We start from the raw sequence: 72089 nt of genomic DNA, 5'->3' as shown, positions 1-72089 counted from the left end.
CACACACACACTCAAATAACCTAACAAGCATTAAACATTACCTCCCATCTAAATCTTAAACTCCAACCCATGACACATACACTCATCAAAAGCCACAATTCCCAAATTAATACGTGTCACGTTCTCCCACCTATGCCCTGGACTTAATCCACCTTATATCACTACACACAATATTTCTACACATCCCAAGATCTTTCATGCCCATAATGAAGACACCAAGCACTTGTTATCAATTGCTCTGCACCCTCTGCACATATATGTATGCACATCACTGCAATTTAGGATACATGGTCTCAACCACCTACCTCATAAAGCTAAAAGGAACTCCATGTGGCAAAAAGTAAATAAGTAGCTATCTCTATCACTGGGGATGGAGAGAAAGAATAATTCCCACATCTTTCCAGCATGTTGCATAAGGTGACTAAATGGGGCAGGAGCGAGGTTCTGGAAATCATTCCCTCATTGCATTTCAATATCATAAGTCTGAATACAAGCAGCCAAAAAGAAACACTCATCCTTGAAAGCTCAGGCTGGGAGGTCAGAATGTGTGTAGATGTAACCAATATGAGAAAAAGGAACAGACCTACATGGTCTCACTCTAAGAGAACTTAAGCTATAGGGAAGGGGGGATAATGGTTTGAAAATGTCTTTGCGGTAAACTTGGAAGTTAGTGTGAGGGTGAGTGCTAAATAATTGGTAGCCTTGATGCTAAAGAAGATGTGGGAACAGTCCTCAAAATTTTCATTTCCACCTTGTCATCTTCGGCCTACAACTCACACCAATGCTAAACCAACAGAATCATATCATCATACATAACATCTTTTCCCTTAGAGACAACAACCTCTTTTTCTACACATTCGTCAATGTGCCCAACCCTTTCATCCCCTCACCCACACTAAGGTTCACTTCAGCTCCCGTGGTTCCATTTGTAGCCATTTCCATTATCAGGTAACTAAAATAATCTACTTCCTACAAGTTTTCTCCATTCAGACATGCAGTCCATAAAGCTCTACTTCCATGGTTCCAATTGCTACTATGTCCACTCTCTGGTATCCACAATGATTCACTTCCAACAATTTTTCTCTATGCAAACTAACACCCCAACTAACCTGTTGCAGCTCTGCTCAACCTAAACACATTGCATTTATTCACATTTACTTTCAACTTTCTTCCTTCAAAAACACACTTTCAAACTTAGACACCAACTTCTGCAGTTTCTACCTCATAGCTTTCCAAAAATATTTTTCTCTCTATTTACAATAACAAAGGCTGGAAAAAACTTACATGTCAAACTCAGTGCCCACAGAGAAACTTTCCTAAACATGACTACAGGGATCTCTCCATTTACGCCATTTTCAGAGTATCGGACATGGTCCATTTACATCATCTTTAAATTTGTGTGGGCTTAAGTTTGGAATGACTAGATCACTGAGCTGGCAGCACAGAGGTGTGGTGTTGCCAGCACCGAGTAAGAAGTGCACATACAAATGGCATAGATACAGGCTTTAGACATGGTAGTGCTACAGTATACTGTATATTGCACTTGTTTTGCTCCTTGCATTATGCTACTAAAGAGACTTTTATTTTAAAGTTCTCCAGGTACCAGTGCTGCTAAGAAGCATAAGTCTATCACTGAAGGTAAAATTGATGCATTCAAATGGTGAGAGGTGAACAAAAAAGCTGATATCAAGCGAGTCCTTGGACTTAGTAAATCTACTTTATGGACTATTCGTGACAGTGCACAGGTCAAGGAGTGCCAAGAGGTAACAATAATCATAGCATCAAATTTTCTATTCCTGAAGTTTGATTATGGAGAGAACGGAAAGAATATTGGGCACATGGATTGAACATCAAACTCATGAAAATGTTTCCGTCAGCATGCTTGTAGTACAAACAATGGCTCTTAGCATATATGATGACTCAGCAGTGGAATAAGAAGCAGCAAAGACATTTCACGCAAGCCCTGGCTGATTTGAGAATCTTAGGAAATGCCACAATTATCACAACATCTAGTTAGAGGTTAGCTGAGGCATTCAACCCCACTGATCTTGCTCTATATTTGACAAGGATGACCCAAACACAAAAAAGAATCCAAAGATGGCCCAAAATGTCCTGACACCAAGTACTACAATGAAATTTACCATGAGAAGGCAGACAACACATGACTTCTTTTTGAAGAAAAAGGACACTTGCAAGGAGGACTAGCCCTCAAGATCTACATATTTAATAGTTGAACTCACTCAATCATCACAACCACCTTCCACAGCTATGTCATCTAACCTAGATGACCCCCTTCCCAGTAACTCCATTTCCATCAGCACCAACAAGTTATTTAGAAACAGTGGTAAAGTTAAGTGTTGGAATTAAGTTCATTATTTTCTGCCTTTATTAATATAATTCACTGTACAGTATGCAATATTTTCTGGTACAAATACACGGTAGTTTTTCACTAGTATGATACTCACTACAATCTTATCAATAACAAAATTCGCTAACCTTCATTACCAGCATTTGATTTACACAACCACTTTCAAGACGCAACAACTGTGTAAAATGAGAGGTCCCTGTACTAATGCTGCCATTAACTTTTTGCGGTGTCCCTTACAAGCTAAACAACTCATGCTCTGCCAGCAAAGCAGTGTAAGTTAAAGGGGATTGTAACATACACAAACTATGTTTCACCAGGAGGAGATACCTGTTTTACAATAATAAGATCATCCCACACATTGTACTTACAAAATTCATTACTTCCTGTGTCTAAGGGATCAGTTTTAAAATGATCACTGGATAACAATGGAAGTAGCATAAGAGGCAAGTCCCAAAGGTTAGGCATCAGCTGATCACAGAAGTTGGGGTGAATTCTCAGATATGAACCATTTTTAAGGATTAACTATATTTCAATCCTAATGCAAAATGGAACTCTCATAAGCTCATATGATTCAATGTTGTTGAGAAACAACAGACTAGACCTACACGATAAACCCATGCACAAAAAATATTTGCAGCAGTATACAGTAAGAACTATTTCCACCATCCAGGATCAGTAGTGGAACTCAAAAAATACACATGAAAGGTCAAGTGACACATGTCAGTGTGAATCTCTTACCCTCTTTTCTAATCCGTATATGTTTTACCACAGTAAAAAAAAAATTATGAAAAAAAAAGGAAAATAAAAGTAAATAATTGCCCTAATCTCTAAGTCCTTCCAGGGTACTTTTTCATCTACTTATATACTTCTATTTTCGGGGGTTTGGGTCTCGAATACACAACGCAATCTCAAACATCGTATAAAATAATTTGTTTTAAATTTCTTGAAGATGCTACATTCTAGGTCTGAATAATTTACATAAATGTTTGCAGTGAGAGTTACAACTGAAAGGGATGGAAAATCATATACAGTTTGAACACGTGAAGAATTATTTAACAGCTTTACAAAATAAGTGTAACAGTTCAGTATACGAAACAAAAATGAACTTGGCCTGAGTACAGAGGATAGGTTAAACCATAACAGCAAAACAAACCTTCTTGGTTCACTTCCTGCATATTCATAATAAAAAAGTGAACCAACTATTCGTCTTTACTAAGCACCCTTTATCGTCTTTTCTGCCTATGATAACTGAAATACACCATCTAACCATTCTTCTGGTCACATCAACCTTCAATCATGTTTGCAATCATCTTTAATTATGGAACATTACAATATCAAATCTTTTCTTTAAAACATTTTTCTCACAATCAATCGTTTTTACAATAACTTTGAAAAAATATACATATTCCCTCCCACCCCGTCTTATACAATTACAAATGCAACAACGCAATTAATATAGAGGCCATCAAAATCTACTACATTATCACTGATCAGCTGCATCTCTCACTAAAACAAGTGAGGATAATGACCTGTGTATAATGTTGCCAGATGGCATGAATCTGCTTTCGAAACCAAATCCATCGAAAATTACGAAATACATAGAACTTGTCTTTTATTTTCTTCCATCAATAATGGTATTTCTTGATACAATCTGCATGTAAATCCCACTATCCCATTTCATAGCAGCCAAACAGCAAAAATAACTTCAAATAAAAAGAAACGTTTCCCTTACAGGTAATACAACACAGAGTGATTACACGAAAAGCTTGTATAAAACTCAAGAAACGCGTCAAAATTTGTAAGAGTGAAGCATAACGAACACCACAATTCTACTTTCTATTGACTCTGTAAAAGACTTGGGGGAAAAAAAATTGTTAAAGCACTCTGAAAGAAATAAATCATTTAAGTTTACATAAATTACTAAGAGGAGGTCTTAGAATTTTTTTTTTGGATAACTTCAACATGAAAGTTACAAATAATTGTAATTACCCAAATCATAAAAAATTTCCATTAAATTTGAAAAATGGAATAAAATTGATCTCTGAAGTGATTATCCACAATCCAACTAGAAAGAATGTAAGATGGTTCATAATTACTAAAAAGTAACAGATTCATATACATGACTTGTATACACAATTTCAAGAAAGATTAAACACCATACCTGACCAAATACATTGAAAGCTTTTTCCAGTAACTCATTTGACACACATGGTGTTAGATTCTTGACTCGCACACCAGTGGTGACAGATGCATGTCTGATTTTCATTGGGCGATTACGACATTTCTCTCCTTGCAGTTCTCGCTTGGCCCTCTCTGCATTCGCACGGTAATCCTATGAATGAAGACAAAGCATATTACAACATTTAAGAACATTTAATGCGGGAAATGGCAAATAGTATGAAAGAAAGAAAAAGAAGAATATGAAATTGAGCAACCCATGAGGTAGCTATACACAGCATACTGTACCCAAAAACATGTACTGTTGAAGGTTCAGAAACATACATCAACCAAATACTTTTAGTAGATTCCATCAAAACTCATCTTTCATACACACATTCCCTCCTACCTGATAAGAATGGAGAAAGAAGGAAGGATAATACAGAGTCTGTTACAAGTCTGTTTCTATAACACCATCTCATTATTAGTTCCCAAGCTTTCTGAAAAGTCTGTGTAAAGGGGAAATCAAAATTTTTCATGAATATTTTGATGTGTTGTAGTTGGTAGGCAGCCACTGACCAAAGAAGTATATTACTGGTACTACCTCCTAGGGTATCAAGAGGGTTAGTGAGGTTATTGATCCAGCACTATAGTGGCTGTCAAGCTGCACTCCTTTGACCTAGGCAGCTGTCTTTGCTTCCTGTCTCACCCACACATAGCCAGCTGGCAATATGTCTACAAATATAAAATCTCTCCTCGTCACACATAACGCCTAACAACACTTAATTCACCCAACTCATTCTTCATAACTCTAGATTTTCCAGCAGCGAGCAATATATGCTAGCCCTGCCTTTGAGCAAAATGGTAAATGCAACAGACGAAGTAGTAGGAGGAACATTAGACAAGACCATTATGTAGAAGTAGTATGTTGGTACATTAGGTAGAAGCATTGGTAGGAATGTTAATTAAAAGCCTCTGTAAATACTACCCATGAGTTGTCCTCTGCCAGTGGCCTGTCAAGGGTGAGACAATGGCTAAGAGCAGCACCAGAGTTCACCAGTTATGGACACTCTTTTGCCACGGCCAACTCAAGGAAATTCCTGAAGAGCGTCAGAGACATAGACACATAGATATGAATATTCTATAAAAGAAAACAACTTAGGAACAAGTGAAGCAGGCCTTCACTTTCCCCTGGAGAAGTCATAAAAACTTCTGGTGGGAGCATGTTAATGAGATAGCACCAAATGCTACACAGCCCATTTTCAACATATCATGCCTGTCACTACCTCCTTTACATGGCATTCTGATGCACTTCATTCCTTCCGTCATACAGCGCTGGTGGCCGATTCATGTGAGAAACTGCAGAAGCTGGTGAATGAGTTTGGTAAAGTGTGTGAAAGAAGAAAGTTAAGAGTAAATGTGAATAAGTGCCTCGTTATTAGGTACAGTAGGGTTGAGGGTCAAGTCAACTGGGAGGTAAGTTTGAATGGAGAAAAACTGGAGGAAGTAGTGTTTTAGATATCTGGGAGTGGATCTGGCAGAGGATGGAACCATGGAAGCGGAAGTGGATCATAGGGTGGGGGAGGGGGCGAAAATCCTGGGAGCCTTGAAGAATGTGTGGAAGTCGAGAACATGTATGTTTGAAGGAATAGTGGTTCCAACAATGTTGTATGGTTGTGAGGCGTGGGCTATGGATAGAGTTGTGCGCAGGAGGGTGGATGTGCTGGAAATGAGATGTTTGAGGACAATGTGTGGTGTGAGGTGGTTTGATCGAGTAAGTAACGTAAGGGTAAGAGAGATGTGTGGAAATAAAAAGAGCGTGGTTGAGAGAGCAGAAGAGGGTGTTTTGAAATGGTTTGGGCACATGGAGAGAATGAGTGAGGAAAGATTGACCAAGAGGATATATGTGTCGGAGGTGGAGGGAACGAGGAGAAGTGGGAGACCAAATTGGAGGTGGAAAGATGGAGTGAAAAAGATTTTATGTGATCAGGGCCTGAACATGCAGGAGGGTGAAAGGAGGGCAAGGAATAGAGTGAATTGGATCGATGTGGTATACCAAGGTTGACGTGCTGTCAGTGGATTGAATCAGGGCATGTGAAGCGTCTGGGGTAACCCATGGAAAGCTGTGTAGGTATGTATATTTGCGTGTGTGGACGTATGTATATACATGTGTATGGGGGTGGGTTGGGCCATTTCTTTTGTCTGTTTCCTTGCGCTACCTCGCAAACGCGGGAGACAGAAAAAAAAAAAATAAAATAAAATAAACCTTAATAATCAAAAGAGCATCAGATTGGGGAAGAGCTGTGTGGTTTCTGAAGTGGTAGAGGATGTGTGGATCAGGTGTTTGCTTTGAAGTATGTATGTGAGAAATACTTAGAAAAACAAATGGATTTGTATGTAGCATTTATGGATCTGGAGAAGGCATATGATAGAGTTGATAGAGATGCTCTGTGGAAGGTATTAAGAATATATGGTGTGGGAGGCAAGTTGTTAGAAGCAGTGAAAAGTTTTTATCGAGGATGTAAGGCATGTGTACGTGTAGGAAGAAAGGAAAGCAATTGGTTCTCAGTGAATGTAGGTTTGCGGCAGGGGTGTGTGACGTCTCCATGGTTGTTTAATTCACTTATGGATGGGGTTGTTAGGGAAGCGTTTTAGATATCTGGGAGTGGATCTGGCAGTGGATGGAACCATGGAAGCGGAAGTGATTCATAGGGTGGGGGAGGGGGCGAAAGTTCTGGGAGCCTTGAAGAATGTGTGGGAGTCGAGAACATTATCTCGGAAAGCGAAAATGGGTATGTTTGAAGGAATAGTGGTTCCAACAATGTTATATGGTTGCGAGGCATGGGCTATAGAGAGAGTTGTGAGAAGGAGGGTGGATGTGCTGGAAATGAGATGTTTGAGAACAATATGTGGTGTGAAGTGGTTTGATCAAGTAAGTAATTATAAGGTAAGAGAGATGTGTGGTAATAAAAACCGTGTGATTGACAGAGCAGAAGAGGGTGTTTTGAAATGGTTTGGTCACATGGAGAGAATGAGTGAGGAAAGATTGACCAAGAGGATATATGTGTCAGAGGTGGAAGGAATGAGGAGAAGTGGGAGACCAAACTGGAGATGGAAAGATGGAGTAAAAAGATTTTGAGTGATCAGGGCCTGAATATGCAGGAGGGTGAAAGGCGTGCAAGGAATAGAGTGATTTGGAACAATGTGGTATACCAGGGTCGACATGCTGTCAGTGGATTGAACCAGGACATGTGAGGTGTCTGGGGTAAACCATGGAAAGGAAAGTTCTGTGGGGCCTGGACGTGGAAAGGGAGCTGTGGTTTTCGGTGCATTATTACAACAGCTAAAAACTGAGTGAATGAGTGTGGCCTTTGTTGTCTTTTCCTAGCGCTACCTCGCACACATGAGGGGGGAGGGGGTTTTATTTCATGTGTGGCAGGGTGGCAATGGGAATGAACAAAGGCAGACAGTATGAATTATGTACATGTGTATATATGTATATGTCTGTGTGTGTATATATGTATACGTTGAGAGGTATAGGTATGTATATTTGCGTGTGTGGACGTGTATGTTTATACATGTGTATGTGGGCGGGTTGGGCCATTCTTTCGTCTGTTTCCTTGTGCTACCTCGCTAACACGGGAGACAGCGACAAAGCAAAATAAATAAATAATTAAATGTGTCATCATTTGGATCGCTAGACTCTCTATCATGACTGAGCAAATGCTGCTTGATATCACCTACACTTAATAGTCTACCATATCATCCTACCCTACCATAAAGAGTAACAAAGGAACTCTCAAGTAATTTTTGGATTAGGAAGCCTTAGGCATCCTAGACCACCAACACTAATCAGATGAAATTTGTTTGCTGCCAGAAAAGAAATCGTAGATCTACGCGAGATCTCTAAAGGGTTGAGGAAAGTTCCTGCAGATTCAAGTTGACAGTGAAAACCTTTATGGGCCCCACATTGGTGTTTCAAGTAGTAACACTGCTTCCAGAACAAGGAAAAAAGCACTCCCATTTAGAGATTCATGGACTACTTGCATGTCAGAACAAACTGCACAACTAGAGAAAATAGCCATGTAAGCACCCGTCTTAATGCAGGCCAAATAATATTGCTCCATGGTTAGCTTACCATCTTCAACTGAAAAACACTACATTAAAATTTAAAAAACAATAAATTATATACTGCAACTAGTAAATCTTGATTCAGTAAGTCATCAAATCCTGATTGGGTTTGCTGCAATTCTGAAAGAAAATCAAGAGACCTAACATGATGAAAGCAGCCGTTACGACATTCCCCTTGGATACAGGTTAATAACTGGTAAAGTCTTATGGGGCCTTCTGCTCCCACATCCTGGGTTGGACCAAAGCTGTTGGGAGCCCCAGCCAGCAGGGCTGGTTAGTTTGGTACACTTCATAAGGACTTGCCTAGGGCACTCTCAAACTTCTCTAATGTATAATCCATGATGTTTCTCATGATGGCAGGCAAGGTGATGAAGTCATGGGCCCCAGATGCTTAAGTTGTCCTCTCTTTTTGTACATATTGCACCTCTGGATTTCCTAGGTAGTATTTCACAAAGTCTTTCATGCCTGTTGCACAAGCAAGATGTTATTTACAAATGTAAGTTGGTAACCATACCTACTAAGATTTTCCAGGTGCAGAGGGTGACATACCTCTCAAGTCTATGCTATGAGATCTGAGCTGTTCCTAGTAATTCAGTTCCTTTTTCTTTCTTTCAAACTATTCGCCATTTCCTGCATTAGCAAGGTAGCATTAAGAACAGAGGACTGGACCTTTGAGGGAATATCCTCACCTGGCCCCATCTCTGTTCCTGCTTTTGGAAAATTAAAAAAAAGAGAGGGGAAGATTTCCAGCCCCCCGCTCCCTTCCCTTTTAGTCGCCTTCTACGACACGCAGGGAATACGTGGGAAGTATTCTTTTTCCCCTATCCCCAGGGATAGTTCCTATACATCAATATGGGCTGTGAAAATATACAAACACTTTCTAATTATGCTATTCCATCTGCCTTGTAGGGTAATGATATAACAAAAAAGTTGATTCATGGAAGAATTTGCACCTAGAATTATAAAAGTTTTTGGTTTTTCTTCGCATCTTGCAAGTCTGCAAGATCTAGCCTGCTAACCTTATGCGTGAGGCAACCACAGTTTTGTTGTGCTGAAAGTTCAGCTGTTAGACATTACTACACCATGATCTTTCACACTGTTATTTAGTTGTTAGACATTAATACACCAAGATCTTTCACACTGTTAAACTAAACTAGTTGAAACCTATCCCCACTGAAAATCATGGTGTTCTTAAATGGTCCAGTTAAATAAAAGACTGTTTCTGTCTCTTTGTAGCCTTTCAGCATCTTCTATTGATGTGATTTTCATACTTACTCTTGTATCATCGGCAAAGGATATGAAACTGGCTTGTGCTTGCATCAATGGCAGATTCAAGAATAAAGAAAAGATGTGAAGTATAGTTCCTTGGGGTGTTAACAGAGCTTTTTACAGCAAGCTCTTTAGAGCATGGTTCACATGTTGCGATGTTAGTTAAAAAGTTTTAAATTCATATATCAATTTTTCTGGTTATTCCCATCTTTCAAATCTTGCAGGAGAGGTGTAAGAAGAATTCCTTGAAAACAGAGCTGTGTACTCTAGGCTCTGGAAACAGTAGAGCCAGGAAACAAAGGAAGAAAGACCCATCCACTCATGTGCACACATGCACATAAACGTACATATACATATTCATACTTGCTTGCCTTCATCCATTTCCAGTGCCACCCTGCCCCACAGGAAACAGCATTGCCATCCCTTGCATCAGTGAATTTGCACCAGGAAAACAGACCAAAAAAAGCCATATTCACTCATACTCGGTCTCTAGCTGTCATATGTAATACCCTAGCCTGAGCCAGACACCCATTTATAGACCAACCCTTTGGGGTGGATGAACTGCTGCATTGACTGTGGACCAACTACCCCAACCAGGATTCACTATGCACTTGATCCTGAGTGGCCAGTGAATGCGTCACAGGCATGAACACTATCCGCTTCACCAAGGGAATCAATTATAATCTTTTTTTTTTTCAAACTATTCGCCATTTCCCGCGTTAGCGAGGTAGCGTTAAGAACAGAGGACTGGGCCATTGAGGGAATATCCTCACCTGGCCCCCTTCTCTGTTCCTTCTTTTGGAAAATTAAAAAAAATTGAGAGGGGAGGATTTCCAGCCCCCCGCTCCCTCCCCTTTTAGTCGCCTTCCACGACACGCAGGGAATACGTGGGAAGTATTCTTTCTCCCCTATCCCCAGGGATAATATATATATATATATATATATTTTTTTTTTTTATACTTTGTCGCTGTCTCCCGCGTTTGCGAGGTAGCGCAAGGAAACAGACGAAAGAAATGGCCCAACCCCCCCCATACACATGTACATACACACGTCCACACACACAAATATACATACCTACACAGCTTTCCATGGTTTACCCCGGACGCTTCACATGCCTTGATTCAATCCACTGACAGCACGTCAACCCCTGTATACCACATCGCTCCAATTCACTCTATTCCTTGCCCTCCTTTCACCCTCCTGCATGTTCAGGCCCCGATCACACAAAATCTTTTTCACTCCATCTTTCCACCTCCAATTTGGTCTCCCTCTTCTCCTCGTTCCCTCCACCTCCGACACATATATCCTCTTGGTCAATCTTTCCTCACTCATTCTCTCCATGTGCCCAAACCATTTTAAAACACCCTCTTCTGCTCTCTCAACCACGCTCTTTTTATTTCCACACATCTCTCTTACCCTTACGTTACTTACTCGATCAAACCACCTCACACCACACATTGTCCTCAAACATCTCATTTCCAGCACATCCATCCTCCTGCGCACAACTCTATCCATAGCCCACGCCTCGCAACCATACAACATTGTTGGAACTACTATTCCTTCAAACATACCCATTTTTGCTTTCCGGGATAATGTTCTCGACTTCCACACATTTTTCAAGGCTCCCAAAATTTTCGCCCCCTCCCCCACCCTATGATCCACTTCCGCTTCCATGGTTCCATCCGCTGACAGATCCACTCCAAGATATCTAAAACACTTCACTTCCTCCAGTTTTTCACCATTCAAACTCACCTCCCAATTGACTTGACCCTCAACCCTACTGTACCTAATAACCTTGCTCTTATTCACATTTACTCTTAACTTTCTTCTTCCACACACTTTACCAAACTCCGTCACCAGCTTCTGCAGTTTCTCACATGAATCCGCCACCAGCGCTGTATCATCAGCGAACAACAACTGACTCACTTCCCAAGCTCTCTCATCCCCAACAGACTTCATACTTGCCCCTCTTTCCAAGACTCTTGCATTTACCTCCCTAACAACCCCATCCATAAACAAATTAAACAACCATGGAGACATCACACACCCCTGCCGCAAACCTACATTCACTGAGAACCAATCACTTTCCTCTCTTCCTACACGTACACATGCCTTACTTTGCTTTGTTGCTGTCTCCCGCGTTTGCGAGGTAGCGCAAGGAAACATACAAAAGAAATGGCCCAACCCACCCACATACACATGTATATACATACACGTCCGCACACGCAAATATACATACCTGTACATCTCAATGTACACATATATATACACACACAGACACATACATATATATACCCATGCACACAATTCACACTGTCTGCCTTTATTCATACCCATCGCGATGGTGACTGAGTTTGGTAAAGTGTGTGGAAGAAGAAAGTTGAGAGTAAATGTGAATAAGAGCAAGGTTATTAGGTACAGTAGGGGTGAGGGTCAAGTCAATTGGGAGGTGAGTTTGAATGGAGAAAAACTGGAGGAAGTGAAGTGTTTTAGATATCTGGGAGTGGATCTGTCAGCGGATGGAACCATGGAAGCGGAAGTGGATCATAGGGTGGGGGAGGGGGCGAAAATTTTGGGAGCCTTGAAAAATGTGTGGAAGTCGAGAACATTATCTCGGAAAGCAAAAATGGGTATGTTTGAGGGAATAGTGGTTCCAACAATGCTGTATGGTTGCGAGGCGTGGGCTATGGATAGAGATGTGCGCAGGAGGATGGATGTGCTGGAAATGAGATGTTTGAGGACAATGTGTGGTGTGAGGTGGTTTGATCGAGTAAGTAACGTAAGGGTAAGAGAGATGTGTGGAAATAAAAAGAGCGTGGTTGAGAGAGCAGAAGAGGGTGTTTTGAAATGGTTTGGGCACATGGAGAGAATGAGTGAGGAGAGATTGACCAAGAGGATATATGTGTCGGAGGTGGAGGGAACGAGGAGAAGAGGGAGACCAAATTGGAGGTGGAAAGATGGAGTGAAAAAGATTTTGTGTGATCGGGGCCTGAACATGCAGGAGGGTGAAAGGAGGGCAAGGAATAGAGTGAATTGGAGTCATGTGGTATACAGGGGTTGACGTGCTGTCAGTGGAGTGAAGCAAGGCATGTGAAGCGTCTGGGGTAAACCATGGAAAGCTGTGTAGGTATGTATATTTGTGTGTGTGGACGTGTGTATGTACATGTGTATGGGGGGGGGGGGGTTGGGCCATTTCTTTCGTCTGTTTCCTTGCGCTACCTCGCAAACGCGGGAGACAGCGACAAAGTATAAAAAAAAAAAAAAAAAAAAAAAAAAAAAATATATATATATATAATATATATTTTTAATACTAATACAATTATAATCTATTTGATAATTTACTTGGCACTGGACAGAATAAAGTGCATCAAGACACTATTTATGTGATGGTAAGTCAGAAACTTGTCAATATTAGGCTTTAGTTCTACCTCAGCAATATGTGCTACTGCTACCTCACCCATATCCTTCACTCTCACAAGAAATTTCTCCATAGGAAAATTAAGGCCCAATTAATTTGCTTCTCTATTAAATCCTCAGTGTTATGTTTTGCTTCATTTCACGAGAAAATGTTTTTCCATTTACTTTAAAATGCCCATTTTTCAGATGCATAAGGAAATTCATGTATCTGCTTAAGGGTTTCAAAAATTAGTTCAAACCAAGCTGGGCGAAGGAAAACCTGTTAACAAACATGAAACCAAGTAGGCTAAAATTTTTCAATTTGACTTCTACACCAAATATGGAATCAATTCTAACATAAGATATGGAATCACACAGGGGAAAGTATTAAGACCAGTTAGTTGTGACTAGATGCATAGGACAGGGAGTAGAAATAAAGGTTGAATAATCAGACAACATAAGTATGGGGATATCAATTGAAACTGCTTGGAAATAAGGTCAGAAATTAACAAAAAGAAGGAATTTAAGAAACCGCAGAATCATGATTGGTGTTATGAAATAAGAAAAAAGTTTAGAAATTTGAAAAATTCGGTCAACATAGGTGAACACAGATTCAAACTAGTTGTGGGGACTCAGAAGGTATATAACCAAAAGAAAGTAATTGAATTCATTGAGGGAAAAAAGTGAAGTGTTTTTTCTATAGATCATAGAGGTTGTTCAAACAAGAAGTACCCAAAACACACACAATCTAATGAAAACACCAGGCAGGGAAGGGACAAGGGCAATTTCTGGGGCTAATCAATAAATACAGAGCATGAGGGCTGAAGATCAGTTTCACCAGTGGATCAAACATCTGGAAATATTTAAAGAGGTACATTGGGATTTAAGTGTAACTATATTAGAATAACATGCAGAGACAGAGCAATTAGTGCTGAGCATACTCGATAAAAGTTTGTTATTCAAGCAGATTTTGGAGAAAGTTCAAGATGTGAAGGTTGACAAATCAACAAACAGTTTTAGCTGAAAAGTGGCATGCAGCAAATTTAGCAAGATCAGTGAAGCATAAGGTTGAAATATTTAAATCACTAATTAGCTCTGGATTGGAATATCATACACCAGATAAACAGGAAAGGGAAAAGAAATAAAGAATGCTCATTAAAAGATTTCTGGAGGCTACAGAAATGACAAGGTCTAGTTTCTATGACAAAAATGGAGAAGACATGGTGGTTATAATCAAAATATGTGGGAATGACAAGTTATGCTTACAGTAAATCTAGAGTTATTGAGGAAAAAAAAAAAAAAAAAAAAAAAAAAAAAAAAAAAAAAAAAGAGGCAGAATTCAGTGGGTTATCTACCAAACATAACAGACTGAGGGAGGAAAGGGAGAGATGCAAAGAATACATTCAGATACAAATACAATGCAATATAACATACTGTTATCAAAGGTTCATCTGTATAAGGCATTCACTATTTACCGCATTTCAAACAACAAAAATCGATAGCATTATACTTACAAAATTAATGAAGGCATAAGCTCCATCCTTGTTGAAGTAAACCTGACCTAGCTCTCCATACTTAGAGAAAATTTCTTTGAGCTCTTCATAGGGAATATCACGAGGCAGATTACCCACAAACAGACGGCTGCTGGCATTAAACTTTTTTTCCGTAGTATCTAAAGGTGGAAGATCCAACTGTGGGCCACTTAACTCAGTGTTCACTCTCTCCTTAATCTTGTCCTGAAATAACAGACAAATCATTAGTAAAGTGAAAAGTGGCATTCCCCTAATGAAAAATAAATTCTTACATATAAAGGTTATTTTTTATTTATTATTTATTTTGCTTTGTCGCTGTCTCCCGCGTTTGCGAGGTAGCGCAAGGAAACAGACGAAAGAAATGGCACAACCTATCCCCATACACAATGTACACACACACATGCCCACACGCGCAAATATACATACCTATACATCTCAATGTACATATATATATATATACACACACAGACACATACATATATACCCATGTATACAATTCACACTGTCTGCCCCTATTCATTCCCATCACCACCTCGCCACACATGGAATACCATCCCCCTCCCCCTCATGTGTGCGAGGTAGCACTAGGAAAAGACAACAAAGGCCCCATTCGTTCACACTCAGTCTCCAGCTGTCACGCAATAATGCCCGAAACCACAGCTCCCTTTCCACATCCAGGCCCAACACAACTTTCCATGGTTTACCCCAGACGCTTCACATGCCCTGATTCAATCCACTGACAGCACGTCAACCCCGGTATACCACATCGATCCAATTCACTCTATTCCTTGCCCGCCTTTCACCCTCCTGCATGTTCAGGCCCCGATCACATAAAATCTTTTTCACTCCATCTTTCCACCTCCAATTTGGCCTCCCACTTCTCCTCGTTCCCTCCACCTCCGACACATATATCCTCTTGGTCAATCTTTCCTCACTCATTCTCTCCATGTGCCCAAACCATTTCAAAACACCCTCTTCTGCTCTCTCAACCACGCTCTTTTTATTTCCACACATCTCTCTTACCCTTACAGTACTTACTCGATCAAACCACCTCACACCACATATTGTGTGTCCTCAAACATCTCATTTCCAGCACATCCACCCTCCTGCGCACAACTCTATCCATAGCCCACGCCTTGCAACCATACAACATTGTTGGAACCACCATTCCTTCAAACATACCCATTTTTGCTTTCCGAAATAATGTTCTCGACTTCCACACATTCTTCAAGGCTCCCAGGATTTTTGCCCCCTCCCCCACCCTATGATTCACTTCCGCTTCCATGGTTCCATCCGCTGCCAGATCCACTCCCAGATATCTAAAACACTTTACTTCCTCCAGTTTTTCTCCATTCAAACTTACCTCCCAATTGACTTGACCCTCAACCCTACTGTACCTAATAACCATGCTCTTATTCACATTTACTCTTAACTTTCTTCTTTCACACACTTTACCAAACTCAGTCACCAGCTTCTGCAGTTTCTCACATGAATCAGCCACCAGCGCTGTATCATCAGCGAACAACAACTGACTCACTTCCCAAGCTCTCTCATCCACAACAGACTTCATACTTGCCCCTCTTTCCAAAACTCTTGCATTTACCTCCCTAACAACCCCATCCATAAACAAATCAAACAACCATGGAGACATCACACACCCCTGCCGCAAACCTACATTCACTGAGAACCAATCACTTTCCTCTCTTCCTACACATACACATGCCATACATCCTCAATAAAAACTTTTCACTGCTTCTAACAACTTGCCTCCCACACCATATATTCTTAATACCTTCCACAGAGCATCTCTATCAACTCTATCATATGCCTTCTCCAGATCCATAAATGCTACATACAAATCCATTTGCTTTTCTAAGTATTTCTCACATACATTCTTCAAAGCAAACACCTGATCCACACATCCTCTACCACTTCTGAAACCATACTGCTCTTCCCCAATCTGATGCTCTGTACATGCCTTCACCCTCTCAATCAATAACCTCCCATATAATTTACCAGGAATACTCAACAAACTTATACCTCTGTAATTTGAGCACTCACTCTTATCCCCTTTGCCTTTGTACAATGGCACTATGCACGCATTCCGCCAATCCTCAGGCACCTCACCATGAGTCATACATACAATAAATAACCTTACCAACCAGTCAACAATACAGTCACCCCCTTTTTTAATAAATTCCACTGCAATACCATCCAAACCTGCTGCCTTGCCGGCTTTCATCTTCCACAAAGCTTTTACTACCTCTTCTCTGTTTACCAAATCATTTTCCCTAACCCTCTCACTTTGCACACCACCTCGACCAAAACACCCTATATCTGCCACTCTATCATCAAACACATTCAACAAACCTTCAAAATACTCACTCCATCTCCTTCTCACATCACCACTACTTGTTATCACCTCCCCATTTGCACCCTTCACTGAAGTTCCCATTTGCTCCCCTGTCTTACGCACTTTATTTACCTCCTTCGAGAACATCTTTTTATTCTCCCTAAAATTTAATGATACTCTCTCACCCCAACTCTCATTTGCCCTCTTTTTCACCTCTTGCACTTTTCTCTTGACCTCCTGTCTCTTTCTTTTATACATCTCCCACTCAATTGCATTTTTTCCCTGCAAAAATCGTCCAAATGCCTCTCTCTTCTCTTTCACTAATAATCTTACTTCTTCATCCCACCACTCACTACCCTTTCTAATCAACCCACCTCCCACTCTTCTCATGCCACAAGCATCTTTTGCGCAATCCATCACTAATTTCCTAAATACATCCCATTCCTCCCCCACTCCCCTTACTACCATTGTTCTCACCTTTTTCCATTCTGTACTCAGTCTCTCCTGGTACTTCCTCACACAAGTCTCCTTCCCAAGCTCACTTACTCTCACCACCCTCTTCACCCCAACATTCACTCTTCTTTTCTGAAAACCCATACAAATCTTCACCTTAGCCTCCACAAGATAATGGTCAGACATCCCTCCAGTTGCACCTCTCAGCACATTAACATCCAAAAGTCTCTCTTTCATGCGCCTGTTAATTAATACGTAATCCAATAACGCTCTCTGGCCATCTCTCCTACTTACATACGTATACTTATGTATATCTCTCTTTTTAAACCAGGTATTCCCAATCACCAGTCCTTTTTCAGCACATAAATCTACAAGCTCTTCACCATTTCCATTTACAACACAGAACACCCCATGTATACCAATTATTCCCTCTACTGCCACATTACTCACCTTTGCATTCAAATCACCCATCACTATAACCCGGTCTCGTGCATCAAAACCACTAACACACTCATTCAGCTGCTCCCAAAACACTTGCTTCTCATGGTCTTTCTTCTCATGCCCAGGTGCATCTGCACCAATAATCACCCATCTCTCTCCATCAACTTTCAGTTTTACCCATATTAATCGAGAATTTACTTTCTTACATTCTATCACATACTCCCACCACTCCTGATTCAGGAGTATTGCTACTCCTTCCCTTGCTCTTGTCCTCTCACTAACCCCTGACTTTACTCCCAAGACATTCCCAAACCACTCTTCCCCTTTACCCTTGAGCTTCGTTTCACTCAGAGCCAAAACATCCAGGTTCCTTTCCTCAAACATACTACCTATCTATCCTTTTTTCACATCTTGGTTACATCCACACACATTTAGACACCCCAGTCTGAGCCTTCGAGGAGGATGAGCACTACCCGCATGACTCCTTCTGTTTCCCATTTTAGAAAGTTAAAAATACGAGGGGAGGATTTCTGGCCCCCTGCTCCCATCCCCTCTAGTCGCCTTCTACGACAGGATTTAATACAATTCTCGAATCTCACACAAACATGGGGAGATATTAACAGATTCTGTAATTCTACTTTCCTTCCAAGCCTCTAGCATATTATGAGCTGGGCACACAAAACTTCAGTGATATTTAACCTTTAATCCTCAGAAATCATAGAATGAAAACATCCACAATAGGCATGGGGAATTATCAAGCAAGCGCTAATGTTTTGTAATGTCTAAATCCCCACTTTAAATATTTTGTTATTACTAGGGTTGCAAAGTACTGCCTTGGGTACAATAGGTGCTTTCTTCAGAGATTATCACTCCCTGGAACCAATCTCAAAATGTAAATAAAAATGTGAATACTGTACATGAAAATATATGTAAAATGTAAAGACTATAACTATTCACAAACACAAAAAACATAGAGTTGTTAAGTATCATCTAATGAAACCATATCATGAATCTCACTTTCATCCTCCATACCTCCCATCCTTCAATGACTCCACTTGCAATACGTAAATTCAACCCTTCTAAGTTCAACACAGTAAAATGGCCATGCATGTTATGTTAGTTCTTTTTTATATAAATCCTTTATTTCTAAAATACTTTTTTCACTTGGAAATGATGCCTCATTGCTAAACTGTGCATCAAGAGGCTCAACCTCATGCATTTCCTTTACCTTCCTCCAGCAGGCTCTGATGTAAATTAAGGAGCTGGGAACCAATAAACAATGATGTATAAACTTTTTTTTTTATTCTTGAACACGGTCTTTAATTCACACGTTTTAAATAAATAAACGTGGCAAACAGCATTGAAAATTGCCAGATATCACTTTGATCTCAAATAACTGACCCCTGGTAGAGCTGGACAGTGCTATCAAGCACTCAGATACCCTGTAAGAATTAAAAGGCTAACATGCAGCCACAGCAGGCATGAAATTCACAATGACACATCAGATTTCAATTATTCAAGTTGCATGGCTCTTATGGAATACATAATATTTGAAAAAAAACTTAAAACTTGACAGTGACTACAGGAATCTACAAATTGATGTAATGAAAATAATCATTCTAAATTTAAGGGAATAAATAGTCTAATATCAATAAAAAGGTTGAGGAGACAGCACCTCACGCTACACATGTGGGTAAACTAGGAACTTATATTCCTAGGGAATTTTTGTTCATCCTTGATAAGGGCTTCCCACATTAGCAAGGAAGTGGCAGGGAGAGACAATGAAGAACCACTTTTGCTCACACCCATTTTCCAAATGTCAAGTGCAATGCACATGGGAAATATACTAATGTAATTGTAATCAATAGTAGAACTCAAATGTTCCAGCTAATTGCCATAAAAGTGGTATGTCAACTAGTGAATTACTGTAACTATTAACCACAATGTTCAACTAAGTGCATAAATGTATAAACCACAGTATTAAGTCTAAACATTCTAACCTGCCAACCTGACTATCTAGACATCCCTCACTTATGTGTTTATTAGTGTGAAAATATCCAGCCCAACATGATCTTAACCTCTCTCTCTCTCTCCTTCTTTTAACATTGGAAGCTCCAGTCATAGATACGAGTCCATATCACGGATAGGCCTTAGAAGAAATATACAGAAGTCACTGAAATGGAAAAAGAACATACAAAGGAAAGCATTTACAATCTTTTTGGGAAATGAAAAAGCAGTCTTTTAAAAAGAGCCAAGTCATACTTATCTGAATAGATATGATCAGTTAACTACTTACTATCATGAATTCCCAGTTCTAACTATCTGGACAGATATGATCGGTTAACTAATTACTAACATGAACTCCCACTTTTAATTCAATACCTTAACTGTGTATTTCAGCCAAATCGCTTCCTAAATCCAATAAATTGTTGTTAATCATTCATTGAAATGCCTATATTTGCACTTTCCAAATAAAAAAAAAATGCCCATTGTCTTAATTCAGTAGAATCTCTTTAATCCAGCATTCTATTGTTTGGATGCTCCCATTATATTTTTGGATAACCTGACCTAGTCTGGCAAAATTTCTATGGTTCAAAGTGACACTCTACTGTCAGATGCTCTGGTCATTTGAATATTCCATGGTAAGCCATAGTGTGAAGTGACATGTATATGCATACTTTTCTGTTATTTTTCACATAAAAAAGTTACTGCATAATGTCATAAAACATCATGGTATAACTGAAGAAAAGATCAATCACTCATGAGTTCAGCTGCTATCAGTTATTGTAACGGAATGGGCACACACCTGATGTAGAGATTTTTTGCACATATGTATTTATGTTAATGTTACACTTCTGATAATGAAATTTACAGCAAACTGTAACAGAATAATACATAATAACAATCATTAATACATAATTAACAATCATTATCCCTGGGGATAGGGGAGAAAGAATACTTCCCATGCATTCCTCACTATCATAGAAGGCGACTAAAGGAGATGGGAGTGGGGGACAGAAACCCTCTCCTTGTATTTTAACTTTCTAAAAGGGGAAACAGAAGAAGCAGTCATGCGGGGAGTGCTCATCCTCCTTGAAGGCTCAGATTGGGGTGTCTAAATGTGTGTGGATGTAACCAAGATGAGAAAAAAGGAGACAGGTAGTATGTTTGAGGAAAGGAACCTGGATGTTTTGGCTCTGAGTGAAACGAAGCTTAAGGGTAAAGGAGAACAGTAGTTTGGGAATGTCTTGGGAGTAAAGTCAGGGGTTAGTGAGAGGACAAGACCAAGGGAAGGAGTAGCACTACTCCTGAATCAGGAGTGGTGGGAGTATGTGATAGAATGTAAGAAAGGAAACTCTAGATTGATATGGGTAAAACTGAAAGTGGATGGAGAGAGATGGGTGATTATTGGTGCATATGCACCTGGGCATGAGAAGAAAGATCATGAGAGGCAAGTGTTTTGGGAGCAGCTGAGTGAGTGTGTTAGTAGTTTTGATGCATGAGACCGGGTTATAGTGATGGGTGATTTGAATGCAAAGGTGAGTAATGTGGCAGTTGAGGCAATAATTGGTGTACATGGGGTGTTCTGTGTTGTAAATGGAAATGGCGAAGAGCTCTTAGATTTATGTGCTGAAAAAGGACTGGTGATTGGGAATACCTGGTTTAAAAAGAGTGATATACATAAGTATATGTATGTAAGTAGGAGAGATGGCCAGAGAGCGTTATTGGATTACGTGTTGATTGATAGGTGTGCGAAAGAGAGACTTTTGGATGTTAATGTGTTGAGAGGTGCAACTGGAGGGATGTCTGATCATTATCTTGTGGAGGTTAAGGTGAAGATTTGTGGAGCTTTTCAAAGAAGAGAGAATGTTGGGGTGAAAAGAGTGGTGAGAGTAAGTGAACTTGGGAAGAAGACTTGTGTGAGGAAGTACCAGGAGAGACTGAGTACAGAATGGAAAAAGGTGAGAACAAAGGAGGTAAGGGGAGTGGGGGAGGAATGGGATGTATTTAGGGAAGCAGTGATGGCTTCCGCAAAAGATGCTTGTGGCATGAGAAGCGTGGGAGGTGGGCAGATTGGAAAGGGTAGTGAGTGGTGGGATGAAGATGTAAGATTATTAGTGAAAGAGAAGAGAGAGGCATTTAGACAATTTTTGCAGGGAAATAATGCAAATGAGTGGGATATATATAAAAGAAAGAGGCAGGGCAGGAGGTCACGAGAAAGGTGCAAGAGGTGAAAAAGAGGGCAAATGAGAGTTGGGGTGAGAGAGTATCATCAAATATTAGGGAGAATAAAAAGATGTTTTGGAAGGAGGTAAATACAGTACGTAAGACAAGGGAACAAATGGGAACTTTAGTGAAGGGGGCAAGCGGGGAGGTGATAACAAGTAGTGGTGATGTGAGAAGGAGATGGAGTGAGTATTTTGAAGGTTTGTTGAATGTGCTTGATGATAGAGTGGCAGATATAGGGTGTTTTGGTTGAGGTGGTGTGCAAAGTGAGAGAGTTAGAGAAAATGATTTGGTAAACAGAGAAGAGGTAGTAAAAGCTTTGCGGAAGATGAAAGCCAGCAAGGAAGCGGGTTTGGATGGTATTGCAGTGGAATTTGTTAAAAAGGGGGTGACTGTATTGTCGACTGGTTGGTAAGGTTATCTAATGTATGTATGACTCATAGTGAGGTGCCTGAGGATTGGTGGAATGCTTGCATAGTGCCATTGTACAAAGGTAAAGGGGATAAAAGCAAGTGTTCAAATTACAGAGGTATAACTTTGTTGAGTATTCCTGGGAAATTATATGGGAGGTTATTGATTGAGAGGGTGAAGGCATGTACAGAGCATCAGACTGGGGAAGAGCAGTGTGGATTCAGAAATAGTAGAGGATGTGTGGATCAAGTGTTTCCTTTGAAGATGTATGTGAGAAATACTTAGAAAACCAATGGATTTGCATGTAGCATTTATGGATCTAGAGAAGGCATATGATAGAGGTGATTAGAGATGCTCTGTGGAAGGTATTAAGAATATATGGTGTGGGAGGCAAGTTGATAGAAGCAGTGAAAAGTTTCTATCGAGGATGTAAGGCATGTGTACGTGTAGGAAGAGAGGAAAGTGATTGGTTCTCTGTGAATGTAGGCTTGCGCCAGGTGTGTGATATCTCCATGGTTGTTTAATTTGTTTATGGATGGGGTTGTTAGGGATGTGGATGCAAGAGTTTTGGAAAGAGGGGCAAGTATGCAGTCTGTTGTGGATGAGAGAGCTTGGGAAAAGAGCCAGTTGTTGTTCGCTGATGATACAGCGCTGGTGGCTGATTCGTGTGAGAAACTGCAGAAGCTGGTGACTGAGTTTGGTAAAGTGTGTGAAAGAAGAAAGTTGAGAGTAAATGTGAATAAGAGCAAGGTTATTAGGTACAGTAGGGTTGAGGGACAAGTCAATTGGGAGGTAAGTTTGAATGGAGAAAAACTGGAGGAAGTGAAGTGTTTTGGATATCTGGGAGTGGATTTGGCAGTGGATGGAACCATGGAGGCGGAAGTGAATCATATGGTGGGGGAGGGGGCGAAAGTTCTGGGAGCCTTGAAGAATATGTGGAAGTCGAGAACATTATCTCGGAAAGCAAAAATGGGTATGTTTGAAGGAATAGTGGTTCCAACAATGTTGTATGGTTGTGAGGCATGTGCTATGGATAGAATCGTGCGGAGGAAATGAGATTTTTGAGGACAATATGTGGTGTGAGGGGGTTTGATCGAGTAAGTAATAATAGGGTAAGAGAGGTGTGTGGTAATAAAAAGAGTGTAGTTGAGAGAGGAAAGATTGACAAAGAGGATATATGTGTCAGAGGTGGAGGAAACGGAGAGAAGTGGGAGACCAAATTGGAGGTGGAAAGATGGAGTGAAAAAAATTTTGAGTGATCGGGGCCTGAACATGCAGGAGGGTGAAAGGCATGCAAGGAATAGAGTGAATTGGAACGATGTGGTATACCGGGGTTGATGTGCTGTCAATGGATTGAACCAGGGCATGTGAAGCATCTGAGGTAAACCATGGAAAGTTCTGTGAGGCCTGGATGTGGAAAGGGAGCTGTGGTTTCGGTGCATTATTACATGACAGCTAGAGACTGAGTGTGAACGAATGTGGCCTTTGTTGTCTTTTCCTAGCGCTACCTTGCGCACATTTGGGGGAGGGGGTGGTTATTTTCATGTGTGGCGGGGTGGAGATGGGAATGAATAAAGGCAGACTATGAATTATCTGCATGTGTATATATGTATATGTCTGTGTGTATATATGTTTACACTGAGATGTATAGGTATGCATATACTGCGTGTGTGGATGTGTATGTATATACATGTATATGTGGGTGGGTTGGGCCATTCTTTTGTCTGTTTCCTTGCGCTACCTCGCAAATGCAGGAGACAGCGACAAAGCAAAATAAATAAATAAATAATAATAATTTACTAAACTTAATGTGTCTCAACAGAAAATCAACAATACTGTAATGTAACAAAGAGGGAAATCATCCTGCACCTGCCATATGCAGATACTGTATTGTATTCCTCACCACCCTAAGACTAGTGACCATAAAGCTGTCAATCCCATATTTACCATCTGCCTTTCTCTGCACTATAGTGTCAGTCCCACATCTACAAATGCCTCTCTCTACAATCCACCCAACTACACCATATCTATTTGAATCAAGAATCTAACAGTTCAAGTTTTGCTTTATTTTGTTTGTTATTACAGTACTGCATTTCTTTATTACTTAAGTGCTGTAGAGAGTATCTTATTATTTATGCATTTTTCATCAAAGTGCTCCAAAAATTATATACTTTCTTCATCAAAGTGCTCCAAAAGTTATATACTTTTTTGATAGATACACATACTTTAAAGTACACTACTACAAATCTTATAATTTCTGAAAACAAAGAACAGTAGTCTATACTGTTTAAACAAATGTTTTGCTGGAATATACCCAGTGCAATAAGGGAGATGCCTAGTGGAGTCTTACGGGGCCTTGTCATCCAAAGCCCAGCACTGGCCCAGGTTGCTACATTGGGTTTGTTGTAAGCCACAGCCCTCATGCCTACACAGCCTGGCTGGTCTGGTACACTTTGAGAGTCCAATGCACTCTCAAACTTCTCAAACATGCATCCCATGTTGTTTCTGATGGTAGACGGTAATGTGCTGAAGTATCCTGTGTCCCAGATGTTTATGGTGTTCTTTTTTTTTGTACATGTGGGTCCTTAGGACTTCAGAGGTAATATTCTACAAAGTCTTCAAGTATGTCACACCAGCACGGTGCTTTTTCAAAATGTATGTTTGAAAACAGCTTCTAGGAATTTTCAGGTATAGATGATGATATATTTCTCCCTTCTGCACTCTACAGTATAGCCCCAGTGTCTTCAGTCATTCCAAGTAATTTAGGTCCTTTGCTACATTTGTAAGAACTTTGAAAGATTACTGTACAATATCTAAATCTACAATTCTGCAAACACTGTTGGTGATTCTAAATGCAGCAATACTCAATACCTGAATGAAATGGTGCCTTGAATATCATCATCACTGGTCTTTTCCTTTGTCTTGATGGTCCGCAGGATCCAGCCTACTATCCTTCTGCTTTAGGAGAAAGCATTGTTTTGTTGTGTCTGCTAAAGGTTCAGTTGTAAATATCATTACTCCTAGGTCTTCCCTATTATTCATCTGGTTTATAAACAGCATATGTGTCAGTCTGTTATTCAGTGGTTTCTTTTTTCTTCATTTTCCCCAGACCAGAGGTGTTGAAATTTATCTCCATGAAAAAGCATGATGTTCTTAGTTACCCATTTAAATACTTTACTCATGTCTCTTTATAGCCACTTTGGCATTTACTAATGTAATTTTCACTTATTCTTGTATCATTTGCAAAGGATGATATGGAACTGTGGTAAATGTCTGTGTCAATGCCAGATATAAGAATGAAGAACAGGAAGGGTGCAAGTACAATTCCTTGGGGGAATGAGCTTTCTCCTATGGAGACACTGGATATGGCATGGTTTACAACCACAAGTTGTGATCTATCAGCTAAGAAATATATACATCTCCCAGTTTTTCCAATCCATCAGTAGAGAAGTTATATATACATCTCCCAATACTTCCAATCATTCCCATCTTTTACATTCAATGTGCCATAAATTTTTTCAAATGCTTTTGCGAAGTGTATGTACATCACGTCAACTTTTTGTTTTCCAAACTCCAATAATCCTATCATAATGGTCAAGCAACTGAGACAGGGAAGATCTTTACACCCTAAAACCATTTTGTACTGGTTTATGAAGCTTATTCACTTTCATAATTTCAGTCAGATTGCCACTTTGGAGCCTTTCGGTTTTTAATGATGAGCAATCTTAAAGATATCGGTCAACAGGTTTTGGGACTTATGCTTCTACCTCTGTGAACTGGAGCAATGTTGGTAAATTTCAGATTCTCAGGAATGAAAGAAAAATCTAGTTTCTCTCCTGAGGATTCTTAATGCAAGTGCTAAAGATGACTTGCATTTCTGTAGGAAGAGCAAGTTCCATGAATCAGAGGGCAAGGGCATACTCTTACTGGCCCTCTTGAAATATCATTATAAGGCGATATCTGCTATGTGCACTCATGGGAGATCATTCTTTATAAAGAGGCCTGCAGAGTCATTTATCTTTATTGTTTACGGCTCTTGGAATACTATTTCACATTGCCTTTTTAGAATCCTAAGCATATCTTGGCAGTTGTCTGTAACAGTTCCTTCTCTTTTGAGTGGGCCAATGGAGTTTGTGGTTCTGGCTTTGCATTTTGCATATTAGTATAAATATTTTAGGCCATATCTTTTTTTTTTTTTCATTTATGGCTTTTTCTTCTTTTACCTGTGTTGCATATGACATTTTAAATTCAAGAATGGCACTTTAAATTTAAGGTCTACGTCCAATATTTCACTTGATAGGTTTTCTTCCTTTTGCTGGATGAGCTGTAGCTTCTTTACAAGATCTGCAACTACTTTTTGCCTCCTGTGCAGTGCAGTGCTCATCTTCCTTGTTCTAGCCTAGAACTTATGAGGTTTCTTTTAACAAGTATATGTCTGTTGCATGTTTGAAATACCAAGTGGTGGTTATGTCATATTCACATACATCCTCTGTTTTGTTATTCAACAGGGTTTCCCACTGTGTGGCAAACATTTCACTAATTACATCCTCCTATTCTACCCATTTACTATCAGAACTGAAGTTACTGAGAACAGTTTCCTGTGTTCTGACAAGGTAGTTTAGCATCCAAGCTTGCTCTTAATTCAATCTGGTTGTGATCAGAGTTTAGAGTGTATGAGATGATAGTATCACATAATTTTACACGTGAATAATATGTCCAGAATATCATTTTAGCATCCTCTACAGATTTAATTTTCATACTTATCACTGTAAAAGATGCAAAGGATAGTATTAAACTGTGGCTCATTTTTGTAGTAAGAATTCGGAACAGGAATGGTGCCAGTACATTTCCTTGGGGGACAGAGCTTTTTGCCATGGAGGTAATAGAGATTACATGATTTACATGTTGTGACCTATTTGTTGCAGGTTTGTATATCCATCTCCCAATTTTTCTGGCTTTTCCCATCTTTTGCAATCTACGTGCTAAAACACCATGGTCACACCTGCAAAATGCTTTAACAAAGTCTGTGAAAATCATGTCAGCAATTTCTTTGCTTTCCAGAGCTTTAAAATTCCTAACATAGTGGTCAAACAACTATGAGGCAAAATCTTCCAGCTCTATATCATTACTCAAGTAGCCAGACCAAAATTGAACAAAATATTAGAGGGATGCATCACTGAGGAACAGGATGGGTGCAAGTACAGAGCCTTGGGGGACTGAACTTTTTGCAGAGGTGGTACTAAATATGGCATGGTTTAAAACTACATGTAGATGGCATGGTTTAAGACTGTTGTGATATGATGATGTTAGTTAAAATGTTTTGAAGTCTGCATAAATCACGACAGCATTTTCTTTGTTTCTCCAGAGCTTCAATAATCCTACCACAGTAATCAAGCAACTAAGGGAGGCAAGATCCTCCAATCCTACATCTTTACTCAAGCATAATCATAAATATGAACACTAAACATGGGATTGTATATACAAATGACTTGTAAAGGATAGGATAATTTCTCTATATTATGATAATTTAGCAAGCCCTTTCTACTGCTGAAACCATGTTGCCCTGGGTTATATACATTAAGAACCATAAATTCAGTCAGTTTGCCACTTAGAACTCTTTCTAAAATTTTTTAGTAACGTCTAATGTAAGTACCATAAGTTGATAATTTTTTGTAACTGCTTTACTTCCACCTTTGAGTGGGGTAATGTGGGTCAGTTTCACTCTCTGGAATGATGCCAAAATTTAGGCTTTTCTTATAGAGGATTTTAGAGTTCCCTAATTGTTACTGACACTTTAGCCCCTACTAACAGTTTATTCCTGAACATTTACAGGCACTTTGGTAATCCTAACTTACCCATATCCAACCTACTACTGATAAGAGTTGAGATTGCTGGATAAACATACATCATTTCACATCATAATTTCATCTGCTGGATAAACAATTTCATCTGCTGGATAAACATACATCATTTCACATCATAATTTCATCTATCTTATTTTCTGGTGTCTCGTGTGTAACGAGGTTGAATAAATCCTTGAAGCTATCATCTTATCATAACTCAATGATAATTACCATAATGAATGGGTTGGGCTCAAAGCAATAGTGATAAACTTTATTTCTTATACTTGATTGCCATTTCCCACATTAAGCAGGCAGCATCAGGAAACATGAAGAAAGACTCATCCACTCACACACACGCACATATGTTGTGTGATATCTCCCCTCATTCCCAATAACTGCTTCAGTTATCCATGACATGCTCAGGTTTCTAAAGTACATTATATTCTTTTAAAGAATCTTATTGTCGTATGTGACAATACAAAATTCTGTTTATTAAACTTTAAATAAATTAATAGTATATATATTTACTATCATTACCATTCATGGAAGACCAAGGAATATGTCGGAGAAAAAATAATAGGAAGTGCTTGTATACAAGAACAGAAAAAGTACTGGAATGTTTATGTTCCATTGGCTCTCCCCCTCTGAATAGCTCGAGTAGGATGCGGTACAATGCTGTTGGGTAAATGTATAAAATCTGTAAAAATCTAGGTAACTTCAAAGACGTGTATATTGAGGCCAGTATATTTGCCAAAGATTTGCAAAGTAAAATAAGTTGAGGGAGACCATTGTACTGAGAGTAAATTGTACTTTTATGTTCAGGGAGAGCACGTTCGTTTCTACTAATGTAAATATATCTTTATAACTTTTTACCAATGTGTCTGGTATCTGACCAATTTTAAATATATATATATATATATATATATATATATATATATATATATATATATATATATATTTATATCAAGTGGCTGTCAGCTGAGGTTTGTAACAATATACATACATATACATACACAAACACATATACATGTGCATATTCATACATGCTCCCCTTATTCCATTCACAATGCCACCTTGCCCCACAGGAAACAGCACAAATGCATAGAGGGAAAAAAGCTAACACACATTCTCTTCTCTCCCACACCCAATCCCTGCCCTCTGCACTAGAGGTAGTGCGAGGAAACAGACCAATAAGGGCCACATCCACTCACACTCATGCTGTCAAGTGTAATGCACAGCTCCTTTGCATCCAAGTCTCACAGACCTTTCCATGGTTTGCCCTAGACGTTTCTTATGCCCTGGTTCAGTCGACAAAAAGCACATCAACCCTAGTATACCACATTGTTCAAATTCACTCTATTCTGTGCATGTCTATCACCCTTCTGTATGGTCAGGGCCCAAATGCTCAAAATATTTTTCACTCCATCCATCTTCAATTTGGTCTCCTGGTTCTTGTTCCCTCCACTCCTGACATATCCTCTTTGTCAACCTTTCCTCTCATTCTCTCCATATGTCCAAACCATTCCAACACACCCTCTTCTGCTCTCTTTTTATTTCTACACATATATCTCTGATGTAAATAAGAAAACAGTAACTGGAACCCCATACAAGTTATCTTGGATTAACAATTTTCGGACTATATGTGACCCCTAGATAAATCATGATGATAATTATTTCCATACAAGCTCAGTCAGAATACAGAGTGTGCTTGAGACAATAATGTACGGGGTAAATAAAAGCAACAGATGTAAAAATAACTTTCAGCAAAATATCATCTAAATCATCAAAGTCATATCCAATATATTCATCTACATAATGACTTTAGTTTAAGTTCAATAACATCAGCTGCAAGACATTAGGTGAAACTTTCACAAGTTTAAATTGAAATCTAAATGTTTCATATACACTGAAGTTACACATTACATAGGGGTTTGCCTAATCTACAACAGCTACTCACATATCTTACTGATTAATTCATTTACCACAGTGCCACTCCTAACATCAAAGCCAGCTTGGTTTAGGTTAAGGATGATTGGTTTGTCTGCCTTTACCTTCCATTTTTGCCTAAGATGGTGGCAGATATAGCTCTTCCACCACTCCACGAGAAATAAGTTCACTAATCTCGATTTTTACAAAAACATTTATAAATTCAAGGATCCAGTAATATAAGGAGTAAAATCAGTCACCACATTTGTATTTCCCAACCGATGTCACTAGTCAGCAAAATCACCAATGCATCTGAGATAGCCATAACCTTCAACTTCCTTCACCGACAATAGCATTTAAGTTAAAAAAAAAAAATCTAAATTTCATTCTACTGATAATAACGTATATTCTCAGCCAGAGTTATCAATATTAGTAAAAATAATTATATTAGTAGATTAAATACGTGGTTCTTGCTGGCGTTAATGTGGTATAGCCAAAAGGAAACAATGAAGAAATGGCTTCATTCGCTGACAACCACATACTGGTTATTGAGAATACTCCACCTATCCATCACAAGCACCACACATCTTCCCGTGATCTCTCCTGACCACTTCACGAACCCTATTTCAGTACACCACATTGCCCCCCGTATACCACTTCGTTCACAATTCCGTCAGTCGTGTGCACACCTTAACGTGGACGTGCAAAATCAAACTAATACCCATGATAGGATCTCGAGCGCCCAAATTCGTTTTCACTTCATATATTTACCTTTAAAACTTGACGTAAGTCATATAAGACCGGCTTTCAGTTTTACTTCCAAAAACATACTGTCGGCCGTTCCTTCCCCAAGCCAAGGACACAGTGCTCCACTTCCACACACTTGGAAACCAGACCGTACTTACATAGCCATATTGAGGGTGTCGGCCGTACATTTGTGGGTTACGCTGCGACTGGTTCCTGTATTCACCAATCGACCTCTGTCCTCGGCTCCCACCTCCACCTCTAGATGAACCACTAAATTCCTTCTGGGTCGCTCCGTTCTCCATTTTCCTTAGGAGTATTCTAAATGGTAACAACAAGACCTTAGTCAAAAGTTCAAGCACTCAGAGATAGTACACTAGGTCTGCGAGCAAGCCAAGCGCTTCTCAGAACGACAACGAACTGGAGAGATGGTTCTTTCTATCCCATTAAGTTATCCGGAAAATAATATTTTTCTAATCTAAGCCGTAGAAACATTAGAGTGAGCCTACTTTATCTATAACCTTAATATTCCTGGGTAATAAATACAATGTTCATATATGAGACTAGAAACGTCTACTTCAGGGCGTCAATCTTTACACAAGTGTTTTGCGCAGTATGTGAAATAATGCACACCATCCCTCCACTCTACACCTTAACGTGGCGCTAATATTGAGAATTTTTATTTTTAATTATATAAATGCATTTTGTGCGTGCAAAGTGATATTAGTTCACATTACTTACTCTGGTTAAGTCAAATACCAAAGTAACTCTCGCAAGAGTGGAATATTGTGTGCTACAGTAAAAAAAAAAGCTACAATTTACCATCTGGTCAGTTGGTAATATCAGAGGCCACGTTGCTATTTTTTTGGGGGGTTCTTTCATCAATAGAATAATGCCTGGTCCCAGAATGTAATATTTATATAGCGTATTGATGAAGAATATTTGCTTTCAATATGTAGGTAGAGACCCAAATATTAGATCTAAATTCATGAACTGGGCGGCGACATGACACAAGACACTTTCTACCAAAGCCCTTGAGCAGGAGCCATCGTAATGCATGAAACTTTATCTTCTAATTTTATTCAGCAATAAATGATATAGTGAGAGAGGGAAATACTATAACAGAGCTGAGCCCAGTTTAGGAAAGATAACAATAGTTTGAGGAAAGACTATCTTTGAGAAACTTACTCAAAGCTGGTGATTTTTCTTGGAAAAGGTAATAGGGATAGTGAGCATGAAAATATTTTAGTGAAAGTGTTCAAAACCAGAACTAAGGACATGTTTTGACCATAAATAAGGATACTTTAAAATAAAGCGAAAAAAAAAAATGGCCCTAAAGGCAGCAAATCAGAGTAGCCCAGGAACAGAATATCAAAATACTAAGAACCACAAACAGGCTGGGAGGGAAACAGGAAGATAACTATTAAGTTTTCAAAGTACATACGTCAAACACTAACATCTACTGGCACCTACCATGGCTCATTGTGACACAAGAAGAGAAACTCATGGATTAGTTAGTGTGGATAGAGCAGAGACACACTTGCAGAATTTTCAAAGAGAAAAACCTGAAAACTTTTCTTATAACTTTTGGTGAAAATGATGTAAGTCGTGGATATGGCGCGACATATTAGACATGACAGAATTGATCCATATTACAAATCCCATTCCACTTCTGACATTACCTTGACCACCATCAGTAAAGCCACGAACAATATCATTTTAGTCCATCAATCTTTTCAAGTGCAAGAGCCTTCACCTTTCCTTCATTCCTATTTGCCGTTTCCCATTTTAACGAAGTAGGGTCAGGAACAGGTGGAAAAAAAAAGGCTCATTCGCTCACATACATTCACCATCTGTCGTGTATACCACAAGGAGACCACAGCCCCTCTCCACAACCAGGCCCCACAGACCTTTCCTCCAGGGGTCTCCCAACAGCTGAACAAAATCGTCTGGTGTTGGCCAGTATAAAATACCCTCACCTAAGTCACCAGCAGGGGCCTCCCAGATGCCAAATCAATTTGCCTGGCGTTGGCAAGAACAACACACAGCAGGTACGACGAGACTCCCTCAAGTGTTAGCAAGAACAAAACCACAAACCCACAACACCACTAGTTCATGCCTTCCCCACGAGCGGCCTCCCAAAAGCCGAAGAAAACCGTCTGTGTAGGCTAGGATGAAACCCTCACGTTCATGCGAAATGGCGAGGGCGAGACCCAGGTTTTCCACGGCCGCTTCATGTGGTCTGTATCAGTTTTAATTAACCCTCCCGTGCACGCCCCCCCCCCCCCCCCTGCGTGTTCAGGCCCTGAGCACTCAAATTCTCATTCACTCCGTCCTTTCATCTTTCATTTGGTCTCCCTTTCCTCCCTATCGCCTCCACTCCCAACCTCTTCTCACTCATTCTCTCCATATATCCGAATCATTTCAGCACCATCCTCTGCAGATCTCTCACCCACACTGTTCTTATCACCTCTCTCTCTCTCTCTCTCTCTCTCTCTCTCTCTCTCTCTCTCTCTCTCTCTCTCTCTCTCTCTCTCTCTCTCTCTCTCTCATTATTTGCTCGATTAACCCTCCTCATACCACATACAACACTCAAACATTTCCAACACATTCACCCTCTTCCAAACATACTCATTCTATACCCCATGTCTCGCATCCACACAACGTCTTTGGTATCACTGTATCTTCAAGCATACCCATCTTCACCCTCCCAGATGATAACCTCTCTTTCCAAACGTTCCTCAGTGCTCCCAGAACCTTCGCCCTCTTCCCAGCCCTATGACTCATTTTCGTTTCTATGGTTCCATTCGCTGCCGTGTCCACTCCTAGGTATCCAGAGCACCCCATTTCCACTGGGGTTTCTATTTTCAAACTCCCACCCCAAGTAACCTGTCTGCTGAACCTAATAATCTTGGTTTTTTTTCACATTTACTCTCAAACTTCTCCTTGTGCTCACTTTCTCCCAAACTCACATATCAACTTTAAAAGGTTTCCACTCGAATCTGCCACCAGTGTCGTGTCATCTGCAAACAACGACTCACTCCCCATGCCTCCTCACCACCTGCAGACTGCATACCTGCCCCTCTCTCCAAGATCCTTGTATTTCCCTCCCTTACTACCCCATCCACAAACGAATCAAACAGCCATGCTCACATCACACACCCCTGCCGCAGACCCACCTTCGCTGGGAACCACTCGCCCTCCTCTCTACTTACTAGCACACACGCCTTACTCACCTGGAACCACTCACTCTACTCTCTATCTACTTGCACATACGCCTTACTCACATGGAACCACTCACCCTCCACTCCACCTACTCACACACACGCCTTACTCACCTGGAACCACTCACACCCCTCTCTACCTACTCGCACACACGCCTTACTCACTGAAACCACTGACCCTCCTCTCTATCTACTCGCACACACGCCTTACCCACATGGAACCACTCACCCTCCTCTCTACCTACTCACACACACGCCTTACTCACATGGAACCACTCACCCTCCTCTCTACCTACTCACACACACGCCTTTCCTGGAACCACTCACCCTCCTCTCTATCTACTAGTACACACGCCTTACTCTTTTGGTAAAAACTTTTCACTGTCTACAGCAACTTTTCTCACACTATGTATTCGGAACACTTTCCACAAAGCATCCTTATCAACCCAATCATTTTTTTTTACGTTGAAGGCTCCAGCCATGGACAAAAGTGTACATTGAGGCCGGGCCTTAACTGAAATATATAAATGTTACAGAAAAGGAGACAGAAGAGACAAGGAAAACTATTAATAAATATTGGAGGAAGTGAAAAAAAAACTGTCTTTTGAAACGTGCCAGGTCATAGTCATTGGGAAAGATGTAAGAAGGTTGAGATGCAGAGAAAGAAATAGTTATCAAATTGGCCTACCCCTGAGTTGCCAACGGCCACGCAGTAATCATGTGACGCAGCAGCTTACCGAGTATTGCGTGGTCTAGCTGGTGGTGAGGGGCACACAGGCAGCAAAAACCAAAGTAATGTCTATAGAAGAGGGAAAGTGAACGAACGTTGCGGCGTGGGGAAAATGGGTCAAGCTTTGAAGTTAGCCTAGGAAGGCTGATAAGTTGGACCGCTTTCGACTCAACTTTGTCAAGTAAGGATGCCGAGCTAGAACAACCATGTGAGCAGTACTCTGTACAAGGGCAGATCAAACCTTTGTATATACGGAGCAACTGTTAGAAGAAATGAAGTTCCGACATCTAAACAAGACTTCTAGTTTCTTAAGAGGCGTATTTGGCTACTGTCGTCATGTGGGGATTCCAAGTAGTGTGCATGTTACAATAATGACAAGTATATTAATTGAGTCTAAAGGTGGAATTAAAGATCCATCAAAGGAGAGTGGAAAACTGCGAGGAATTTTCGACAGAGAGCTGGGTAGAAACTGGGTCTTGGAGGCATCCAACAACCATGATTTCGCCGACCCCTTTGATAAATCCTACCCAAGTCTGAGTTTCCCGAGGAAGTTGTGTCAAGACGAGATGCAGATCGAGTGAGAGAAGAAGGAAGCCTACAGAAATGAGTTAGATCATTGGAGGAACTTTCCTAAGACGTTGTGGACGTCGGGCAGTTGTCTGTGTCCTGGAAACAATATTGGTCATGTCCATAGCAGAGGGAACGGAGGAGAGGCATTGTAAGGAGGGCAACAAATGTCACTTCCTGTTTGTGTTGCTCCCAGAGAGGACACTTGTAAATATATTTACCAAAGGCTATGAATAGCTTCAGTCATAAAGGAGGCACAAGTGTTGACAATGCCAATTAATATTGCAGATGTGTGATCCGTTATCATCGACGTTAAGGAAGAAGTCAGTAAAGGTCAATGGCTTGTGATCATGGAACCAGAAGGTTCAGAAGGAAGTGGGAGGATGGTTCTGGAGATGGTCACGGTTATCTGAGTGGAAGAACAGCAAGGGTGTGTTGCCATGGAGTCTCTTCGAGGGAGTGATGGTGGAATGTTATGAAGGCCACAGGGAGGAGTGCTTGGTCCTGCCCTGTTTATTATTATGAATAATACAACAGAGGAGAAATTACCATCTGGTACTAGAGAAATAATGCATCCTGACAGTAGGAGAGAGTGTGTAGTGCTGTGTGGTGTGATGGATAGTGGGCACACGACGTGACTGAGTATGGATGATATGGTACACAGCTGAGAGAGGATTGCTGGGGTAACTAGTGGGCTATGACCGGTGTAGCAGCACGGGAGGGAGGGTTGCTGGGGTGTAGCAGCACGGGAGGGAGGGTTGCTGGGGTGTAGCAGCACGAGAGGGAGGGTTGCTGGGGTGTAACAGCACGGGAGGGAGGGTTGCTGGGGTGTAGCAGCACGGGAGGGAGGGTTGCTGGGGTGTAGCAGCACGAGAGGGAGGGTTGCTGGGGTGTAGCAGCACGGGAGGGAGGGTTGCTGGGGTGTAACAGCACGGGAGGGAGGGTTGCTGGGGTGTAGCAGCACGGGAGGGAGGGTTGCTGGGGTGTAGCAGCACGGGAGGGAGGGTTGCTGGGGTGTAGCAGCACGGGAGGGAGGGTTGCTGGGGTGTAGCAGCACGGGAGGGAGGGAAGGCACATGAAGGCGCTAACGACCCGTCACAGGTGGGCGGCACACTAGGTTCTTCCTGGGTCACTGCTGGAGGGAGCAGCGGGTGAGGAGATGCCTTCTGCCGTAAGGTCTGGTCGTCATTCTCATGGGTTATATCTAATCATCATTAGGACACACCTACTCTCCTGGTGCAGGTATCCTACTCGTCTGAGACCATCAGGTCATCTGTCACCTGGCTCTCGCCTGGACCTCCTGCCTGCCCCACAAATACGTCATAACATCACGTTCTTCCAGCTCCGTTTTCTCTGGAGGTTTCACCGTTGCCACCGCCCACTTGAGGAAGTTTGTGGTAATATTAGTCGCAGCCAAGTTCAGGTTGTGCTCCTGGGGTGGTGGTGGCCAGTGTCTTGGAGAGTGAGGACATGATCAGAGTGTTGTGTAGTGATGACGATGACGACACCTGCGTGAGGCCACTCACCAGCGACCCAGCACAACACAATGTGGGAAAGTGTAAAGATCTTGCTGGTGTTCATCTCGTGGTCCGTGCCCCAGGTGGAGTGTCTGGCACGGGACGGTGATGTGGAGGCATCCCAGGCGGGAGGTCCCATCACGTCCAGTGTGCCACAAGGTAATGCAGGTATTACAGTGTATCTCACACCAGATAACAGGTGGTTTATGATAGATAACGTTCGTATCGAACTAAAGATGTCGAGAAAGATATCAATAATAATCTTATACACCATCATCCCCTCACATGTAATCCAGCCTATTTCTTGATCAACATATAATCAATACAGAAACTCAACCAAGAAAATCCGTCTCTAGTTTCCTTAAGGAAACTTGACACCCACAAGAACCAGGAAAGAGGAAGGTTTGTCTTATTACCACACACGAAAATGTTCCAGGAAAACAAAGTGAAAAAGAATATAGCAGCCTCTTTCCTGTGTTGGGTCCCTGCTGTATGGAGACGGTCTACCACCAATGTTGCCCTCTTTAAGAGGATAATCACAGAGGAGGGAGGAGGGATGGACATGGGAAGGGAAGTTTTGGGTGGAAGGGGAGGGTTAGATATAATAGACCAGGTGTGTGGTGTGGGTACTGTCGAGTGTGTGGTGTGGGTATTGTGAAGTGTGTCGTGTAGGTACTGTGGAATGTGTGGTGTGGGTATTGTGGAGTGTATAGTGTGTGGGAAGGTATTGTAAGGTGTGTGGGAAGGTATTGTGGAGTGTGTGGTGTAGGTATTGTAGAATGAGTGGAAAGGTATTGTGGAGTGTGCGGTTAGGTATTGTGGAGTGCGTGGTGTAGGTACTGTAGAGTGTGTAGTGTAGGTACTGTAGTGTGTGATGTATGTATAGTAGGTATTGATGCAGGTATTTTGTAGGTATTGTGGAGTGTGGTGCAGGTATTGTGGGGTGTGATGTGCAGGTATTTTGTAGATATTGTCGAGTGTGGTGCAGGCATTGTAGATTGTTCGGTCTATTGCTTTGACATCTACCATTTCCAAAGTCTTTGAATCCATCATCAACTTCCACATCCTTAAACACCTCGAAAATCACAGTCTTCTCTCTGATCACCAGTACGGCTTTCGTAGGGCGAGATCCACTGGTGATATTAATTAACATCTTTCTTACTAATGTCTGGTCAACATCCTTGTAAGATGCTGGGAAGTCAAGTGTAGTTTCCCTTGATATATCCAAAGCTTCTGACAGAGTGTGGCATCGGGGTCTCATCTCTCAGCTCCCCTCTTTTGGCTTCCCTCCCTCACTGTGCTCCTTCATATCTAGCTTCTTTTCTGGCCGATCTATCTCCGTGGTTGCTGATGGATCAGCCTCCCCTCTTTTCTCCATCAATAGCGGTGTCCCTCAAGAGTAGAAATGATCGAATAAGAAATGATAGGGTAAGAGAGATGTTAGAGGAGTATGCATTCATCCGCATCCTTCACTTCTGCTCCCTCTTCTCTCGCTCGATCTACATATCGTCTTGACACAACTTTCTCAATAAAGACAAACTTGGAAAGGATATCTCAGTGGGGTACACAAAATCTTGTAAAGTCTAATGCCTCCAAGACCCAATTTCTACCCACCTCTCTTCGAAAACTCACAACTCTCATCTCTCCTTTGACTGTTCTATAATTCCACCTCATGACTGAATGAACATACTTGGTATTACTGTAACATCCAGTCTTTCTTGGAAACCCACATTACGGGAATAGTTAAGTCGGCCTCTAAAAAATTGGGTGTCCTGTTTCAGTGTCGAAACTTCTCTTCGGAGCACTTGCTCCGTTTATACATGGGACTGATTCGTCCATGTGGAGTACTGCTCTCACATCTGCGATGGTTCCAGCTCTGCGTCTCGACTTGACAGAGTGGATTCGAAGCGGTCCGACTTATAAACTGTCCCAGGTTAAGTTCCAAACTTGACCCCCTTGCCCTACGTCGAAATGTTGGTTCGCTTTCCCTCTTCTATAGGTATTACTTATTTTTTTTGCTCCCGAGAGTTGGCTGCTAGTGTGAGGTAGGATGAGTGTAGGCCAGGCAGGTGGTAGTGGCACCTGGGGAGTCAGCGTAACAGGTACCAGGTTCAGGTGGTGGTGAGGCTGGGAGGTTGGCATGGCTACAGGGGGTGGCAGCCGAGCACTTGGCCCGGCCGCACCTCACACTACCCAGGTCCACACTCTGCTTCAGGACGACAACTTCAGGTTAACCAGTTCTTCATGAAAGACTCTTCATCGTTCTTCTTAGTGATCCTCCAACTTGATGTCTGATCCAGTCGCGCCCTCTCCAGGGAAAACTGTCATGATTAATAAAGATTAAAGATTACAAACAATAATTTCTCCAGACACAGCCTATTTCTTCCTGTTTCCCCACATACACGCACACCCTTGTTCCCCAGGGGCCTCACCAGCCAGACTGTACCTGGCCCTGTACAGTGTACGTTCACGGGTGGCACTACACATTCTTACACATGCACACGTTCCTGGTACATGAATGTGAAGTTCATGAACAGTACAGAACAAGTGGATAACATGAACACTACAAAGATCAGTGAGAGAGTGTTGCAAGGAGGCAGGTGTGTTGCAAGCCACACATATGTGTTCGGGTTGTGACGTGACCTGGTATATAACAGCCTTACATGAGCCCGGTGACCTGCTACATAGAACCTTCTCTGGTCTACACAGAAGCGCTGCAGCCTCGAGGTCTGCTGGTGAGCGTCAGGTCCAGCAGGGAGGCAGCTCTCCTCACCACCAACTTCTCGGTAGGTAGCGCCAAGTTGTCTTATTCAATGTCTGAACTAAAATTCCTTCATCATCGTCTGTTATTCATTGTTTGGTTATACACAGCACAATTCACGACCTGGGGCAGGGAGCTGTTCATTTATACACGTCAAGGATCACAGATATTGATGAGGTTAAGGCGGGAGATGTATACCACTGAACACGTCACAAATGTTGTCTGTGCAACACTTATATCATCCAAACCTGGTTGTTGACTACGTGGCCATACGTGTCTCTACAGACAGTAAATTAACTTTTTTTTGATCTGAAATGAAAACAGGATAACTCTGTGCATGTTTAATACCATCAAGCGGTTCATCCCACATTCACATTCACTTGATCATTATCCTATTGTCTTGTATCGTGTGTAGGGTTCAATTATGTGTACGTGACTCTTATAGAATACTGATGGGTACAGTCATGTGACTGTAGTTATCATAGCAGAGAAGAGTTATGGTTACAGATGACAAACATGTACATAATACATTATTAATGTGTCATGAAGAATGGAGGTGTGGCCTCCATGATGACAAGAGAGGAGGTGTGGCCTCCATGATGACAAGAGAGGAGGTGTGGCCTCCATGATGACATCAACATATCATCTTAACAAATCAATTTGTACAGTAGGACGTTACTGTGCGGGGGAATAGCGTCAACCCCAGACACAACACGTAAGGTGTGTGTGTGTGTGTGTGTGTGTGTGGGGTGGGGGGGGGGGTTAGGATGAACCCCAGACACAGACACAACACGTGAGGTGGGGGGAAGGGGAGAGGATGAACCCCAGACACAGACACACGACGCAAGGTGGAGGGGAAGGGGAAAGGATGAACCCCACACACAGACTCAGGTACTGTAGGGAGAGGAGAGCCACAGTGATCCGCCTTATCAACTGTCTCACTTGACCTACGTGCCTGACGCTGCGCCACACTGTTGGTTCTCTGTCCCTCATCAAGCGTCATTACCGAGCTCACCTTGTGTTCTTTGTTTCTTTACCTCCTTTACTAAACTCTGGGGCTCTGTACCATCTCATGTCTCCCTTAACAAACAACGTTCTGACCCTATCTGAAAGGCAAGGTTTCCACCTCCACCAAACCTGGTGGACCAATTGTCTTCGTCTTTCCTGAAGCCTCGGTCTGTTTACACAGATTTATCATTCATCAGTGAAGGTCTGTCTGTCCTCGAGGACGACTCTCGTCCCTGACAAAGAATATAAACAAAAATGAAGGATCAGTGAAGAGATCACAGGCCAGACCAGACCACAGGTCAGACCAGACCAGAGGCCAGACCAAACCAGAGGCCAGACCAGACCAGAGGCCAGACCAAACCAGAGGCCAGACCAGACCAGAGGCCAGACCAAACCAGAGGCCAGACCAGACCACAGGCCAGACCAGACTACAGGCCAGACCAACCTACAGGCCAGACCAAACCAGAGGCCAGACCAAACCAGAGGCCAGACCAGACCACAGGCCAGACCAAACCAGAGGCCAGACCAAACCAGAGGCCAGACCAAACCAGAGGCCAGACCAGACCACAGGCCAGATCAGACCACAGGCCAGACCAAACCAGAGGGGAGACCAAACCAGAGGCCAGACCAGACCACAGGCCAGACCAAACCAGAGGGGAGACCAGACCAGATGCCAGACCAGACCACAGGCCAGACCAGACCAGAGGGGAGACCAGAGAGATGACATGAGAGGAACCTTAAGTAAACACAAATGTTCTGCAATGGTAAAAACATTAGAGCAGCGGCTGCCGAGACTGAAAGAGAGACCGGGGAGATGGGAGGCAGGCTGGGGCGACTGCAGCACAACATGGGGAGGCAGGTGGTGGGGGAAGATACCAGGACATAATGTGGAGACAGAGAGACAGTTTGATGGTAAGGTGAAGCATGGTGGAAGGATGTGAAACATTCATACTAGATGTTGACAACTGCCAACACACAACCCAGTGTGGCAGGTGTTGTGGAGTGTGGCAGAGCGCAGGTCGTACACTGAGGCACAGGTTCTCGCCCTCCCTCCACAGACCAAGAGCCAGACTCAGTACGGCGATGTTTCTCATCATGAACATGTATGAGGCCTGCAGGGTACGTTGAGTCCCTCATGCTGTGGCAGGGGATGACAGCCACCAGGTCCTGGTGTAGCAGGGGATGACAGCCACCAGGTCCTGGTGTAGCAGAGGATGACAGCCACCAGGTCCTGGTGTAGCAGGGGATGACAGCCACCAGGTCCTGGTGTAGCAGGGGATGACAGCCACCAGGTCCTGGTGTAGCAGGGGATGACAGCCACCAGGTCCTGGTGTAGCAGGGGATGACAGCCACCAGGTCCTGGTGTAGCAGGGGATGACAGCCACCAGGTCCTGGTGTAGCAGGGGATGACAGCCACCAGGTCCTGGTGTAGCAGGGGATGACAGCCACCAGGTCCTGGTGTAGCAGGGGATGACAGCCACCAGGTCGTGGTCTGGGTTGCTACTGCTGAGGGAGAGATACGAACGTTTGTGTCACGTTTCCAGTCCACCTAGCCATCCTGAGTTACCATAATGATTCACATGAGTTACCAGAATGACTCACATGAGTTACCATAATGACTCACATGAGTTACTATAATGACTCACACACAGCGTGTGAGGAGCATACGTACATGAGGAAGCTGAGTACGTCCTTTTGAGTAACACAAAGTGTAGGTTGAGGTGTAGGGTGTAGTATGAGTCATGCTCCAGGTGTAGGGTGTAGTATGAGAGTCATGCTCCAGGTGTAGGGTGTAGTATGAGAGTCATGCTCCAGGTGTAGGGTGTAGTATGAGAGTCATGCTCCAGGTGTAGGGTGTAGTATGAGAGTAATGTACACACGTTTGTCCTGGTGTACAGAGTGTGGTGATCACGGACGTGTACCCGGAGGCCCCCGACGCCAGCCTCACCAACCACACCAACCTGGGCCTCTACGTTGTCATCATCCACCAGGTGAGCCACGTGGTCAGTACCCTCCATCCACCAGGTGAGCCACCTGGTCAGTACCCTCCATCCACCAGGTGAGCCACCTGGTTAGTACCCTCCATCCACCAGGTGAGCCACGTGGTCAGTACCCTCCATCCACCAGGTGAGCCACGTGGTCAGTACCCTCCATCCACCAGATGAGCCACCTGGTTAGTACCCTCCATCCACCAGGTGAGCCACGTGGTCAGTACCCTCCATCCACCAGGTGAGCCACGTGGTCAGTACCCTCCATCCACCAGGTAAGCCACGTGGTCAGTACCCTCCATCCACCAGGTGAGCCACGTGGTCAGTACCCTCCATCCACCAGGTGAGCCACGTGGTCAGTACCCTCCATCCACCAGGTGAGCCACGTGGTCAGTACCCTCCATCCACCAGGTGAGCCACGTGGTCAGTACCCTCCATCCACCAGGTGAGCCACGTGGTCAGTACCCTCCATCCACCAGGTGAGCCACGTGGTCAGTACCCTCCATCCACCAGGTGAGCCACGTGGTCGGTACCCTCCATCCACCAGGTGAGCCACGTGGTTAGTACCGTCCATCCACCAGGTGAGCCACGTGGTCAGTACCCTCCATCCACCAGGTAAGCCACGTGGTCAGTACCCTCCATCCACCAGGTGAGCCACATGGTTAGTACCCTCCATCCACCAGGTGAGCCACGTGGTCAGTACCCTCCATCCACCAGGTGAGCCACGTGGTCAGTACCCTCCATCCACCAGGTGAGCCACGTGGTCAGTACCCTCCATCCACGAGGTGAGCCACGTGGTCAGTACCCTCCATCCACCAGGTGAGCCACGTGGTCAGTACCCTCCATCCACCAGGTGAGCTACGTGGTTAGTACCCTCCATCCACCAGGTGAGCCACGTGGTCAGTACCCTCCATCCACCAGGTGAGCCACGTGGTCAGTACCCTCCATCCACCAGGTGAGCTACGTGGTCAGTACCCTCCATCCACCAGGTGAGCCACGTGGTCAGTACCCTCCATCCACCAGGTAAGCCACGTGGTCAGTACCCTCCATCCACCAGGTGAGCCACGTGGTCAGTACCCTCCATCCACCAGGTGAGCCACGTGGTCAGTACCCTACATCCACCAGGTGAGCCACGTGGTCAGTACCCTCCATCCACCAGGTGAGCCACGTGGTCAGTACCCTACATCCACCAGGTGAGCCACTTGGTTGGTACCCTCCATCCATCAGGTGAGCCACGTGGTCAGTACCCTCCATCCACGAGGTGAGCCACGTGGTTAGTACCCTCCATCCACCAGGTGAGCCACGTGGTCAGTACCCTCCATCCACCAGGTAAGCCACGTGGTTAGTACCCTCCATCCACCAGGTGAGCCACGTGGTCAGTACCCTCCATCCACCAGGTAAGCCACGTGGTTAGTACCCTCCATCCACCAGGTGAGCCACGTGGTCAGTACCCTCCATCCACCAGGTGAGCCACGTGGTTAGTACCCTCCATCCACCAGGTGAGCCACGTGGTTAGTACCCTCCATCCAACAGGTGAGCTACGTGGTTAGTACCCTCCATCCACCAGGTGAGCCACATGGTTAGTACCCTCCATCCACCAGGTAAGCCACGTAGTCAGTACCCTCCATCCACCAGGTGAGCCACGTGGTCAGTACCCTCCATCCACCAGGTGAGCCACGTGGTCAGTACCCTCCATCCACCAGGTGAGCCACGTGGTCAGTACCCTCCATCCACCAGGTGAGCCACGTGGTTAGTACCCTCCATCCACCAGGTGAGCCACGTGGTCAGTACCCTCCATCCACCAGGTGAGCCACGTGGTTAGTACCCTCCATCCACCAGGTGAGCCACGTGGTCAGTACCCTCCATCCACCAGGTGAGCCACGTGGTTAGTACCCTCCATCCACCAGGTGAGCCACCTGGTCACTGGACCACTTAATCCACACACTAAACATGGGTAAGTGGCAGGTCATACAGTGGTCCTTTCCGTCAGTGGAGTGTTACGAAGTCCTTTCCGATATTTGTGTTATGTGACACAGTAGAAGTAACACTGTATAACGCCTAACATACACTTAACTTTCCAGGTGTACAAAGGTACATACATGTACACCCTCTTGAGTACACACTCGTGGCACCAGTGACAACAACAACATGGTCACTTTTGCTTCATTCTGTCTCTCGTGGGAAATCCTGTCAACATTATGACCACACTGGTGTATGACCACACTGGTGTATGACCACACTGGTGTATGACCCCACTGGTGTATGACCACACTGGTGTATGACCACACTGGTGTATGACCACACTGGTGTATGACCACACTGGTGTATGACCACACTGGTGTATGACCACACTGGTGTTTGACCACACTGGTGTATGACCCCACTGGTGTATGACCACACTGGTGTATGACCACACTGGTGTATGACCACACTGGTGTATGACCACACTGGTGTATGACCACACTGGTGTATGACCACACTGGTGTATGACCACACTGGTGTATGACCACACTGGTGTATGACCACACTGGTGTATGACCACACTGGTGTGATGACCACACTGGTGTATGACCCACTGGTGTACACTGGTGTATGACCACACTGGTGTATGACCACCACTGGTGTATGACCACACTGGGTGTATGACCCACACTGGTGTATGACCACACTGGTGTATGACCACACTGGTGTATGACCACACTGGTGTAATGACCACACTGGTGTATGACCACACTGGTGTATGACCACACTGGTGTATGACCACACTGGTGTATGACCACCTGGTGTATGACCACACTGGGTATGACCACACTGGTGTATGACCACACTGGTGTATGACCCCACTGGTGTATGACCACACTGGTGTATGACCCCACTGGTGTATGACCACACTGGTGTATGACCACACTGGTGTATGACCACACTGGTGTATGACCACACTGGTGTATGACCACACTGGTGTATGACCACATCGGTGTATGACACACTGGTGTATGACCACAATGGTGTATGACCCCACTGGTGTATGACCACACTGGTCGTATGACCCACACTGGTGTATGACCACACTGGTGTATGACCACACTGGTGTATGACCACACTGTGTAATGACCACACTGGTGTATGACCCCACTGTGTATGACCACACTGGTGTATGACCACACTGGGTGTATGACCACACTGGGTGTATACCACACTGGTGTATGACCACACTGGTGTATGACCCCACTGGGGGTATGACCACACTGGTGTATGACCACACTGGGTATGACCACACTGGTGTATGACCCCACTGGTGTATGACCACACTGGTGTATGACCACACTGGTGTATGACCACTCTGTGTATGACCCACACTGGTGTATGACCACACTGGTGTATGACCACACTGGTGTATGACCACACTGGTGTATGACCCACACTGGTGTATGACCACACTGGTGTATGACCACACTGGTGTATGAACCCACTGGTTATGACCACACTGTGTATGACCCCACTGGTGTATGACCACACTGGTGTATGACCCCACTGGTGTATGACCACACTGGTGTATGACCACACGGTGTATGACCACACTGGTGTATGACCCCACTGTTGTATGACCACACTGGTGTATGACCACACTGGTGTATGACCACACTGGTGTATGACCACACTGGTGTATGACCACACTGGTGTATGACCACACTGGTGTATGACCACACTGGTGTATGACCACACTGGTGTATGACCACACTGGTGTATGACCACACTGGTGTATGACCACACTGTGTATGACCACACTGGTGTATGACCACACTGGTGTATGACCACACTGGTGTATGACCACACCGGTGTATGACCACACTGGTGTATGACCACACTGGTGTATGACCACACTGGTGTATGACCACACTGGTGTATGACCACACTGGTGTATGACCACACTGGTGTATGACCACACTGGTGTATGACCACACTGGTGTATGACCACACTGGTGTATGACCACACTGGTGTATGACCACACTGGTGTATGACCACACTGGTGTATGACCACACTGGTGTATGACCACACTGGTGTATGACCACACTGGTGTATGACCACACTGGTGTATGACCACACTGGTGTATGACCACACTGGTGTATGACCACACTGGTGTATGACCACACTGGTGTATGACCACACTGGTGTATGACCACACTGGTGTATGACCACACTGGTGTATGACCACACTGGTGTATGACCCCACTGGTGTATGACCACACTGGTGTATGACCACACTGGTGTATGACCACACTGGTGTATGACCACACTGGTGTATGACCACACTGGTGTATGACCACACTGGTGTATGACCACACTGGTGTATGACCACACTGGTGTATGACCACACTGGTGTATGACCACACTGGTGTATGACCACACTGGTGTATGACCACACTGGTGTATGACCACACTGGTGTATGACCACACTGGTGTATGACCACACTGGTGTATGACCACACTGGTGTATGACCACACTGGTGTATGACCACACTGGTGTATGACCACACTGGTGTATGACCACACTGGTGTATGACCACACTGGTGTATGACCACACTGGTGTATGACCACACTGGTGTATGACCACACTGGTGTATGACCCACTGGTGTATGACCACACTGGTGTATGACCCACTGTGTATGACCACACTGGTGTATGAACTACCACACTGGTGTATGACCACACTGGTGTATGACCCACTGGTGTATGACCACACTGGTGTATGACCACACTGGTGTATGACCACACTGGTGTATGACCACGGTGTATGACCACACTGGTGTATGACCACACTGGTGTATGACCACACTGGTGTATGACCACCACTGGTGTATGACCACACTGGTGTATGACCACACTGGTGTATGACCACACTGGTGTATGACCCACACTGGTGTATGACCACACTGGTGTATGACCCACTGGTGTATGACCACACTGTTATACCACTGGTGTATGACCACACTGGTGTATGACCCCACTGGTGTATGACCACACTGGTGTATGACCACACTGGTGTATGACCCCACTGGTGTATGACCACACTGGTGTATGACCACACTGGTGTATGACCACACTGGTGTATGACCCCACTGGTGTATGACCACACTGGTGTATGACCCCACTGGTGTATGACCACACTGGTGTATGACCACACTGGTGTATGACCACACTGGTGTATGACCACACTGGTGTATGACCACACTGGTGTATGACCACACTGGTGTATGACCACACTGGTGTATGACCACACTGGTGTATGACCACACTGGTGTATGACCCCACTGGTGTATGACCACACTGGTGTATGACCACACTGGTGTATGACCACACTGGTGTATGACCCCACTGGTGTATGACCACACTGGTGTATGACCACACTGGTGTATGACCACACTGGTGTATGACCACACTGGTGTATGACCACACTGGTGTATGGACCACACTGGTGTATGACCACACTGGTGTATGACCACACTGGTGTATGACCACACTGGTGTATGACCACACTGGTGTATGACCACACTGGGTATGACCACACTGGTGTATGACCACACTGGTGTATGACCACACTGGTGTATGACCACACTGGTGTATGACCACACTGGTGTATGACCACACTGGTGTATGACCCACTGGTGTATGACCACACTGTGTGACCACACTGGGTATGACCACACTGGTGTATGACCACACTGGTGTATGGACCACACTGGTGTATGACCACACTGGTGTATGGTGTATGACCACACGGTGTATGACCACCACTGGTGTATGACCACACTGGTGTATGACCACACTGGTGTATGACCACACTGGTGTATGACCACACTGGTGTATGACCACACTGGTGTATGACCACACTGGTGTATGACCACACTGGTGTATGACCACACTGTGTATGACCACACTGGTGTATGACCCCACTGGTGTATGACCACACTGGTGTATGACCACACTGGTGTATGACCACACTGGTGTATGACCACACTGGTGTATGACCACACTGGTGTATGACCACTCTGGTGTATGACCACACTGGTGTATGACCACACTGGTGTATGACCACACTGGTGTATGACCACACTGTGTATGACCACACTGGTGTATGACCCCACTGGTGTATGACCACACTGTGTATGACCACACTGGTGTATGACCACACTGATGTATGACCACACTGGTGTATGACCACACTGGTGTATGACCACACTGGTGTATGACCACACTGGTGTATGACCCCACTGGTGTATGACCACACTGGTGTATGACCCCACTGGTGTATGACCACACTGGTGTATGACCACACTGGTGTATGACCACACTGGTGTATGACCACACTGGTGTATGACCACACTGGTGTATGACCACGCCGGTGTATGACCACACTGGTGTATGACCACACCGGTGTATGACCACACTGGTGTATGACCACACTGGTGTATGACCACACTGGTGTATGACCACGCCGGTGTATGACCACACTGGTGTATGACCCCACTGGTGTATGACCACACTGGTGTATGACCACACTGATGTATGACCACACTGGTGTATGACCCCACTGGTGTATGACCACACTGGTGTATGACCACACTGGTGTATGACCCCACTGGTGTATGACCACACTGGTGTATGACCACACTGGTGTATGACCACACTGGTGTATGACCACACTGGTGTATGGGCCTCCCCTACCTACCCTACTGACACTCAATCTGGTGTATACACACGTCACCATGTGACAACCTCTGGTTAAGTGTGAGTGTGGCCGGCCACACTCACACCTCGTTTAATGTAAGTATGACCAGATATTATCACCGGAGGACTGCTGATCCACACAGGCAGGCCGGCCACACTCACACCTCGTTAACGGCACTGTAGGTATGTAGGCAGGGTCGTGGGGGACTCGTACCCAGGTCTTCTGCTGGGGTCCCCAAGCTGGGGGCGCCTCCACCCCTCAAACTCTCCCCCTCCCTTACTCTAGTGAGGTAGGAGGGCCTGGGACACGACTCACTCCCTGATCAGCAAGAACGACTTGATGCAACCGAAAATTTTAGAAAATTGAGTGTGTGTGTGGGACGACATCTGCTGCTCCCTCAAGACTGCCATGTAAGGGTGGGCACTAGGTGGACTTACCCCTCCCCCAAGGGCGGGAGGTCAACGCTCTGAGGTGTACAACGTGTGGTAAGGGACGACCCTGGGTTCATGCGTCGTACTTATAATATTAGGGTTTTATAAAGACCTGCCATCCATGACATGACTAGATCAAACATCCATGACATGACTGGACTGAACGTTCCCCAGTAGGTGAGGAGTGTGAGCCCAGTTAGATCATGGATCTGGTACCAGTTCTCATACCTGGAAGTACCAGTACTCATACCTGCAGGTACCAGTACCAGTTTCAAGTAACTCCTCACTTACAGGCCGTAATCAAACATTGTGACGTCATGGGGTGTGGGGGAGAGGCACGCCCTACAGAAGCCTCCCGCAGAGATTCCTCATTACGTGGTCTTGGTGAGTGAGACGTGTAACCCAGGAGGTGGAGAGAGCATCTCCTTCCTTACTGGAGGGCGAGGACGGTGGGCCCCAGACCGAGCAGGTGTTCGGTTCCACCCCCGCGATGAGACGTCATTCATATCCTTCAACCCACAGATAACACATGAGGAGGGCAGGTGTGTGACACCAGGTCTTGCTGACCACACAACAACCCGGCCAGGCATATCACGTCACGGGGCGGTGGTAAAGTGGGCCTAGCTGGTCTGTCGTCTCCATTCACTGACTGCCCGCTGGTGCGTGTGGCTTGGGGGGGTCTATTACTGTTTGGAACTGATGTTTTTTGGTAACAAAAATATAAGGAAGGGAAAGGGAAAGGATATATAGGGTGGGGAAATGGGTTTCTATCCTTCAACACTCACATTTGCATCATAAATACAGAAGCTTGTGGTAATCTGACAGCATACTGTACGTACGTACCTACACGAAGGACGGGAGACTTAAGAAATACCTGAGGAAAACTGACGCCAGGTGTGTGTCAGTGTGACCCGAGGGCAGGCAGCACACCCAAGCCACGCACAGAGGATCAGCCGGATACGTACGGCGACATCATCGAACGAATAGGTTCGTTGGGTGACAACACAACGTTAGTTAATGTCAAGCCATGAGGGATGTCTGGAGAAGCCGAGGTGTTATGCCTCTCTCCTTACAGCCAGGACTCCAGCAGGCACCTCCGGGTGTGAGAGCTGGGGATGTTCCTTGCTGATACAGGCGTTTAGAAGTTTGTATGACCAAATAGATGTTCTAATCAAGTTTGAAGAGACCAGGAATATCTAAGAGTCTTGACAATAAAGAATGATGTTACTTAGATCTTTTTCAGGAGTTTATCATGAAAGGTTCATCTTTAAATCTAAAGGTTTCGCTTTCATTCAGAAAATCTGGGTTTGGATGTATCTTGATCCGAGAAATGATGAAATTCAGACCGTAGTGTGTCCTGATGTCTAGACACTACATGATGATCATTAACCTACTTCCTGATGCATAATATATAAGTAGCCTACTTCCTGATCCATATAAGAAATATAGAATTTATAAGAAAACTCTGTACTGTGGACGGGCACTACACTGCTCGTAAAGGTATACCACGAAGTTAAATATCCAGGACCTTCGTCAGGTGCAGTTTAGGCCGAGTTAAGGAAGTCACAGGTTTAGACAAAACAGGCGTCTCGGACCACTTCACCTGGAATCAGTAACAACGTCAAATTCCATAGACAAAGGCTTTGTAAACCATTCTAATCGGAAGCAGTAGTGTTACTGGCTTCGTGGAAAACTTTACCGACAGGTGGATGGAATAGCCATGAGGTCCCTCCTGGGGCTTCTCTTGACACAGGCATTTATGTCTTATGTCGAAACTACAACACTGTGACCTGAGAACATGTCATCCCAGATTAACTGTAGATATATAGACAATTGTATCTGCGTCGATAACTTAAACTCACTGGAAAACCTTCCAGTGAGTTTACCTTCCAGTAAACCTTCCAGTATCCGACTCCAAGAAACTTCAGGCTTAAGATTTACAGTAAAACTGAATGATACTGGAAGGATTCCTCTCTTGGATGTAATGGTGAGTGCCACAACACGATCCTTCGTCACCGACGTCTACAGAAAACCCACCAGCCAAGGTTAATGTATGAACGGAATACGTGAATGCACTGAAAATTACAAGATGAGTGTCATTCGTGCATACGTGAGGGGAGGGGATCAAGGTGTGCTCAACCTGGCAACTCCCACACCAAGAACTTCGACGTGTCTGGCAAGTGTTGACCAACAATGGATATTCCAATACTAAATCTGATACCATTGTGAACAACATGCCAGAACAACATCTCGTGGCAAACAGACGTAAGGAGGAGAAGGTCGTGCGAGATATTGTGGCCAGAAACTGCAAAGCGATTGATGAAGACAAGGATATCAATCTGGTAATACAGCAATCCGAAAACATGTTCGCCCGTAGTTAGTTACAGTATGGTAGGTCGCTCTGGAAGTTCGAATCGCATCCATGTTGGTATATGAGTACCGGTGCAGTACTGGGGTGTGTCAGCCCCACCACAAACTACGTTGGACATACAACCTACACCCTGAACCGCCACCTCTCGCTACACCTACAAGAAGGTGGAATCAAACAAAAGCATGGGACGAGACTAACGAGGGAGATTATTGATACTAAAATCATTCCTAGGTGCAGCGATCGGAGGAAACTAAAGATATTAGAAGCCATTCACATTAAAGAGAAAGCACCAGTCATCAAATCCAAACAGACATGACCATCGCCATATAGCTTTTTGATGGCCAGCTAATAAGACGAAGACCTAATGCCGTTTTAGGACAAGGGGAACACGTCACTGATCCACCACAAGCTACCGAGTCCCCTATTTCAGGACAGGAGGAACGTGCCACTGACACACCCGGTCCAGGGTTACGAAGTTCAGAGACTCGGACACGCCCCACCTAACGTTAGCGCCACACCCGGACAATAACGGTCTCGTTGGCCCAACTTAGTGTATTTAGTGATGGACTGTTTGTATCTCTACCTTGTTTAATATTGCTTTTCTGTGTTTACTCCATCATAAGTTTTTATATACTTCTTTTTCCATATTTCGTATTTAGGTTGTAGCTCACACTACCTGCTATGACATTGTTAATTTGTATCGGTTCACAGTGTTTCTCCTCACTTTGTATGTGCTACGTACTGTAGGTTTTTAGTGTTAGTTAAAAACATACATGTAGTTTGCCTTTTACATATCACATCCAAATTTTGTGACGCAGTTTTGCTTTCTTTTATTCTTTTTTTGTAGATTCCCGATGATGCCTCCGTGATGGCGAAAACCTGATTGAAATATAATGATTGTGGATTATAATCAATGAATCCTGCTGTACAATCCTCTCCCTCCAGTTCTTACTTTTCCAAAATAAGGAACAGAGAAGGGGGCCAAGTGAGGCTTTTCCCTCTTAGGCTCAGTCCTCTGTTCTTAACGCTACCTCCCTAACGCGGGAGATGGCGAATCTGTGTAACAGGATTCATTGATAATCATTCACGGTCAAATATCTATTTTACCTTGTGTGTTTGTTTGGCAGTCGATGGGTCGAGTGATGGGAAGGTTCCAGCACTTCCAGCCCTGGTCCGACCTGAGGCGAGTCCAGACCTTCCTCAACACCATCCAGCCCGGCAGAATCCTGGTCTTCATGTTGAGGGTCAGTGTCTGTACAACATGTGGCACGGGAGGAGGTGTCTGTACAACATGTGGCACGGGAGGAGGTGTCTGTACAACATGTGGCACGGGAGGAGGTGTCTGTACAACATGTGGGACGGGAGGAGTTGTTTGAGAGGGTAAGGGGGAAGTAACTGCCGTAAGGTGGATAAGATTGATTTGTGCAAGAACACAGACAGGGAGGAAGGAGTGGCTCTACAACATGGACTGTATGTAAGACTCAGACGTCTATCTGGTTAATAACTCGTCATGAGACCCGTATATTTCCGTTCTTCATCCTCCCTACCCCACAGACGTCCCTGTACCATGACCTGCCACCCCTGTCATTCCAGACCCATGGGTTCCCGTGGTTATATAACACCTGTCCTCCACACGATGATCTGCTTAACTCGTTACAGCCTCCTCTCTCCTGAACTGCTTGGTGCCTTCCCTCCCCTGACCTGCCTGGTACCTTACCTCCCTAACCTGCCAGGTGCCTTCCCTCCCCTGACCTGCCTGGTACATTCCCTCCCCTGACCTGCCTGGTACCTTCCCTCCCTGACCTGCCAGGTGCCTTCCCTCCCTGACCTGCCAGGTGCCTTCCCTCCCCTGACCTGCTTGGTACCTTCCCTCCCCTGACCTGCCAGGTGCCTTCCCTCCCTGACCTGCCAGGTGCCTTCCCTCCCCTGACCCGTCTCCCTCAGGGTGTGTATCTCTGATGTGGTTCACGTGACCTGTGTGCAGGGTGACCTGTCGTACGGCATGCCGCCGGAGGTACGGGTCTTCCTGCAGCGGCAGGGTTCTGCAGGAGCCAGCAGCCTGGTGGGCCGCGGGGCGCTGTGGGCCTGGGCCTGGGTCAAGGGCGGGCGCACGCTGGCCGAGACGCTCACCCTCCCCACCAGGGAGGCCATGGCCAGCGGCCTCCTGCTGCAGGTGTACCTGAACCTGGCACCCCCCGCAGGTGAGTCGTACCACCCAACTGACGCCTGCGGCACGGTAGGTAAGGACGGACCTGGTTGGTTATCTATCATCATCGTCAACATAACAGAGAAGACAACAGTGATAACCGCCATAACGAAGACATAAATAACATAAACAATAAATATAAGATGAATTTACTTAACATTTGTGTTAAAACAACTTTAAATCCTATAAAATTCATCACTAATTCAACCTCCTCACTCCTTTATATGTTGGTTGTGGGCTGATGCTGGGTTGACGATGGGCTGACGGTGGGCTGACGATGGGCTGACGGTGGGCGGCTGGCAGAGGTGTGTCCAGAGTGGCCCTCGGGGGAACACTGGGAGCTACGGCGAAGCTTCTGTGACCAGCACGAGCAGTACGGTGACCTGTGCTCCTGCCCCACACCTGACCTCCTCACACCCACCACAGCCAAGGTCAGCCTCCAAATTCGTCCTCCTCCCACCCACCACAGCCAAGGTCAGCCTCCAAACTCGTCCCCCTCCAACCAAACGGAAACCATTGTCTTCTCCCTAAAACTTCCGACTCCCACGTGACCTGACACAAGCTCTCATAACACTATATACTTTCAACCACAGACCACAGGGAGACACATTCACCCACCATAAGGCTGCACACGGCACAGGTGCAACAGTAAGGTGGGCAGACGTGGTGGATCACTGGAGTACACCATCCCCAGATGTATTAGACACAATCATTATAACCGTATTCTAATCACGACCACCAAACCATCGTCTGCTTCACCGATAATCAGTTCTCGTTTTCTAACTGCTGCCACAGAGCGGATCTTGTAAACATACTCATCGGCAAGTTTTTCCAGTTCACAATTTCCTATGATATCTACATGGAAGTACCTTCCCCTCATACAGCACTGCATATCTTTTTCCTTTTATTTCCTTCCGGCGGTTGAGCCGGAGGGAGATGTGGGTGGGGAGGAACCTTCTGCTTTGCCACCAGTGTCTGAATAATAACCAGAGAGCCCTGAATTATCAGCAGAGGGCCCTGAATAATTAACATAGGGCCCTGGTTCCACCAAAGGTCCTCTTCTCTAAAAAAGAAATCTTCGAAACTGATTCTGCGGAACAAAATAACCTTGACAAGGAGCCAAGCGGGTAGTGCTCATCCTCCTGGAAGGCTCAGGCTGGGGTGTGTCTATGTGAACGTAGCCAGGATGAGGAAAAGGAAGATGTAGGTACAATGTTTGGGGAGAGGAGGAGCCTGGATGTTTTGCCTCCTAGTGATACTATAGTAAGCGCAAGGGTAATGGGTGAAAACAGTCAAGGACTGTTCTAGGGGTAAAGTCTGGGGTTAGTGTGAGGGTAACAGCAAGGGAATGGATGGCACTTCTGTCAATTTGAAGAAATTGTGGAATGTGTAAAAGACAGCAAAGAAGTGAGGCCCAGACTGATGAAGGTGAAAATGAAAGCGAACTATGAGACGTGGATGATTGTGAGTGCTTGTGCAGAGAGTGGTGATGGAGAGAGTGGTGGCATGCACAGAACATCGAACTAGGTAGAAGTACTGTGGTTTCACGAGTGACAGACGAATTGCGAACCAGGTACTCGTTTACAGGAGTTTGTATAAGAAATACTCAGAGGAAAGAATTTATAAGTCGCATTAATGGATCTGAAGCGAGCGCATGGAAGGGCTGATAGAGATGTTTTGTCAAGTGGTACGATTCTGCGAATATACTGTGTGGGAGGAAAGCTGCCAGAAGCAGTGAGGGGTGTGTGGGAGCAGGAGGATATGGAGGGTTGTTTTAGGTGAAGGAGGGTTTGCACTCCTGGCACATACCAGGTGAGGGAGGTATGTGCCAAGGCTCTGAAGAAAGGAGCGGGTATGTAGTAGGCAGGTCAGTTAGGTCAGTCAGTTGCTGTTTGCAGATGACACGGCTCTGATGGCAAACTTGAGTGAGAAACTGTCGAAGCTGGTGCTTAAGTTTGGTGGCGTGTGTGAAAGGAGGAAGGTGACTGGATGAGTGGCAGTCAGAGGAGATAGCCAGTTCGGTCTGAGGTAAAGTATGGATGGAAGGAACTTGGTGGAAGTGGGATGTTTTAGATCCCGGGGAGAGGACACGATGGCGGATGGAACACGGGAGCCAGAGTAAACCAATTGGTGGGTAAGTGAGCGAAGGTCGTGGATGCCATGTTAGCTTGATTAGAATGAAAGATTTTAGACAAAAAATTACATACCTTTATCCTCGGAGTAGATCTCCATCTCCTTTAATTTTTCTTTCTCTTTTCTTCTCCAGAAGGATAGCTTATTTTGGACGGTATGACGGGTCATGCGGGAGTTCTTGCCTCAAGCTTAAGATTCATTTATGACAACCACTTACATCGTTCGCAGTTCACTTATAGCATGCACGAGCCCTTAGATATTGCACAGCGTGTCTCGTGGATCATCCATCACTACTATAACGAAGGTGGAATCGAGTAAACACCTGTTGGTGCACACTAGAAAGTTATTGACTCCATTATCTCAGCGAGCGACCAGAAACAGCAGCCTAGCCTTGTGTTTACGTCTAGTTTCCCCAGGTGGACGCCAGGGTACAAGGCACGGCCATTTCAAAGCGGATAATCCATGGGAATTATAGACCAAAAACAACGGAAAATCTCTGTTCATCCCTCGTGAACTTTAAAACGTAACTAATTACGATCATTTATTGCTTTTCTGTTGATCAGGATCACAATGGGGATCACTGAAGAGCTTGGGACTCCCAGCGACCGCTTAATCTGCTTACAGCAAAAACTGCCCAGAGTACACCGGAATATCATCACTAATGATCAATGATTAGTTTGTTTCCCTTGTCGTCGCTTATAGCTTTGTGAAAATCTGAAATTGCTTCTAATGTGGTCTTTTACTAGACTTTATATCTTTATAATCATTTGTTATTTTTTGGGGTTCCTAGACATTACTCAAATGATACTCAACATTAACGTGAACAACGCAAGAACGACTGTCACGGATCTTTAATTTTAGCATCATAACTACTATGTAACACAGACTCCTGTATTATTAACGTTACCTGACGTGTGTGTATTTCAGATTGAAAACAACCAGATCGAGAAGGCCGCCATTATACTGGTCGCTCACCGGGTGCCCGCGTTGTACAGGTGAGAGAGAGAGAGAGAGAGAGAGAGAGAGAGAGAGAGAGAGAGAGAGAGAGAGAGAGAGAGAGAGAGAGAGAGAGAGAGGAAAATCTGCCAAATGGAAGCTATAGATACGGATAAATGCTGGATGAAGTTCAACCCAAATAAATATAATGAGGATGAGTCACAACCATACAAGGTGCTATGTGGTCATCATGTAACGTGATACATGGAGCAGGAATCTGTGCATAAAAAGGTGTGGGAGTTGACATCATGACCAACGTGTCGCCAGACTCCCTCCCTCCCTGGTGATGAGGCCAACTGCCGGGGAATGTTAGAACTACATCCATGGTCTTGGATGAGGAAATATTCAGTGAGCTGGTCACATCGTACATGAGGCCAAAACTGGAATATTCTTCTCAACTGTATGATAATTACCATACTATACTTCAGTACATGATTATGTAATAATTACCACACCATACCTCTGCACATGATTATACAATAATTACCACACCATACTTCAGTACATGATGATGTAATAATTACCACACCATACTTCTGCACATGATTATACAAAATTACCACACCATACTTCAGGACATGATTATACAATAATTACTATACCATATTTCAGTACATGATTATACAATAATTACCTTACTATACTTCAGTACATGATCATACAATAATTACCATACCATACTTCAGTACATGATTATACAATAATTACCATACCATACTTCAGTACATTACACAATAATTACCACACCATACTTCAGTACATGATTACACAATAATTACCATACCATACTTCAATACATGATTATACAATAATTACCATACCATACTTCAGTACATGATTATACAATAATTACCATACCATACTTCAGTACATGATTACACAATTATTACCATAACATACTTCAGTACATGGTTACGCAATAATTCCCATACCATACTTCAGTGCATGATTATACAATAATTACCATACCATACTTCAGTACATGATTATACTATAATTACCATACCATACTTCAGTACATGATCACACAATAATTCCCATACCATATTCAGTACATGATTATACAATAATTACCATACCATACTTCAGTACATGATTATACAATAATTCCCATACCATACGTCAACGCAAGAGTGTCTGAGCCACCACACGTCACTGCAGGAGCCTGAGGACAGTCATGTCAGCACAAGGGTTTGACAGGAGCCGTCTGGAGGTGTTCACACCGACCCCACACCAGGAGTTGGCCGAGTTCCTACGCCTGATGGGGCTGCCCCTGACCGTCACCCACCAGGAGAGCCGCTACATCGCCACCCTCATCTCCAAGCAGTTCGTCTTCGCCATCAGGTACGTCCTGGACAAGTACCAGGACGCAGACTTCGTCATCGTTCTCGAGGAGGACATCAGCGTCTCGCCAGATTTCTTCGTGTACGTCTCCATGACTTCCCTGGTGACCTAAATATGTGGTCGGTGAATCATACAGAACAATATGGTAACCAGTATAACATAAGATCTCACTCCGTCAACTACATAATCTTAAAACGCGTCTTAACGATGACTTTTTCTTGTATAATTGATAAACATCAACAATAGCTGATCATGGCAGCTGTGAAACACCTCGTTTTCTCACGGTCACATAGTCAATTTCTTCTCACTCGCCTCACGAGGGACAATATCATTTCTCTTCTCATGACTTAGTAACATAAACAGAATGCAAATTTCTCAAAAGCTACCATTTTGTTCAGGAAACATATCCCGTCCACAAACCAACCTTAACATAAAACCCTTATGACCCTGTCATAAAGTGCGACCTTGCTATCGAATATTCAGAATTATTTCATATAAAAAACTTCACGATATAAAGTTTATATCATAAATAAAAATGATCGTCCTTAATGATTTCAAGTAAATTTGAAAAATGAAATATATAGCAGTTTAGTTTTGTTAGTAACAAAAGTGAAATATGATTATTAGTGTAGCTAGCTCTATTATTATTATTATAGTGTAGCTAGGAGCTCTATGTTAGTGTAGCTGGAAGCTCTATATATACTGGGTTCAGGAACCAGTCAGTTTGGTTGGTACAGAGAATAATGTTTACCTTTTCGTGTTTATGGTCGATCATCCATCTCTATAATAATTTAGTTCCTCCTGACCTTACCCTCACGTCAGCAGGGAAGCCAGGTCCTGACCGTCGAATAGTTTCCTCAACAGGTCAGCCAGCCTCCTGCAGCACGACGCCAGCTTACACTGTGCCTCGGCCCACAACGATCTGTCGTACCCCCACACCTCGCACGACCCCCGAGCCGTCCTGCGGGCAGAGAGCTACACCAACTATGGCTGGATGGTGAGTCCTCACGCTCGTCCCTCCCTCCCTCCCCCGTGGTGTCAGCCAGAGCCAGTGTCTCAGTGGTTAGCGTGTCAGCCAAAGCCAGTGTCTCAGTGGTTGGTGTGTCATCCAGAGCCAGGGTCATAGAGCCTCACCATCATCACCAGCAATATGAGGAAAACCTCACAATATTTCTAGAAGGAAACAGAAGAAAATGTCAAGACTTATAATGTTACAATCTCATGTATGAGGACGACATCACGGTACGACCAGTTGATGTTTCACAGTGCGACCAATTGATGTATTTCATGGTACGACCAGTTGATGTATTTCACAATACGACCAGTTGATGTATGTCACCGTACAACCAGTTGATGTATTTCACAGTGCGACCAATTGATGTATTTCACAATACGACCATGTGTTTCACAGTACGACCAGTTGATGAATCTTAGATACTCATGAACTGAGTGTTATATCTTACAGATTATTTTTTTCCGGCGAAGAAGGTATTGTATAAGACTAAACAATAAATGAGGTTAAAGAGGGAAAATAATGTGTGGTAACTTGAGATACTCAGTGTGAAGCGTTGTGCCCACATTTGGGACATAATGATTTTAAGCTTCGTTGGTAGAATTATAAACTAAGACAATGGTTACAGTACTCTCGACCAGGCTCTGAACTCAGGTGGAGAAAGCTGTTCAGTTGTGGTCATTTGACGTAGTCAAGGATGGAAAACTAGAGAGAATACAGAAAAGAACAACAAATATCATTACCCAAGCAGAAATAAGGGAAATGATAGAAATGTAAGATTGTTTTTGATTAACACTGCAGACTCCGAGATCTGGTACAAGGCTTCAATTTATTAGATAATTCCGAAAACAGCACACAGGTTCCTCACACACGTTCCTCACAACAACAGACTCGGGTTCAACCACCAGAAATAACGTAACGACAGGATAAGATAATATGATAATGACGTGGATCATAGCCGTTTAAGCAGTACAGTTGTAGAACATGAGGTATACTACCAACAGATGTGGTCACTGTGGAAACTATTAATACCTTCTAATTACCTCTATATAAAATACTTCAGTGACAAGTATCAGTAACTAAGACTGTACAGAAATTGTAGTTTTTAATATTTCTCACAGACACATACCTAAAAATGTATTTCTTTTCTTTCAGATCTGATCGTCTACCTGAAGTATCCGACTTCAGAATCTACTTAGATTACTATTTCCATTCAATGATGCTTTCCAATAAAACTTTTGCGTCAGTATAAACCTTACCATTGATCACCAGGTCTCTCGTTATCGGTCCTTTCCATCTCCTTCTTTACCCACCGGCCATTATCGGCGTCCATGTCATCTTCACCAACCCGTCACCTTCATCAGTCACCCATCCCCAATTTCACCCGTTGAGTGGCTCAGTCGTCTGTGGTCTGCAGGTGAGGCGGGAGTTCGCACGGGTGATGGCGTGGGAGTTGGCACGTCAGGAGGAGGAGGAGTACGACTGGGACGTGTACACCTACCACTTCTTGAGGGACGGCCGGGAGTGCGTCATCCCTGAGGTCTGCATCTGACTGGCTGAATCACCATTTGGCGGGCACACAGGCTTACACTGGTGTTGACTCGTCTCTTATCATTGTATATATGTAACGTGTATTTACCTTTACACACACACACACACACACACACACACACGTAGTAGCGTGTGTCATGTGTATGATGTGTCCACCAGCCCCACATAGGTATGGAGGATATCCACATGGACTGAGGATTGGCTGATGCGAATCAGGATTCGTGGGTTTAATCCCAGGCAGACCACTCATGCGTGACGTCAGTAATGCTAACCGTTACGCCACGGAGGTCCGTGTGTGTGTGTGTGTGTGTGTGTGTTATCATTCATCGCTGCATCTAGTATTGTCACAGTAATACTGGTGTCATGTTGACCAACACTATAATGTAGTAATCTCCGGTCACATGTGTCCTGCACTCACTGTCTCCCTGTCTGCAGAGTGTGAAGGGCGGGTTATCTCACACTGCCCTTCTCCCCCACAGGTATCTCGTTCACATCACTTCGGAGACGCAGGTTCCCACATCTCTCAGTTCACCGTCCGACTCTACTTCTCGGATAAGAATTTCAACCAGGATCCCAACGCCACAGTAGAAGGCATAGAACGGTTAACATTTTCCCTCAACTTGAAATGTTTTGTTATACCTGACGTTTAACATAGATCGAACTTATCTGAAGTTCATCATAAGGCCAGCTAACCTGAAGTTCAGCATAAGACTAACTTACCTGAGGTCCAGCATAAGATCAATTTACCTGAAGTTCAGCATAAGACCAACTTACCTGCAGTTCAGCATGTCTAACTTACCCGAGGTTCACTTGATTTACGTGAGGTTTAGCATAGGCTTAACTTATCTGAGGTTCAGCATAAACGTATAAGTTACTTGAGGATCAGCATGCCTTAACTCTTCTAAGTTTTAAAGGTAAATAGTACCCTTCTTTTCTGGAAATGTTTCTTCATGTTTTACACACACTGACATGTCAGATGTTTACGCTTCGTGACATCAGAATGTGTAACATTGCTCGTGTTGTGCAGGCTGGAGCAGGCCACGTACGAGGCCCACATCACCAGCCTACTGCAGAGAGCAAGGTTCATCAACGTGAGCCAGACCAACCCTTGTGAGGACGACTACTTCTCCTACAGGTTCACCGTGGACGAGGACGATATCCTAGTCTTGTTTTTCCACGTGGAGGAAGACATACGCTACTTCAGGTTCAACAATGAGTGGATCGCCTTAGCTTCGGTAAATACCGGACTCGATCCATCTATCCCTTTCGGCTTTTATCTCATACTATCAGCGGGTTTGGATGGTATTACAGTTGAATTCATTGAGAAAGGGGGTGACTTTGTTGCTGATTGGTTGGTAAGGATATTCAATGTATGTATGAATCATGGTGAGGTGCCTGAGGATTGCCTTTGTATAAAGGCAAAGGGGACAAAGGTGAGCGTTCAAACTACAGAGGCATAAGTCTGTTGAATGTACCTGGTAAGTTGTATGGGAGGGCAGTGACTGAGACGGTGAAGGCATGTGCAAGGCATCAGACTGGGGAGGAGCAGTGTGGTTTCAAAAGTGGTAGATGTGTGGATCATGTGTTTGCTTTGAAGAATGTGTGAGAAATGCTTAGAGAAACAGAAAGTTTTGTATGTGGCAGTTATGGTTCTGTAGCACGCATGTGATTTGGATGATAGAGATGCCTTGTGGAAGATTTTATTAAGAAAACATGGTGCGGGAGGAAAGCTGCTAGAAGCAGAGAAGTTTATGTCAAGGGTAAAAGGCACGTGCACGAGTAGGAAGCGAGTGAGTGATTACGTGACTGGTCTTTTGCAGCGGTGTTTGATGTCACCATGGTTGTTTAATCTGTGCATGGATGTGGTGGTGAGGGAGGTAAATGGAAGTCTTGGAGAGGGGAGAGTGTGCAGTCGTAAGGGGATGAGAGGGCCTGGGAAGTGTCAGTTGCTCGCTGACAACTGAGCACTGGTGGCAGGTTCAAGTGAGAAACTGCCGAAGTTGGTGAATGAGTTAAGTAGAGCGTATGAAAGGAAGAAAGTTGAGTAAATGTAAATAAAAAATAAAGTTATTTGGTTCAGCAGGATAGGAGAGGATGCTTGAGGTGTGACTGTGAATGGAAAAGAATTGAAGTCGTGTTTAGATACCTGGGAGTGAACGTGGAAGCGAGTCAAAGGGTGGCTGAGGGACAAAGGTTCCTGGATCATTGAAGAATGTAGGAAGAGAGGTTAGTATCAGGGAGGGCGAAAATGAGTGTGTGTGTGAAGGTATAGTAGTACCAACAATGTTATATGGCTTCGAGGCACTGCTGCACTGTTGTGACAGTGGCACGGTCTGCAGGTGTAACTGTGGCACGACCTGCTCTGTTGTGACAGTGGCACGGTCTGCATTGTTTTGACTGGCACAGTCTGCACTGTTGTGACAGTGGCATGGTCTGCACTGTTGTGACAGTGGCAGTCTGCACAGGTTCAGTCCCTGGTAAGGTGGACTGTCATGCTGGTAAGCAAGTGTTGGTCGAGGGACTCGCAAAGTACCAATGTGTAGACTGTGCTAGAGGACTGGTATGTGATCACACTATGGCAGTACTGTGGTAGCTTGGTGTGTTAGCCCACGATTCAACTGACAGTTATCCTGTTGAGTTGTGGACTCGCCCGACGGAGGACCCATCTGTCCTGTCCCAGTACAAAGTTACTTGGCTCTCATGGTGACAGTGTCATTCTGGATGAGACACTCGGCGTGACAGGGGAGCTGCTTAGTGTTGTAGTTCATACACATGTGGCCAGTGTTGTTGACTGGCATGACAGCTTAATACCAGTTTGTTGACTTAGAGTGTACCCATTATGATACCAAGAAGCCAGTAACTAGTTAGGATCATTAGTGCACTGAAAAGGTAAAAGAAATACACTGTCCTTTAGAGTTTTGACTTTAGCCATATCCAGTCTACCTGTCACCTCTGTTTAAATGTACTGTAATGGTATCATAGCTCTAACTCCTTCTGTTGTCTTGCAGTGCCTGGGAACTTTCGCTCTAGAGTCCCGAGAGGGTCACCATGGCCTTTATCGGCTTAGGTATGGCCCAGCCCACCTGCTGCTGGTGGCCTACCCAGCATCCCCCTACAGGTGAGTGTCTGTTGCTGCTTAGGCTATTTTCTGTTGGTAGCCCATCCCTCTTCTCCCTATAGGTGAGTGTCTGGTGGGGCTCGGGCCATCTGTTGCTGGTGGCCCTCCCCACCAATGGATGTTACGTCAGTGTATACAGTCTGTACATAATGTACGTCTCACTTTACTGTGTTCTGGCTGGTCCCCAGCAGGGAGGTATCCACGTCATTCTTGAAATGATGAGCAGCATATTTGTTCCTGTTGCTCAGCCCGGTCAGTGTCAGAGCCAGCCAACACAGAGGGTTAACCTTTAACGCTAGTCCATCACTTGGGATATGTTAGCTTCATGTTAGCATACGACTGCTCATGGTGTGTGGTGGAGACAGGTATCTTGTGTGTGAAGGGGTAGATGTTAGAATGGGGATGTTAGTCTCACCTCAAGAGTCAATGAGACTTGCAAAGTTAGAAAATATGAAGTGCCAATGTGAGCCTGGTTATTTATAGTTCACTTGAATACACTGGACATGGGTTGAGGATGTGTATGAGTGAAAGTGGTAGGCTGCATGTACCTGATCTATCCCATGTAAGTGGGAACGAGTTAGTAATTTGGAAGAGAGATAAAGTTACATATCATATATAAGTATGTAGATTTCTGTTTGTAGCAGCCTGATATAACTGTTGTCAAACACTACTCTCTTACAGTAGTATCAAGCCAGCAGATGTGACGGTATTCCGAGCCACAACAGAGATCCTGGCGGCAGCTTTCCGTAAGGGAGGTGGGCAGCTGCGGCAGGAGCACTACCACCTGCAGCCTATACAGAAGCGATACACCCACCTGGCTGATGCAGGGCCTCCACCATATCACTTCCAATAAAGAAAATAGAAGGCTTTACTTATTAACCAGAGTACTTTTATGTTGGAACAAACATAAACTGGAGTAATGTTATGACTATAGGCTGAGGGAGATGTGAGAACCTCTCATGCCTGTCCCTGAGGATATTTCCCATTACTTACACTGATGAAGGAAAGAAAGAAGGTAAAGGAGACTTTTGTCATGGGGGTTCTTCACAACATTCACCATCACAACATTCACATCACCAGTCACACTGTTCTTGTGAACCCTTACAGAAAAGTGCTTATCAACAAATGCAGAACTATAAACTGAAAATAATAAGTTAGAATACCTGTATTGACAGCACACTATGATTGCCTAATGGTAACAGATAAAGAATATAATGAACAATTGTATATACATCCTACAAAATGAATTGTCCAGCATACTCATTGCTCTTGAGTTTGCATAAAGCACAACCACAGACAGTTTAATGATCTCATTCTCAGACCTTGCTACTTGTCCTACATACCCTGAGATCAGAATGTAACATGCTTGTGTCTGAAGCCACACACAGGTATGCAAGTATTACCGGTAAAGGAATTAAAATCTAACTTGTGGATTCTCCAAAGTTGAACTAGATAAAGAGATTTAGTGAACATAATGATGGGTTGTTAATAAGAAGTCTGTTATCAGAAAGGAACTAACACACTTGTTTGAAGTATGAATGCAAATATGCACCAGCAAATCCATTTTCCATCACAATTAACTTTTTTTCAAGTAAAATCTGTATGGAGAAAGTAGTAAGATCAGCAGACTACAAGATGTTTTCACTGTTAATTAAAAGTAAGCTCTTGGTACTACCGTAGCTTTAGCTTAACTGGAAATGTTATGCAAAGGATTTGTAAAGTTTATGGCCAGAGACATATAGACACATGCTACAACACTGAGTACAAGATTATATACATATAAAAAAAAAAGCTTTCTTGGAAAGGTCCAAACAGTCCTTGCAGTAAATGATGCAGCATCTTATTGCTCATAATAAGATAACTAAAATTATGAGATTGTGTTTACTTTCTATATTTGCTCACCAGCATGACTTTTAAAGTGCAAGATTTACTGATGAATTCTACTGTGCAAGTCAATACCTTAAAGAATTTTATGTATCTTGTCGTTCTTGACTACTCTGAAGCATTTGATGGCTTGGCTTTCTAAACTTCCTGTTTTGCTTTTCTGATTTTCTCTTCCTTTATGCAAAGCTTTGTCTTCAGCTGGTCCATTGTGGGAGCCACTGATGGAGGGAATTTCTCCTCTTACCCTATCATTTGTATTGCTTAATCTCATCTCTCCATAACTGATAATCTCTCAGCAACATCTAACACTGTTCACTCTCATGTTGCTGTTCCAATCTACATACTTCAACTCGTAGTTCCTTCCCTCCTTACTCTAATCATTGGCTTAATATGGAGCCCATTAATCTCCTTGTCTCAATACAGTCCACTGGCTTTTTTTGTCTTAAAACAGAGTGCATTCCTTTTCTTGTCTTAACAAGCAATCCATTCCTCTCCTTGTCTTAACATGCCATGAGTTCATTCCTCCCCATGTATCAACATGAAGTCCATTGGCCTACTTGCCTTAACACAGAGTCTACTGGCCTCCGTCTCTCAAAATAAAGTCCATTCCTCTCCTTTCTTAACAAGGAGCCCATTCATCACCTTTTCTTAACAAAGAGTCTATTCCTCTCCTTGTTTTAACACAGTCACTTTGTCTCCATGTCTTAACACAAGAGTCCATTCCTGCATTTGTCTTAACATGAAGTCCATTACTCTATCTTAACATAGAGTCTGATGGCCTCCTTACCTTAACTTGGAGTCCATTCCTCTCTTCTTGACATGGAGTCATTCCTCTCTTCTCAACATACAATCCATTCATCTCCTTGTCTTAACACAGAGTCCAGTGACCTTGTCTTAACACAGTTGATCGGCCTCCTTGTCGTAACATGGAGTCTGTTGGCTTCCTTGTCTTATCACAGAGTGTATTCCTCTCCTTGTCTGAACATGGAGTTTATTCCTCTCGTATTAATGTGGACTCCATTGGCCTCCTTATCTTAACGTAGTTCTAATGGCATCTTGTCATCTTGTCTAAACAGTCCATTAATCTCCTAGTCTTTAACATGATATCCATTTGCCCCCTTGTCTTAACTTGAAGTCCATTTGCTACTTAACACAGTGGCCTCCTTGTCTTAAAACAAGAGTCCATTGGCCTCCTTGTATTAACATGGAGTCCATTGGCCTCCTTCTCTTACCATGGAGTCTATTTCCCTCCTTATCTTAACACAGAATCCATTCTTCTTAACACAGAGTCCATTAGCCTCCTTGTCTTACCAAGGAGTCTGTTACTCTCCTCACACTATATATTGTCCTCAAACTAATTCCCAACAAAATCACCCTATTCTTTATACCCATACATCCATGCAGTACTGATAGGATCGATATACCATCCAGCACACCCATTTTTGCCCTAGAATGTAGTGACCTCTTTTTCCGTACATTCCTTGATGTACCCAAGACCTTTGTTTCCTCACCCATCCTATGGCTCACATCTGTTCCCATGGTTCCATTCACTGCCACATCCACTCCATGGTTGGTGTGAGAGAAAGGCCACCTGTGACAAGAGGAAATAAGAGTGGAATATTACTGAAGAGAAATAAGGGAAGAGTGTATGCAATGGTGTATGTGATGGAGGCATGTAAGGATAGGGATAAATGGAGACTCTTTTGCCTTGGATATATCCTTAATAGGAGTTTCTAGAGGGAATGGACATCTGAGATATAGATAGATAGACAGATGTGGTTGTATTATGGGAATGGGATAAGGTAACTATCAAAATCCATAGGTGATATGAATGTGCGGAAAAAAGTGACAGAAAAAACTGATAAACTTTCAAGTCATTCTATGCCTTCCCTCTAACTACAATAATGCTGGAGAGATAGACAGATGTGGTTGTATTATGGGAATGGGATAAGGCATCTATCAAAATCCAGAGGTGATATGAATATGTGGAAAAAAGTGACAGAAAAAATTGATAAACTTTCAAGTCTTTCTATGCCTTCCCTCTAACTACAATAATGCTGGACTACTGCTCTTCTTATAAGTTCCTTAACCCTGGGCATCTTTATTTTGTGTTGATTGAAACTGCATAATCATTTTCATATTTTATTGCGTGAAAAGAGTAAACTCCTTCATGCCTCTGTATACCCTGACAGCTTCAACAAAGACAAGCAGGAAAAAGTCCACAATTACTATGACCTATCTAATTCTAATTTCAATGAAATAAAATTGTGTACCATTCTGTGTTATAAGAACAACATAATGCATAGATGAGAAACACAATATTAGATAGATTTTGTGTATATCACAAATAAAATGTACACCTAAAACTTAATAGAATCCTTAACACAACACATTTAAGCCAAAACCACAAGAGACTTTCAAAAATAGAATCCTTAATACAACACATTAAGCCAAAACCACGAGACTTTCAAAAAATACTGGACATAAAAAGTCCAACAAGTATACTGTACTGTATACAAATAAAAAATTCTTGGTACTATGTTAGAAAGAGACTTCTTTACAAATAAAGGTCATTTTTTTTTTTTTTCAAACTATTCGCCATTTCCCGCATTAGCGAGGTAGCGTTAAGAACAGAGGACTGGGCCTTTTTCGGAATATCCTCACCTGGCCCCCTCTGTTCCTTTTTTTGGAAAAAAAAAAAAATAAAGGTCATAAAGGAGTTAAATAAAATGCCATACATTATAGGACTACTAGAATTCTCAATATACTGTTACAATCAAGTGGAAAAAATTACCAGGAATCAATTTCTAGAAACTAGCTTTTAAATGAAATAACTTAAAAGTCTTGATCATTCTCATATCATACTATCTTTAATGTTCCAATTAAAAAAAGTTATGAACACCATACAGATCACACCTAATAATGATGCACAGAACAATTTTCGTTTTTTCTTGGCATATGTCTAGCCTTATACAGGGAATTCCACTCCAAAACCTTCTAACACAATAAAACTTTCTTGCATTCACCTTAATCTTCCTATTTGATCTGTCTACAAATTCTTCTGAGTATTGCTTTACTCATACCATCTGGCATTATCATACAATTTTTTCTATGATTTCATTCAACTTCACATAAACTATTTCCTTCTTGAGTCTTGCTTATCTCATACATCTACTGTATTTTTCTTTCTATCAGTCAAGTGAACAAGTTTTAGCCTTTGTTAATATTTCATAAACTCATGCCCAAAGTAAAACAAAAAAACCTAAATGTAACAAAGAAAAAAAAGGAAATCAAAGAGAATCACTTGAAAGTGCCCGAAGTGGTGGAAAGCTTGTCTAATAAAAAGGCAGGTTAAAATGTTACAAAAGATACCAGAACTTCTAATGCTTAATTTTTTAAAGGAAAGAAAATGACATCTTAGAGTTAGTAATGTCCAGTCATCACATAATCCAACATAATGGGGAAGAACTGGATCCCATCTGCATGTGGAACACCAAGAGTGAAAAGTCGACTTTGTTGAGGGTGTATCATTGCCAATGGACAAAAAAGGAGTAGTCCTGTCAAAGACCTCACTTCAAAAGAATCCATCCTTTCCCTGTTGCTGATTGTAGCACAACCTTGAAGGTTCAAGAGCCCTGTAAAAGAGGTCTTAACGTTTTTCATAATAATAATAATAATAAAGCTTAAGGCAGAGACATAAAAGCCATCAGCTGTCAAGAGGAGTAAGAAGGACACCAAGCAGTCCATCAAAAGAATGTGGATCAAATTCGGAGGCTAGATTAGGGGAATTAAAAAGCTGGATTGTTTTAATCTTGCTTGAGTTAGTTATCATGTGGGGCTGCAGCTGCCTTAGATGTATAAGCAGTACTCCATGTAAACAAATTAATGCTACTATACAACTCCTCCTGCAACTAAAAGATGTACCTTCAGCATTTGCAAATTGTGTTTATTTTGAGGAAGACAGTTATATGTGTAATTGGGGTTTCCAAGATAAATCAAACATTACAGTTACACCAACTATTTTATGGAGTTGAGCAGTGGAATATACAGCCACCAATGGAGATGGTAAGATCATAAAGGTTTCAAGAAAAAAAAATTATAGGCATTAAATTTACTACCGTAGATCTGTCCCACTAGCAGATCCTTTCAAAATCTCTTTAAGGAGTAGTTGTGATAAGATGACATACAAGGTGAGCAAATGGAGTGAATTTGAAACAAACAGATGGAAAGTCAGCTGTCTTCATAATATGAATGAATTGGGTTCTTTGTTGCATGCCTCTGAACTTGCACCTGTGCTTTCTCGTCTGTTCTATCTCTGTTTAAAAACCAAAATTTTTCTTTTTTCTTGTAAGCTTGTGTTGATAGATCCCATCCCTATGAAGGGTGACCATTCTGACTCCTTTAACTATTGCCCTGTTATTGTGATATTTACCATTTCATCTTTGAATCCTTCCTCAACTCTCATATCTAAGACACCTCAAAACTCACAATCATTGATCTGATTACCAATATGGCTTCTGTAAAGCATGACCCACTGGTGATATTCTTTCTTTTCTTACTATTGTCTGGTCATCATCCCTAAAAAAAAATTTGGGAAGTCTTGTGTAGTTTCCTTTGACATCCAAAGCTTTTGACAGGGTATGGCATCAGGGTCTCATCTCCAAGCTCCCCTCCCTCACTTTGCTCCTTCAAATACACCTCCCTCTCTGCCTTACCTATCTCTGTGGTTGTTGATGGATCAGCCTCCTACCCTTAACCATCAACAGTGGTGTACTTCAAGGTTCTGTCCTGTTCACTACACTTTTCTCCTTTTTTTCAATGATTTCCTCTCTTTCACAAACAACCAAATGCATTCAAATGCTTACAAAATCAACACTGCATTCATCCACATCCTTCAATCCTGCTCCTCATTCTCTCACTCAATCTACATCTCGAGTTGACACAGTTTCCTTGATAAACTCAGACTTGCATATGATACCTCAGTGAGGTAGACATAATTTACTTAAGACCAAGATCTATTTTCTATACATCTCTCTATCAAAAACTCCGACAACTCTTATCTCTCATTTGATGGTTCTGTAATTCACCTCAACTCAAATGAACATACTTGATATAGTGTAATATCTACTCTTTCTTGAAAACCCCGCTCTACAGAGATACCTAAGTCTGCCTCTAAGAAGCTGGTTGTCCTGTTTAGATATTGAAACTTTTTTCCTCTGAACAGTTGCTCTGTTTATACAAAAGATTGATTCATCCTTGTAGGGA

The 72089-nt window shown here is 43.4% G+C and overlaps 2 protein-coding genes across 4 annotated transcripts in view; one reads left to right on the top strand and one right to left on the bottom strand.

Moving 5' to 3' along the window:
- The window catches only part of LOC139749593 (hrp65 protein-like), a 106511-nt gene extending 74839 nt beyond the window's left edge, over positions 1 to 31672 (bottom strand). Inside the window, exons 1-3 of the mRNA XM_071663686.1 lie at positions 31413 to 31672; positions 14836 to 15057; positions 4530 to 4700 (exon numbers count right to left, since the gene is read on the bottom strand). Coding sequence (XP_071519787.1) covers positions 4530 to 4700; positions 14836 to 15057; positions 31413 to 31556 — 537 coding nt within the window. The 5' untranslated portion in view covers positions 31557 to 31672. The remainder of the gene's footprint in view (positions 1 to 4529; positions 4701 to 14835; positions 15058 to 31412) is intronic.
- Positions 31673 to 37141: 5469 nt separating this feature from the next.
- LOC139749575 (protein O-linked-mannose beta-1,2-N-acetylglucosaminyltransferase 1-like) lies at positions 37142 to 66162 on the top strand. Of its 3 annotated transcripts, none has more exons than XM_071663651.1 (14): positions 37150 to 37448; positions 39999 to 40075; positions 42957 to 43049; positions 53708 to 53824; positions 54565 to 54781; positions 55090 to 55217; positions 57847 to 57914; positions 59077 to 59340; positions 60124 to 60256; positions 61689 to 61811; positions 62302 to 62423; positions 62850 to 63057; positions 64831 to 64940; positions 65622 to 66162. In XM_071663651.1, the coding sequence occupies exons 1-14, from the start codon at positions 37319 to 37321 to the stop codon at positions 65791 to 65793; spliced, it is 1962 nt and encodes a 653-aa protein (XP_071519752.1). In that variant the 5' UTR covers positions 37150 to 37318; the 3' UTR covers positions 65794 to 66162. The 3 variants fall into 3 exon arrangements, with proteins under 3 accessions (XP_071519760.1, XP_071519752.1, XP_071519742.1); XM_071663641.1 differs by having other exon boundaries at positions 37151 to 37448; positions 60112 to 60256; XM_071663659.1 differs by lacking the exons at positions 62302 to 62423; positions 62850 to 63057 and having other exon boundaries at positions 37142 to 37448; positions 60112 to 60256.
- Positions 66163 to 72089: the final 5927 nt, after the last annotated feature.

This window comes from Panulirus ornatus, chromosome 1 (genome assembly GCF_036320965.1).
Source record: "Panulirus ornatus isolate Po-2019 chromosome 1, ASM3632096v1, whole genome shotgun sequence".
Lineage (NCBI taxonomy): Eukaryota > Metazoa > Arthropoda > Malacostraca > Decapoda > Palinuridae > Panulirus > Panulirus ornatus.
This window is presented reverse-complemented; position numbering and strand designations above follow the sequence as displayed.

Excerpts from the sequence above, each read along its gene's own strand:
- LOC139749575 (XM_071663641.1), top strand. The coding sequence starts at position 37,319 with ATGTGGGAAAGTGTAAAGATCTTGCTGGTGTTCATCTCGTGGTCCGTG. Across the intron at positions 54,782-55,089 it reads GAACCTGGCACCCCCCGCAG|AGGTGTGTCCAGAGTGGCCC; the intron begins GTGAGTCGTACC and ends GGCGGCTGGCAG. Across the intron at positions 60,257-61,688 it reads ACACCAACTATGGCTGGATG|GTGAGGCGGGAGTTCGCACG; the intron begins GTGAGTCCTCAC and ends TGTGGTCTGCAG.